The sequence below is a fragment of the Vigna unguiculata genome, chromosome 1 (assembly GCF_004118075.2).
Source record: "Vigna unguiculata cultivar IT97K-499-35 chromosome 1, ASM411807v1, whole genome shotgun sequence".
Classification (NCBI taxonomy): domain Eukaryota; kingdom Viridiplantae; phylum Streptophyta; class Magnoliopsida; order Fabales; family Fabaceae; genus Vigna; species Vigna unguiculata.
The window spans coordinates 8,543,973-8,616,061 of NC_040279.1; the positions used below are offsets into that span (position 1 = coordinate 8,543,973).

The following is a 72,089-nucleotide window of genomic DNA, read 5'->3' on the forward strand; positions in this document are numbered from 1 at the left end:
TCTTCTTGTTATTGGGCCTCTTGGTGGGCTTTGGACTTGAGATGCATGTGGGTCATGGATTGGGCCTTGAGCATGATTTGGGCCTAGGCGTTGGCCCAAGCTATAAGCCTTTTTGGGATCACATCAAATGTTATTCTTGAATAGAAAAGACGAAGTCATGTTGCAAGTTTTGTGCTTGTGAGACTTATTTGTGGCCTTCAAGAGCTCTTAAATCTTTAATTTTGTCCACTATTTCATTCATCTAAACAAAACCAAAGTTCCAAAAAAAAAAACATGAATCTTGGTTGGTGAGAAAGAAGAAAGCACATGATAGTTGAGTAAAAATCAAAACTTTAATCACAAAAGAAAAAGGAAAATACATGGTGATTCTTGAATAAAAGGTTTTATTCTTGGGAGACTTGCCTCTGACCTTTAAGAGCTTTAAAATCTCTTATATGTCCACCATTTCATTCATCTAAACAAAACCAAGTTTAACAAAAAAACATGAATTTGTTCGTTCAGAAAGAAGAAAACAATCGAGAGTTGGGTAAAAATAGAAATTCTGATAAGAAAAAAAAAAGAAATGAAAAAAAAACATATCATTGTGATTCTTGAATAGAAAAGATTTGTATGTGGCCTTCAAGAGCTCTTAAATCTTTTATCTTGTCCACCAGTTCATTCATTTAAACAAAACCAAAAAATAAAAGCAAACGTAAAAAAAAATAGAACATGAATATGTTCGGTGAGTAAGAAGGAAACAACTGATAGTTTAGTAAAAATCGAAACTTTGAACACAAAAACAAAAAAATTGAAAAATACGTACCATGGTGATTCTTGAATCGAAAGTTTTGTACTTGAGAGACTTGCTTGTGGCCTTCAAGAGCTCTTAAATATTTAATCTTTTTGGTCTTGTCCAAAAGTTCGTTGATCTAGAAGAAAGTTAAGATCAAAATAAACTTCCCAGATAAAAGTTGCAAAAAAAAAGGTATTCATTCGGTAAAATTGAAACTTCCATCAGAGAAAGAAAACCATAGAAAAATACATATCTTGTGCAGAAGAAAAACTTGTAGAGGACAAAAGTTCAAAATAAAAAAGGAAGAACAAGTTTCTATTCGGTCATAAAGAAGAAAGTTCTTTAAATATCAAAACTTTTTCAAGAAAACCATAAAAAATTAAAATGACATACCATTGTCATTCTTGAAGAGGTCTTAAATATTGAAGATGAATTTATGTTATTTGTTTTGTGCTTTGAGAAACTTGCATGTGGCCTTCAACAGGTCTTAAATTTTTCATCTTGTCCAAACTTCTATCTTGTCGAAACTTTCATTCATGTAAATAACACGATTGTTAAAATAAAAATTAAAAATTAGGAAAATGAATATGTTCAATGAGAAATAAGTGAGTTCTTTAAAAATGGTAACTTTGTCAAGAAAACAAAAAAAAATGAAAAAATACATACCATTGTGATGATTGAATACGTCTTAAACACGGGTCAACAAGAAGAAAGTTCTTTAAAAATCAAACTTTGTCAACAAATCCAAAAGAATGGAAAATACATACTGTTGTTGTTTGTGTGCTTGAAGACCTCTTCAAATGTGTCCACGATTTCATTCTCCTGAAAGAAAACCTTCATTCATTAGTGGAAAAAAGGTAATACAAAAATACACCCCTCTTGTAGAAAAAGAAGAGCGGGAGAAGGAAAGTCTGTAGAGAATAAATGTTGCCAAAGAAGAGTTGTTGGAGTGAAAAAGAGGGCGCTAGAGTGAAAAAAAATTCATACTTATAGAAAAACATGTTGTGTTTGTTATTGATGGAGGGTGAGACAGAGAGAGTGAGAAGGAAAATGAATTTGTGAGTGAATGATGATAGTAAGTTTAAGTGATGAGGTTTTGTATTTTGAATATTGATTTAAATTTTTGTGGTGCAAAATTCGGAATGGATGACATGTTATTGTTCTTTCTGTTTGTAGAAAAAATTGAGTGATAGTTTTGCATATATATTATTATATTAAAAACTTGTTGATTGTTAGTTCTCCACTTATATATAGTATTAAATGATGTTGGAAATCTTTGATCTTAATATGTCTATCTTGCAAAAAAAAAGTTCAATCTCTCACTCATAAAAAGGAGAATCGGAATGTTATTGCTAAGGTTGTGTAGTTGTGGTTTGTTGCGGATCTGAATAAACACAAGTTCAATTTCAAAGGATTTGGTAGAAGTAAAGAGGTATTATGATCCAAACAACCAAATTATATGTTTGAAATTTTTATAACCTCTAATGTTTTTGCTCCATGACTTAATGCAATATACCTAGACTCAAATTTGTTTTTTTTAGAAGTGTAACAAGTATGTGATGAAGGTCACTCCAAGGTACTTCTCTATAATTATTTCCAACATTGTTCTTCTTCTTGGTCTTTCTTATATTCTAACTTAATATATATTTCTTTTTGTCATGTTTTTTTATTTATTTCAGGTATAAGATCAACCTTTGTTTAATTGATGAAATAGATTTGACCACTTTTGTGGTTTTCCACATGATACTAGCAAACAAAAAAGAAGTTTTTTTCACATGGATACTAGCACACTAATTGAGAAGTCGTGTGCAGAAATTTCGGAGTAACAATAGAAGGTTTAGTTTTAAAAATTTTATGTAATATGTAGTTATTTAGTGATTACTTATTTAATTATGTTGTTATGTTAACATGTGTTGAGTAAAGCATTGTGACTGTTAATATTTCAAAAGAATTTGAAGTTATACTTCATAAAACTTTTCGAGTGCAAGCATGTGTTGTCCTTCCTATTTGACCAATCTTTTAAGGTAGGAAAATTTGAAGTCATGAAACCATCATACAAAAGTTCATTGATGGTCGATTGAAGGGATTGATAACCGTTTTGAATTGTTTTCCTTGTACACCACAAACTAAATTCTAGATCAATATGAATGACTAATAGTAATTTTGGAGGATTTGCTTTGGTATATAGTGAAGAGCTTGATCAGTTGTGTACCACTAAGCACAAAAGCAAAAGTATGCAATGTGATGTTGTAGAGGTATGCCTAAAGAATTATAACCTATATTTTTTGTACAACTAACCTATATTTTTTATGTATTAATTTGGTTTACTTTTTTTTTAGGATTTACTAAGTTCTCTAATCAATCAAATATCTTTCCCTGAGTGCTAACTTCGTAACCGATATTTACTTGAGGACTGGCTCCACACCAATTTGCCTTAAAAGATTATGTTGTAATACTTTACAAGCTTTTGATGAGTTGCCCAAAAATATTAAAAGGGGAAAGTGAATGATATAACATTTGAGCACCTGATGTGGTGTTTAATGTTGTATAACAATTTATGTATTTATGTATTTTAAAACAATTTAGATTTATTTTGAAATATGACTAACAAACTAATTATTAATTGGTGACAAATTAATAGTTAACAAAATTTTAGAATGTGTATATTAAATTCATGCTATAGAAAAGCGATCTATTTTTTGAATGATATATTTTTATATGTAAAAATATTTTTTTTCTTTTCAGAGGTTGAGTTTTCTAATAACTTTAATTATTCTTTTATTTATTTATTTCAAATGTTTTAAATACAAATTCAAATATTCTTTTATAAATTATATTAATCAATACTAATATTTTGTTGTTTATTTGTTAAATAAACTATTAGTATATTTACTATTAGTTAATTACTAAGTACTAATTCATTTGATTATTCCTTTATTTACAATTGATAATCTATTTAGTTAATGCCTTTAATTGTTTCTTTATCTATTAAAAATTTTAAAATTTGAATCCAAATTCAAATGTTTTAATAATAATAATAATAAAAAAGTTAAAATGTTTTTAATAGTTAATAGCTAATGGTTAATAGTTTATTGACAGGTAAATAACCCATGTATGTTACAGCATGTACTAAAGTTTATTTCCCAAAAATCATTAATAATGAATAACAAGAACACTTAAAATTAATTAGCAATCATAATTATAACGCTTTTTATGATACAAACAATTATGATAAAGCACTCCAACAGATCATTGTGTTTTGCATGTGTATTGTTCAAGCTATAATTCATACCAATAATTAGACTTCAAATATGTGTAGGAAATTGATGACAGAATACAGGCACGGAAGAATGCAAGCATGACACTCATTTTTATTTATTTATTCAAAAGAAATAGTCAACGTCTGAAGGTCATTAATGAGATATGTGCTAATATTAAAATGTATTGGAAATAGTGGTCACTTGCATATAAAATTCACTTCTATTTTAAAAAAGAAAAAGATTGTAACTATTGTACCAAAATAAAAGGAAAAATATTCTCACAACTTTGAAATTATTGTTCTTCGATTGCGAAGTCTGAACTAAATATCTCTCAAACAAATATTATTAACTCTAAAATAGTTTAAGCATTTTAAGATTGAATGTGATTAAACTTCAACATAAGGAACTTCATTTAGTTATGGATGACAATCATTCAAAGAATGCTCGACAAAGATGAAAGATGATTCATTATGATAAAATGAAAAATAGGAATAATAAGTTTTCAGTTAAAAAGAGTATGATTTTTAATTTAGTTCAATTCTATTTTAAATGTAGGTATTTTTGTTGATATTGACAGTATGTATTTTTCATATATTATTAAAGATATTGATATTTTGACACAATTTTTACTCATTTTTGACATTGTCGTCGTGTCACTCATTTTTTTTAATTTCAAAATGTGATTTTTTTAATTTTCTCAGCAACTACATGTGTGGGGAAAGATGTTGAAAGAGGGAAAATTTGTTTTCTTTAGTAGAGAGAACGAGAACCTTCCTTCAATGCTAAACCATTTCCTCCCACTTGGTTTCCTTTATTAGAGAGAACGAGCACCTTCAGCGAAAGAAGTGATGAAGCTTGAGTTCGCTGTTTTAGAAGCCTCAATTTGCTATTTTCTTCATTTTGTTGTTGCAATCGCCCATGATTCATGTTATGTTCGTTCGCATTGTGCATTGTCGACGACATTCGATGGTTGTTCGGTGTGGCTATGTGCTCGTTCAACGACTGAAGCTTAGTTTATTCATTTTTTTCCTTTTTCATGGTTGAGAAATTATTAGGGCATTCACGGGTGGTTTGGCGTTTATGCTTGTCTTGTGGGGTTAATACTTAGTTGTTTATAGATTATTTTTGAAATGTGGAATGGGTACATTGTTATAGATTCTTGTTTTTTTTTTAACAATTCATAGGATTTGTACAAGTGATGATTAGGAAGAGTGAACATAACGAAAAAGTGATTTCAATGTGTTGTTGATTCTCTATACTCAATATGGACTAAATATATTTACGTTGGAGTCCTTATGAACAAAAAAAAATTCCATCGTAGTCAGATTTCATGAGAAAAAAATATGGCACCACTAGTGACTGACATATAGGGAACCATGTGAAAATATTTGGAGAGTTTCCTTGAGATTTTTGTACAATAAATGGACAATATTATAGTGAACAAACATCATGTTCTATCTACCCAATATAGGCCATCAAAATTGACATTGGACTCCCCATTACCATAAAAATAGTCAATTAGAGTTAGTTTTAACGAAATAGAAAATATGACAGCAACACTAACCCACATCTAGGGACCCATGTGTAAATAAGTAGGGAGTTGAGGTGGGTGTTTTGAACAACTTGTAGACAGTTTTATAATCACCAAACACTATATTTTATATACCCAATATGGGTCATCAACATTTACATTGGACTTCCCATGACCAAAAAAGAAGTCCATTGGAGTCAACCTTATGGAAAAGAAAAATATGGCACCAAAACTAATCCACATTTGGGGACCCATGTATAAAGAAGTGGGGACTAGCATTGGGTATTTTGCACCAGTTCTACATAGTTTTGTAATCAAAAGTTAACATGTTCAATCTACCTAATACTGGCCATAAAAATTGACATTGGACTTCCCATGACCAAAAAATAAGTCTATTCGAGTAAGTCTTAAAGGAAAAAATATGGTAGTAGTAGTAACCCACATCTGGGGACCCATATGGAAATAACTGGGGAGTTATGTTGGGTTTTTTGAACAAATTGTATACAGTTTTGTAGTCACTAAACACCATGTTCTATCTACCCAATATTGGCCATACACAGTTACATTGGACTTCCCATGACAAAAAAAATATTCTATTGTAGTTAGTCTTAACGAAAAAAAAAATATTGTAGCAATAGTAACCCACATGTGGGGATCCATATGAAAATAAACAAGGAGTTGCGCTAGAATTTTTGAACAAATTGTAGACATTTTGTAATCAACAGACATCATATTCTATCTACCCATATGAGCCATAATAAATGACATTGGAATTCCCATAACAAAAAAGTTGTCTATTGGAGTCAGGATAAAATATTCTTAATAACATTGTTTCATCTTATACATCTTTCATTTACGAATAAATACAATTCACTTGAACTTCTAATTGCATGTTCTATACCCTAAAAGTCTTTTATTGTCATCCTTCTAAATTACTATGTGCAGAATGCAATAAATGTACATGAATAACTTCTAACTCCTAATTAATAAATCATATTCTCGTATAACTTGTTGCATTTTGGTGTTATCTTTATGTAGTATCTTTTGACATATGTATTGCTTCCGAATATGGTGAAGTTGTTCCTGCACAAAAACTTATTCTTCAGTCAACCCACAACATATAGGTGTAGACAAAAATAAAACCTATAACTAAACAACATATACCAACACCTTAGTGAATTCAACAACTTACATTGGTGAAGTCAAGCATGTTATTCCCATCAAACATTTTGACACCATCCTATAACTCCATCATCTTAAGAGCAATTATGTCACAATCATATCTACAAAAACCAATATAAATAAATAATTTAACATCCAAATCTCATAAAAAAATCCAGTCATCATGTTGGAACAGATAAATGTAACGACAAACATGTTTGGCTGAATTAGAGTTATTTCGTGTTGAGGTTCAAACTTTGGCCTCAACAGACATGTTTGTTCATTATAATATTGTCTAAAGATTAAAAAATTATCTACAATTTGTCAAAACATCCACCTCAACTCCCCACTTATTTATACATGGGTCCCTATATATGGGTTAGTGTTGCTGCCGTATTTTCTTTTCCTTTAAGACTCACTCTGATTGAGTTTTTTTTTTGTCATGGAAAGTCCAATGTGATTTTTGATGGCCTATATTTTTTACATGCGAAGCTTGTATGGTGTGTTCCATGAAGATTTGATGAAGTTTTGTTGAAGTAACTTGAAGTCATTGCTTTGAAATTATGCCTACATTGATGAAGTTATGGAGATTTAATTTTGCTCGAGTTGATCAAGCCTTATATGCATGCCCTTCATATGGATCAATCATTAGGAAAACAAGCTTGAAGATTGTAATTCACTTTGTAGACCATTTAGCATTTTGTATAGGGTCTTTATTGTATCTTTTAATTTGTTGAAATATTTTTCAACAAGTTAAAATGTGTCTTTTAATCTGTTGAATGGATTTTTAACAAATTAAAAGGTTAGCTACAATAGTCTTAAACTGTGACATATTCAATCAGTTGATTTATTTTTTAATCAATTGATTTCACTTAAGTTAAGTGAAATCAACTTGTTGAATTTTGTAACAGTTTGACTATAAGAGTTGTATTTTTTGAAAGAGATGTAAGAAGACCATTTTTTGAAAGAGATGTAAGAATTCTCTCTCTCTCTTTCGTGAGCATACAGATTGCAGCAGATGAAGATTGATCTTGGATCAATTCTTGGAGCATTTTACTTGGTGTTTGAAGTTTGGAGAAGGGGTTGTGGTAGCCAGGGTTATGCGGAGGTTTGATCTTTCTCAAGCTTTGTGTTTGTGCCTCGTGGTTTTCCAGGTCTACAAGAGGTGTCTTGTTATGCTATTGTGATTCTTGTGTGATTCAAGAGTCTTTTGTGTGTGTTTTCAAAATTTTGAAAGTGTAAGAGTGTAAACTTTGTAAATCTTTTGAAATAGTGCAAAGTCAGGCTTGGGTTGCCTTGACAGACTGGATATAGCTCAGGTTTAAGTGAACCAGTATAAAAATCTTGTGCATTACTCTTTTCTCTAACTCTTCTCTCTTGCATTATCATTTAAAGTTTAAAGAATTGTGATCTAAACCATTCTTGAGTGATTTGGTGTTATTTGTAACATTGATAATGTTTATATAACTCATTGGAACCTATCTTGACTGATATATTGCACTATCTTGCTTTAAATCACGAATCTGCATTTCTGTATTTTTCCTAGTATTTTAGTCGACTGTTTTTCTGATTCAATCGATTAATTATATCAATACAACATTTGTTTAGTAAAATCAATCGACAGTTAAAAGTGTCCAGTCCATAAGAGTTTACATCCTTACTTATTGGTTGGGTTGATTCAATTCAAGACAATTTTAAGCTTTTAAAAGTCATCCTATTTTTTAACTAGCCAATTCAACCCTTTTTCTTGGCATTTTAACCATTTCAAAACTTACACATATTGGGTAGAAATAACATGTTTTCTGTTCATTACAATATTGTCCATTTATTGTACAAAAACCCCACATGTCAGTCACTAGTGGTGCCATATTTTTTTATTGTGAAATCTAACTATGATGGACAATTTTTTTGTTCATAAAGACCCCAATGTAAATATTTTTTTTTTTTGCATATTGGGTACAAAGAATCAACAACACATTGAAATCACATTTTCATTATGTTCACTCTTCCCAACCATCACTTGTACAAATCCTATGAACTGCAAAAAAAAAACAATAATCAATAACAATATACCCATTCCACATTTCAAAAACAATCCACAAATAGCCAAGCATTAAACCCCACAACACAAGTGTTAGGTGAAAAATGACAAGTGCACCGGTCGCACGTAGCAAGTAATAAATATCAATCTCTCTACAGGGACTTGTGCAACACATGACAACTCTCACAATTCACAACTCAAATAGACAACAAAGCTCACAAAACACAAAGAAACTCTTTTCGATATTTTATCAAATAGTTGGTGTGCAACATAAATTTAACATAGATTATATACTATTGTCAAGACTAGATTGCATTCACTTTATTCTCATGCATTCACAAACATCTCAATTCCAATTTCAAGTCAAAATCAACTCACAAGAATACTCAAATCCTATTCCTAGCGACTTTGAGTCTATGATAACTCATCATGTTCTAATTTCTTAAATCCTCAACAAGTGAAATCATGCATTAAGTTCAAGAGTCCTAAGATTACTAATGAATTATGTTTTATCCCTAGATACAAGCTCCATTAGGCATTCAATTTCAGTTCTAGGTTCAAAAGACATTTTCCAACACCTCAAGAACCACAAATCATGCATGGGTGGCCAAACCAAAGCAAACATTAAGCATGGAAATCAAATACTAACATAGAAATGGAAAAGCATATGGATTAACATCACACAATACATAAGAATTCAGTTTATTACATCTAATCTCAACAAATAGGTTTAGCTCTCCATGGTGGAGAACCTAGGTTTTACAAATTGAAGAGATAAGGAAGAAATGGAAACCCAAGAGAAGATGCAAGCCCTCTCCCAAGGTTTTTAGTAGCTTCTCCATGCTCCAATTGTGCCTCCCCTTCGCATCAACACCTCCAATTTGTAACCCATCTTCCTCTCCAACCCCAAAAGGGGGAAAAACCACTAAGAATGGAGGAGAAGACCCAAGGAGAAGTGGGAGAGCTTCCCAACACCCCCAGAACCTCTAAGAGGCTCTCCAAGTACTGAAAAGTGTTTCTCTATTGTGCAAAATGAGGAATGGTCCAAACCCTCATGAGAAACAAGATTAAAAACCCATTTTTTGATATGTTAGCAAGCCACCGCTCATCCTTGTCTCGGTAGCGCTCAACACCAGATTTTGCGAACTGAATGGCGCTCAGCCCCAGTTTGCCATCGCTCAGCCTTAGGCAGTTTGACAACATTATGTATTTGAAGCACTGGGCATGATTCCAGTGGCGCTCGACTTGGGTATTTGCTTCAAAATCAATCTTTTCTTGTCCAATCATGCTCCCTTGAGTTCTTGTTTGTTTTCTTCCACCACAAATCCTTCCTATTAACTTATTTAACACACTTAAAAGAGATATTAGAGGCAAAACAAGCATAAAACAACTAAAACACAAAACAATACAAAACACACTAAACTTAAGGGTATAACAAGATGAAAGCTAGGAAAGAGTTTATTTTTCATGACAATAAACACACAAAAAGAGGTAAAAATGGACATTAACTAAAAATAAACTCTAGCCATTGAGTTGATGTAGTTGTAAATTGAAGCTCTTGGTTATACTGCTATTATTGCATATTTGTAGCTATCATTACCCTATTATGCAATGAACATGCGACATTAACATTAAAAGTAGCTGTCTTTTTTTTTTCATTTGACATATAGTATTGTTATATGGTATTTAGTATGCTTAATGGAAATTAATTGTTCCAGTTGTGGATCAAAATCAATCACCGAATACAATAAACAAAAGAAACACTTCAAGTAATGCAATATGGTCATTTAGGTGAATTTTGGAATTAGTTTGTATATTCAGTCATTTTAACCAAATTTTGTTAAGTTTATTATTCAGCTAACATTGAAGCGGAAGATGTATCAAGTGGTGTAAACAACTCAAATGTTATCAGAAAAATCATTTGAAACGTCAAATAAACATAACAAAATTTGGTTAAAAATGACTAAATCCAAGAATTTCTAAGGTTGGGTGACTAAATGGGGTAAAATTTTCAAAGGGAGGCTAATTCAATTTTCAATTGAAGTGAATATGATAAATTGTTTAAGTTTTTGAAGATAAAAGTTATATGGTAACCAAACTTGAATTTGAAATTATAAAATAGTAAAAATGTGGTAACAAAATTTGCATTTGAAATTCATAAAATAAAAATTGTAAAATGAAGTCTTTTTTATGGACTCTTTTAATACCTCTAAAGAACGTTCACTTATTCTCAACCTTCAAAGAATTTGAATTTAAGATGAGAATAAATTCTAGCAACATAAGAGTTTAGAAAGATTTTGTCTGTTCTTAACAAATATAATAATATATTATAATTAATAATATTATTTAACAATAATACAATAACATCATATTACTAATATAATAATGATAAAATTTTAAATATTATGTAAAATAAAAAATAAATAATTAAATATTTACACCATTTGAAATTACGATATAGTTATGTTAAAGTTAATGTTTAATAACTTGAACAAAACAAAATTAAGTGAATTTGAAAATAATGTCGTGTCTTGCATGGGTCAAAATACTAGTTTATAGTATAAATGAGTGTACGTTATATATTTTAATATAAAATTTTATACTAATTTTCACCTCTGCATGTCAGTCAACATTTCTCTTTTTTATATAACTTATTTTAGCATTATCAATATATGGTGTTATGGTGATTAAGAAAGCTATAAGAATATCTAAAATGGACATTAAGATAATCAAGGTTATCTAGATACGAATGTTCACTTTTAAGAGCTCAAGAAAAAAAAAGATTCACTTAACAAGAAAATAAAATAAGAACACAAATACATAAACATACGTGAATTGAAATGAACTTAAAGAAAAGAAAATTATAAGAGATGGAAGACAAGAAAAGGGGAGGGGGCTCAATGGTGATGACATGCCACTTGAAGGGGCACAAGGCTTACCATACTCAATAATAGTGGTGTGTGCCACCACTTAAAAGCAATTCTCAAGATAAGACAAAGAGAAGATGACACTCCTAAGAGAGTTGATGAGTTCAAATTTTTGCCCTCATTTAATGTTTAAATTTGGGGATTTAATTAAATTTTCTGTGCTTAAAGATTGATTTAATTAGGATTTGTGATTATTGGATTTATTGAGTACGTAAGGTAAAAATGACGTAAAATTTATTTTAGTTGCATAAAATATTATTGGATATGCTAACGTTTGTTAATGCAGCTGAGTTTAATTTGGGTCATTAAAAGTGTGGATTTGAAATATTCAAAGTTACAAAATAGGTCCTAAATCAGCAAATTCGGAAAAGAAATAGTCAGGAGCTAAATGCACCCAATGTTTTTATTTACACACTCCTTCTAAAGTGGACCACCAAAAACCTGTTATGCACCCTCAGTTTTTACTGAGTTGCACCTCTCTTACCACTTAAACTCCACTCAACCAGATTATGCCATGTGGCAATCCCCACCTTTCAAATTAGGCCAACCATAAGCTGACACGTGTCATAATCCTCCACTCACCAAATTGACCAATCAGATATTGCCACGTCACCATCTCTCAAAATGAAACCCTAACCCTAATTTTCATCATCTCCTTCCATCACCATGGCAGCCGCCACCCTAGCCGCCGCCGCCAATCTCGCCGGCAGCCATGGAACCTGCACTAGCCACCGCAACTCCACCATCATCCTCGTGTAGTTCACGCTCAACCTCGCCTGGAGCTGCAGCAGCATTCATCTCCTTCCCGTCGGCCACCATTCACGTTCCAGCACCTCCATTGCGTTCCACTGTGCCTGCACCTGCGAGACTCGTACCAGCAGCGCACCATTCAAGCCACGGCAGCCACGACAACCGCAGCTTCACCACCATCTTCGAACAGGAACCACCGCTGGCAACACCACCATTTTCGCGCACATGTTCATCCGCATCAGTAAGATCTGCGTCAACCATCTCAGCCAACTGCGTAGCAACGCTTGCAACCTCCATCTCTCGTGCTTGAAGACGATCCAGATTCACAGCCAGCATGATCCACCTGCACGCAACCAGTCACCACGTCGGAACAGCGCGAACATGAGTGTGAGAACCCGTTCCAGCAGCAACACACACCTTGACAGCAACCCGTGAGTGCAGCACTGCAAACGCAATAGCAGGAAACCATCACCACCGCGTCGGAGCAGCCACGCCGGAGCAGCCACCATCAATCGTCAACCGCGCAACTTAGCGAGGGTGAACAGTGTAAGAGCAAACCCTAATTTTGGAGAGAGAAAATACACCGCCACATGTCAGCATCTGATAGGCAGTCAACGGGTCAAAGTTGGTCAACTGGTCAAACTCTGGTCAATTTTGTAAAAATGATTAAATAAGAGGAGCAGAATTGGAAATTGGACAGAAATTAAGTTGCTAATTAATTAAATAAAAATAAAATATTTTAGCAACCAACAGATAAAGCCCAAAGTCCAGTTGAAGCCTATATAACGAGACTTAAGGGAGCAGAAGAGACACAATTTTACACACTTAGCAACTCTCTAGTTTTGGAAAATACCGTCATCCACCACATCTCTCCTTCTTCCCTTTATTTTCTTTCCTTCATCATATTATTATCATGTATTCCATCAAAGCCATGGAGGGCTAAGCGTTTAGTGTTGATTCCACTGTAATTTCTTAACTGGATTATGAGGTTAGATGAATTAATTTATTTGTTCTTTTGATTATTGTTGTGGTTTTTGTTTATCTATGTCCTTTGTTTCTTAATTGAATAGAAAATAATGATTTTAATTCTACACGCATGCTAATCATATGAGTGAAAAGGTTTTTAAATTCAATTAAGACTTTACTTTGATTTTATTTAGAAACTTTCATTTGATTAATAAGTTTTTGCCAATAATTGAGATTGTACTTTGATTAGAGGTAATTACTTTAACTAAAATTAGTCAAGACTTTACTTTGATTAATTAAGTTTTCTATTTGGTGAGGAAACAAAGGAATAGACATGATTAGGGATAGTAAAATTTAATTGAGACTGTACTTTGGTTGAATTTACTATGGATAATCTAAAAATTCTCATTTTTAATTGAGACTGTACTTTGATTAAAAGTGAGTGAATTAAGACTTTACATTTATTGATTTGTAAATCAACAACAATAATTAATTTAATAATCATCTCTAGATAACCGATGAAGAATCTTATTTTGAAAAAGCAGTGGAATTGACCTATTTACTATTATTATGTTTACGATCTTTTATTTGCGTGTCACTTATTCTTTGCGTATCAAAACCCCATATTTTTATAGTTTCTAGTTTTAATTGCACTTTTTATAAGAATTAAATATTTGAGATCAATTTTGTATTCGTTGTGAGACGACTCAAGGTTATGTTAACCCTAACTAGTTTGTTCACTACTAACTTGGCAATATTGAAGTTGCTAAAGTTAAGTAGTGGTAATTTGATCGCCTAACAACAGCGATATCAAGATCACTCTCACAAATGGTCAAATATACAGTGTATAACTTCAAAATATTCAACCCTTACAATAACCTAGGAGAGGAGGCCCTTTTATAAGTATGGAAAAGAGCCTCCTTTCAAAAATACAATGCTAAGAATAACACAAAACTAAGTTTCTAGGAACTAGGTCTAAAGGAGGTGTCTTGAAAAGGAGAGACAACCCTAGCTTGGTCTCCAAGCCTGCATATGTGACACCTTTGACCTTCTAGAAGAAAAGGTCAAACTTGCTCTCCAAGCTCTCCAAAAGAGACTCCTAACATGTGTGTTCCCAAGTGCACGTCTCTCCCTTACTCCAAGTTAGTCTAGCTTATTCCTACAAAACAAAATACCAAAGAGTCAACATGTAAACTTATGTCAAGTAAACTAAGATCAACAAGTCAACTAAGGTCAACAAGTAAACCAAAGTCAAGTCAACAAAAGTCAACGTTAGGAAAGTCAACATAAAACTAAATCAAAAGAAGGTGAAAAAAACTCTCCTTCTAAACATGTTGATTCTCCCTAAGCATGTGTCATTAGTCTCTATCGATGATAGGGGTTAGGAACTTATCACCTTTTCTATTATTTTTAAATTTTAAATAATATTTTAAAGTGGGTTCAACCCACTCTAAAAATTTTATATTTTTATTTTGAATTTTACTTCTATGCAAGGACCACTAATGTGATGCTATTCGAGTCCTTTTACTTGACGGACTCGAATAAGTGGAAGCTATTTTCGGGTATTTTTGTAGTGTGATGTCTTTTTTAACCTTTCTTGATTTCTCGCACAGTAAACTCTATACACATAATTATTGATAAGTTTTATATTGAATTAAACATAAACTACAAATAAGTGTGCTAATAAGAAAAAACTATAATAATTTTTCAACTTTCACCCCTTCCAACACTGTTGTTGGGTTACCATATATACCCTTCAACAGTTTTCTTTATTACTGAATGTTCTCATGAATAATTTCTGTTATAGAACCTTAATACTTAGAGCAATTCTTGCATGAGACAACGTCCTAAATATATCAGAATCCTTAGTAAGTATGCAACAAAACCCTAGTTATTTTTCTTTTACTCTGAATCTTAGATATATAATTCCATTATTGTTAGTTGTAGCTGCACAATGATGAGAGTACCTGAAGAACACGCAACAACATTTAATAGCTCTCTGCTCATAGCCAATCTCTCGTCATTTAGCTTGATCTGGTAACCTTATATTGTCATCACAATTTATCACACACACGCACAATATTGAATCAGAAATTGAAAATGTGGTAAAATGATGACGAGCTACAGCCACTACACTACACCCCACGTGAAACTATTCTTTCGTGCTGCAGGAACCAAACAATCAATTTCACTATGCTACCAACGCCGTGCTAGTTCGGTTAGGGTTTCAAACCACATTCTCCATGGTCCCTCATAACATGCCAGAAATCCATGTAATGTTGCTCTAGATACCCACTTTTTTGTAATTAATGCGTAGAAGCTATGAGACAAAAACTGCTATTAATACTAAGCAACTTGCACCACAATCACCTCTTTTAAAAACCGTACCTAGCAGCACGCCAAGACCCTATCGGTGAAGAATGTGAATATGACGTTTCCCAAATAGGATATCAAAATCTTGCACTATGGAAATTCCGTTTCTGGGTCTCAACTCCTGTCTTCTCGAGTTGACGATAGTTCTGTTTGGATGAGGTTTTAATAAAACTTAGTTTTTAACTTTTACCTATATTTTACAGAAATATGGGGAAGTTTTTGTAAACTCACCTTTGCAATTTCTGTGTACATCTTAATCATTTAAGTTAGGTAAGTCATTCAAGAGAACAAAGGATAAGATCTTTGGTCCATTCATTTATACAGACATTTTCTGAAATTCCAATTGATTACTATTGATTACGCTCATTTTACAATTAAGATAAGTATGTTAGGGTTGTTTTACAATTAAGTTAACACTATATGAACTAATTGCGACGGACAAACATATATAGGTACACAGTGCCAAGATATTAATGATTCCGGATTCCACTGGTTATACATCCATGCGATATAATATCCTACCAAACTAAACTCATATTAAAACTCATAAAAAAAATGAAATATGGTATTTTAGTATGGAGTTGTCAATTTGACCTACTCCATAGGATTTGAACTTTACTAAAAGGATGGGAGCCACCAAACCACAAGACCTTTCGTTGGAAAAGTTCATGAGTAAAAATGTCCACAAAATCTTTATGGGTTAGGACCTATCCACGAGAGTTTAGAAATAAGAAATAATTTTTTTAAAAATATATTATTGGGCATATAATCAACAATTAGTATGCAAACCAAAACTTCAACTCGAATCGTCCAGACTGACTTGTCTCGACCTTCAGCCTGAAACGACTTGTCTCGACCTTCGGTAAAAAACGGCCCTATCTCGACTTTCAGTCAGAAACGGTCTTGTTTCAACCTTTGGCCCAGGACGATCCCTTTCGACCTTCAATATTGGTCGACCCATCTCAACTTTTGGTCCAGGAAGACCCATCTCGAACTTTGATCTTGCCGACCCGTCTCAACCTTTAATCGAGTCAGCTTGTCTCAACCTTAGGCCTGAGTTGGCATGTCATGACATTCGTCCTAAGGCGACTCATCTCGAACTTTCACCTAAGACTTCCTATCTCCACCTTTAGTCATGATCAGTCTAACCTTTGCCCAAGCCTACATGTCTTGACCTTCAATCATGATCGATCTAATTTTCGTTCGGGTTGGAATGTCTCTTCTTTTGACTCGAGACGACCTGTGTCAAATTTTGGCCATGAATAGTCTATCTCGGTCTTTAGATTGTGACGATCCCTTTTGATCTTTAACCTGAGATGACTCGTCACGACCGGTTGGGTTGGTCCATCTTGACCTTCGGCTAGACCGGTCCATCTCGATCTTCGACTCGAGTTAACCCATCTTGACCTTTTGTCAGAGAGGGCTCAACTCGACCATTAACAACTAAAGGTGTTGTTTTTAGGAGTTAATTAAAGTCTTATAGTATGACCAAATCCACCTTGACTCAAACCCTAATCTTTTTTTAGAGGACCTTTTGGGAGATGGGACTTCTTTTAGGTCTCCTCATTTGGTAGCTCCTTAAAAGAATACGTATTAAAGAATGGGTTAAGAATAGTCCATAGACCATGAGTCAAACTCACAGCTCCAGTTATGCCCTGCTTAAGATAAAACTTGTTAGTATAGTGAAAATGAATCTCAAGATATACCTTTTGTGACAATATAAAAAGTAAAATTATTATACAATTCCAGTATATAATCTGAAATTTGGAACTGTTGCACTTGTGTTTTGATGAAATGTTAAAATCAGCAATGATCTCTTAGAAACTATAATCTTCAACGAACTTAATGACATCGTTTGATTCATGCAGACATTACCTTTTGTGGTAGGACTTTTTGTTTGCTTTTAACTGTTTTAGAATTATGAGATTTTACCTTATTTTGAATTTTGGCTTTTGAATTGAGTATAGGTAGAGTTTCAGTTTGTTTCAATTGGTGAATGTAATTTCAAGTAAGCCTAAGGGCATATAAGATTCTTTTGGGAATTTCAAATAGACAGTAAGCTTATTCTTATACATTTATATTTATGAGTTTAATGATCATTTTCCTTACATTTTAATTTCTGTATTTTATCTATAAATTCTAATATATTTTTTCAAGCTTAAATTCACGTTTTAGTTTCTATAGTTTGGCAGATGTGTTTGGAAAATGATAAATTAATTCCATATTCTGACCCTTTTTTGACTCCATGAAGTGGCACGTGTAGGTGGCTTTTATTTTTTAAATTAAAATTAATTTTATAAAACCATTTTAGATGCAGACGTGGCTTTTACTCGAAAATTTGAACAATTTCTCTTTTCTCCCGCACACTTGTAGTTTCTCTTCTCACCCCTTCTCTTTGTGGCAATCGTAGTTTCTCTTCTCACCAACAACGACAATGGTTTTTCGAGTGGTTCGTCTGACGAAGGAAGATAGCAAAAGGCGTTGAGCACAGAAGATAGCATAGTGTGGCGGATTCTCTCTCGCGGCTAAACCTTGAAAGGGTTAGGGTTTGCGAACGACGGGGGTTTGTTGATGACGGGGTTTGTTGACGACGAGCGTTTGCTGTGAAAAGGAGTTCTATCGAAGCGTCTCTTCCATTGGGTTTAGGTTGTTCAACCATTGTTTTCGAAGGTTGCAGGTCTACGAACGACGGTGGTTGTACGAGATTGGAGGTATGATGATTTTTTTTTTCTATTTGTTGTGTTAGGGTTTGTTTTAGTGTTTAACAGACCCAAAGTTTTGATTTTGTGCATTTGAAGTAGATGATTGTTCATTGTTGGGTTTACTTTGGATGTGAAATTAGTTGAAGTTGAAGTAGAAGTAGCTTTTTAATGAACCAAGTACTTTGATAGGTGCATGAATACTTGTTTTCTGAATAGGTTGATTAAAACTGTCTGTTTTTTTTTTTTTGTGATAACCTGTGTGCACAGAAGTGATGACATGTGCTACATTTTTTGCAAGCATGTGGTATCACTTCATTTTTTTATCTTTCATGTCATACCAGTCAATAGTTGATTACGTGGTGATTAAGTTTGGGTAATCTGTGTTGAGTTGTAATTATTTCTTTCATGTGGTTTCATCTGTAGGTAGATTAAACATGTTTGGTGTGTTGGTGATGACTTGTGTGCACACCAGTGATGACATGTGCAACATTTTTTGCAATCATGTGGTATTACTCAATTTTTTGAACTATCATATTATACCAGTCAATACTTGTTTATGGGGTAATTCACTTTGGATAATCTTTGTTGATTTGTAATCATCTATTTGATGTGGTTTCATACACAAGTTGAATACACTTGTATGATTTATTAGTGATGACCTATTTGCTCACAAGTGATGAAATGTGTTGAATTTTTTGAAAGCATGTGGTATGACTCAATTTTTTTATCTTTCATGTCATACCAGTCAATAGTTGATTATGGGGTGATTAAGTATAAGTAATTTGTGTTGATTTGTAATTATTTCTTTCATGTGGTTTCATTCGCAAGTGGATTAAACATGTGTGATGTGTTGGTGATGACTTGTGTGCACACAAGTGATGACCTGTGCTATATTTTTTGCAATCATGTGGTATGACTCAATTTTTTGAACTATCATACTATACTTGTCAATACTTGTTTATGGGGTAATTCACTTTGGATAATCTTTATTGATTTGTAATCATCTCTTTGATGTGGTTTCATACCTAAGTTGATTACACTTGTATGATTTATTGGTGATGACCTATTTGCTCACAAGTGATGACCTGTGTTGAATTTTTTGAAAGCATGTGGTATGACTCAATACTTGTTTATGGGATGAATAACTTTGGGTAAACTGTGTCGATTTGTAATTATGTTTGTCATGTGGTTTCATACTCAGGTTGATTAAACTTTTGTTGCATTTTTTGCAAGCATGTTATTAATCACATGAATTGAATAAAATATAATGTAGGATATTGCCCATGATGAAGCTGTGGGAAAATTGTGGTACAAGTGGAACATAACATACATGCCAACTATCACAATAATAAATGTTTATCAATCAAGTATTAAGTGCTGACCTACACTAAACATTTTGCTCACCTTCAAAATTCGTGGTCTCTACTAAGCCCACTATCTTTTAATTAATAAAACTTACTAACATATATTCTACGAATAAAAACCTTACCAAACTAGGTGTGTGATAATTGATAAAAGAGGAAAAACATCATAACTCTGATAATTTTAAATACTGACCATTCCACTATTAAGTGTTGATCTACGCTTCACATTTTGTACACACTCATAATATAAGGTATTTGGGTAAGAGTGTCAATAAGTAGTCCATAATTAATTAAATATAACACCTTAATTGCGTATATGAAACATATTGAACATCAACAAACTTCGTGTGGGATAATTCATCCACAACTCCAACATGATATTCTTCTTATCTCTATTAAAATTATATGATGACTCAAGAATTATTAAGTAGTGACCTGGGGCAAAAAATTTGTACATGTAGAAAAAATATGGTATTAGATTAGAGTAAACTTTTTTGAAGAACATCAATTTTGGTATGGGCTATTTGGTTCACAAGTCCTACATCACATATTATATATTAACCCGGTGTGTTATAATTGGTAAAGCATGCAAGACATGATAACTCTCAAATTTTTAAATGTAGATCAATGATATATTAAGTGTTGACTTGTGAACAACATCTTGCACATAATTACTTATTTGTGATCTGTGTGGTAACCAATATTACTAAATTCCTGACCACATACATATTAATTGTTTACATGCTATAAACTTTATTTGCACTCAATAAAAATTAGGATGAACAACATTCAGCTATAACTTCACATAAACCACTCAGAATTTCATAAATCAATCAGTAAGCCAAACAAAAAAATTGTCATAAATCACTTCCACAAAGTCAACACATAAAAAATACGAAAGTTAGCAATATAAATCCTAACTACAACAAACATAAATTTTCTAAATCAACTACTTATGGTGCTTCCTCCTACTATATGTTGCAAAAGGAGTTCTTATTGCAAAACTCTTGACACGCATCCGAGGACCATCCCTTCGTCGCACATACATATTGCTATGTTCGGATTCTTGTGCTTCCTGATTTGGAAAATGTACTTCTTCGACATGACTCCTCTCACCAGAATCGCCAAATTCAATAAAGCCCTTGAGGTAGTTGGAATTGGGTGTATGCAAATCACCAACACATGGTTCACCCAACTCAGAAAACTTCAGTTTGCCCTCATTCTGCTAACGTTGGTTCTTCCTCTCAATCATCATTGCATTCAAGTCTAAAAGTTCTTTTTGCAATTCCCCTAGCACACTTTCTTGATGTTTAACAACTTTAATTAAGTTAACTATTTTACTACCCTTATTTCGACGTCCATAAACCTCAAAACCTTCTTTAACGAAGGAATTGATCAGCTCTTCTGCAGAGGCAGCCACATCTACAACAACCTGCATCAATTCACAACAACCATCAATAAGTATACATGACACATTTCAAAAAAAAAATCATACAAAAAAAAACTCGAACTTACAGTGTTATTTGTCAAACTCCTTTTAATTAGATTGTCCCCTACTTTCATTTCCATCCAATGCAAGATTCTGGGAAACTTGGTTGTGCGCTGACAATCCTTTAAATTCGAAATCAAAAAATGGTCAAAAGACCATAACTGCCACCATTGTAATCAAAATCAGTCAAAACTCATAACCAAATATTTTAAAGTTATCAAATGAGCTTGAAATTAATTTAACATACACTACTTGTAACAAATAAACACATCTAGCTACATGGAAGTGTTTGGTACTTTGTTTCTCCTTCAAGAACAATTTAGCTTAACAAATACTCCTAACCAAATACTCATACACCACTTGACCCCAACTAAATTTCCCAATACTACCAAGGTCATCAATAATGTTGAACAACATAGAAAAAATAGTTCCACTACGATTGGGCAACAAAAACTCATAAATTGCTAACAAAACATAAAGCTTACCAAAATGCTCTAAACAAAGCTCTTTAATATGTTTTAAAATGTAATCATATACCATTTCAATATGAACAAGTTTGGCAGCTCCAAATAAATTCTTTGAATCACTATTTAACCCTTCCTGGTTTAAATCAATGTTCTCACCAACCACCCTCAAACCTAGACCAAGACATAAATCTAAATAGGTAAATCCAACCATTTATGTACTCATGTGAACCCCCCCCCCCAACCTTTTCACCCACCTACTAATTAACGGACTCAAAAGATTCCTAGATATTTTCACAGACTCTTTCAACTTAACCAATCATCCAAATGGCATTCCTCGAATAAATGACTTTTGTTCCTCTATTAACTTCTTATTCAAACTACCAATCAATTTTGTCCGGCATGAATGCCTAAAAAAAATATGGAACAATAAAAAAAATACAGTTATGTCATTTTTATCATAACAAATTTCAAAATAAATTGAACTCCAAAATATATCATACCTTGCGGTCAACACTGAAATCACTTCGCTCACTGCTTGCATTCATACTTATCACCTGAATACATAACTCAAGTAAGCACAATGTCAGCACTCAAACTTACTTCAACGTAATTCTTCTCACTTTGAACAACTACCACTCGTGCATAAAACACTTATCACATAATCACTTAATGCAGCAGAGGTCATCACTTGTGTGCACACAAGTCATCACCAACAAATCAGACATGTTTAATCCACTTGGGTATGAAACCACATGAAAGAAATAATTACAAATCAACATATATTACCCATACTTAATCACCTCATAATCAACTATTGACTAGTATGACATGAAAGATCAAAAAATTGAGTCATACCACATGCTTTCAAAAAATTCAACACATGTCATCACTTGTGAGCAAACATGTCATCACCAATAAATCATACAAGTGTAATCAACTTGGCTATGAAACCACATCAAAGAGATAATTACAAATCAACACAGATTATCCAAAGTGAATCACTCCATAAACAACTATTGACTGGTATAATATGGAAGTTCAAAATATTGAGTGATACCACATGATTGCAAAAAATGCAGCACAGGTCATCACTTGTGTGCACACAAGCCATCACCAACACATCACACATGTTTAATCCACTTGCAGATGAAACCACGTGAAAGAAATAATTACAAATCAACACAGATTATCGAAAGTGAATCACCCCATAAAAACGTATTGATTGATATAGTATTGAAGTTCAAAAAATTGAGTGATACCACATTATTGCAAAAAATGCAGCACAAGTCATCACTGATGTGCACACAGGTCATCACCAAAAAAAATCAGACAGTTTTAATCAACCTATTCAGAAAACTAGTATTCATGCACCTATCAAAGTACTTAGTTCATTAAAAATCATACACACCAAGAAAGACTTCATTAAGATGAAATAAGCATTATTTGTAATAAAAAACTTGTCATTAAAATTTAACAATGAAGATTTCATACCTTGCGGCAAATCACTATACACACCAAGATAGACTCTCAGGACTATGCCACCAAAAACAAAACAAAATCATGCACTAGTGCAGATTTGACATTTTACTTCGCCTTATAGGCCTCGGTTATAGCGGAACCGAAGCCTATAAGGAGGCGGTGGCATTTTTGTAATTTCGTCCAACTATATTGCCTCGGGTGTGTGCAAAACCGGTGTAGTAAAAGGTTTTAGGCCTCGGTTGCAAAAGAACCGAAGCCTATAAGGCAGCCCAGTAACCAAAATTTCAAAAAGGCCATCAGCGTCAGCACTTTTGGCTTCGGGTGTTTTTGAACCGAGGTAATATGAAGAGGTTTTTGGCCTCGGTTAAAAAAGAACCGAGGCCTATAAGTCAGCCAGTAACCCTAATTTCAAAAATGTCACCAGTGCCGTCACATTTGGCTTCGGGTCTTTATTGACCGAGGCCATAAAGGGACTTTAGGCCTCGGTTATTAATTGAACCGAGGCCATATGCCCTATTTAGGTTCCTAAATTCGCAACCTCGCACTGTTCACCTTCGTCCCTGAGCGAACACTTTGCGCGTGGTGGAGGCATTCTCGTCTTTGTTTTCTCGTGCGGTGGTGTTTGGTTCGTCATTAGCGGAAGAGGCATGCTCGAGGCTCACGGCAAAGGCGTGATTTGGTGGTCACTCTCTTCCTTTGTCTGCGGTGGTGATGGCGACACAGTAGTAGGGTTGCCCGTAACAGTGGCTTGAAGTTCTGCTTCGAACGACGGTGGAGGTGCTAGATCTTTAGATCTCTTGGCTCTACTGGTTCATGGTGGTTTGTCGTTGTCGCATTCAGATCGTGCAGTGGTAGCATGGGTCTGAGCGTCGTGGTGGGTTGCTCGTTCAGTGCTAGTGAAGGTTTGGCCGCGACAGCGTTTGCCGACGATCTCGATGGCGAGGATGAGCGCAGCAGTGCTAATGGTGGTGTGAGCAAAGTACCCCTATGGCTTCGGGTCCTTAGAGAACCGAGGCAGAAAAGTACCCCCTATGGCTTCGGTTGACACCCGAGGCCAAAAACCACCCTTTTTTGCCTCACCCCAATATGCCTCGGTTCTAGAACCGGGGCAGAATATCAAAAACAACCGGGGCCAAAAGCCCTTACTACACTAGTGACGGTTCCTTAACTTAAAAACCCACAACGGTGAATTCAACAAAAAAGCACCAAAATCACATAAACGAAAAAATAACACAAACCTACCAACCACCAGCTGAATCGAACAACGGAAAACACCAAAAACCCTAACGTCGCGAGGTTTGTCTTTCCCTTTTTCTTCTTCGATTATAGTGTTGTGGTAATTCACCTGCACAAGATAGATATTAATTTTGCCATTAAAGAATGACTCAAACGACTATGCCACCAAAAACAAAACAAAATCTCAGTTTCTTAACAAAAAAACCCACAACGGCGATTTAAAAAAAAAAACCACAAAAGTGTTGGCATATTACAGAAGCGCAAAAAAAAAATAGAGCTACCAACCATGACATTAAATCGAACAATAAGAAACACCAAAAACCCTAACTCTGTGAGGTTCGTCTTCTCCTTTCTTCTTCTTCGATTTCACTACAACACACGTCTTCTCCATTTTTCTCCTTTCTTCCTTTCTCCTTTCTTCCTTTTCCCTTTCTTTCTTTCTTTCCCCTTTCTTCGTTTTTATTGGCTCTGCACAAAGAAAACATATTTCTTGCCCTTTCAATTTTCACGCCCACACCCATTGTCCATTATGTCTTTTTGCAAAAGAAGTTTTAATTAAAATAAAAATAAAAAGCACGTCTGCATCTAAAATGGTTTTATAAAATTAACTTTAATTTAAAAAATAAAAGCCACCTACGCATGCCACCTCATGAAGTCAAAAAAAGGGTCAAAATATGGAGTTAGTTTATATTTATTTTTTAAGTAATCTAGTTTAGTTTTTAGTTATGAATAACTTTTGTGTTAACAAAAATGTTAGAGTAACACGTACAAGTTTATTGTACAATTCACAAATACCTTAGGAGTCCTACGCGTGCAGTTAAGAAGCTTGGAGATGCCCGAAAAGAAGGGCATTCTGGTCAGAAAAAGCTAATGCCATACCTACTTCCAGCCTTATGGGAATGAAAAGTTAAGGGTTGCCCCAAAGACATAGTAGCCCCACAATGTGACCGACTATTGAAATCATTATCTATTACAGCACCACATAATCTCGACCAAAACGATGCGCCACACTAATATTACTCAACCTTATAAATGCAACTCGTTTCTTCAATTTCACCACCATCTATACCCACCTCTCCCTTTATTCTATCTTGTTCATCATTTCATTTTCACTGTCCCATGGCCAAGTTGCGAACTGCAAGGGTCACCACCGAGGTTGCTCCACCAAGATTCGTGGCAGTGACGAGGTGCCGCGTGAAGAAAATGCTTGACACCATCATGGAGGAAGAGAATGATTTTGTTGCTGACAAACGCTTCTCTTCACCATCTTGTGGCTCTTCCTCTATAAGCCTTATAGAGAGGCCAATTTTGGTGAACAAATTCTAGCTTCTTGGCTATTATACCTGTAGAAATTATTGTGTGATTTGGAATCATTACTAGTTTCGTGTTACAGTCAATTTTCACGTGATACATATACTCAAGTTTTATCAATTGTTTTTCAAATTAAAAATTCCACTACGTATCACGTATAGATTGATTGGAGATATGAATACGTAATAGTTTTTCTATCATGTGATAATTTCTTTGTTACTTTTCCTGTGTGGTTGTGAGAAGAAGAATAAGAGAAGCATACGGTTTGGTAATGTTTCCAGTGCTCACCGGCGGAATCAAAATAACAGGAAGGAAAATGAACACCACTTGGATTATGACATTAACGTGCTGTTTCTCTGACCGGATTAACATCACTTAAGTTATGATGACATTGTGCTGTTTCTTTTCTTTTTTGAGTCTTTTAGAATTATTTTTTTTGTTTAATTTGCTTGAGTGTTCGTTGGGGTTATCGTCCAGATTTTGGATTGTGATTTCCCCTCATGTGGCTGTTCATGTAATTGTTTATGGCTTTTATGAAACATAGGCACAGATGAATCCCCAGGATAGTAGAATCCACGATGATGATGTGAATTACTTTATGTGTAAAGCCATGGACATGGAGTAAGAAAGTCTTAATAAAGGGTCTCTAAGTAAGTTTTTGCTATGTCAGCGTGTTTATTATAGTGGACAACTTAACGGCGATCGATTTCATTTGGTGCTACTTTTCATTCCTTTTATGTGTGTCATTTAATTCTTTAAGCTACATAGGAAAGAACAAAGATTTGAATTTGAGTTCCCCTCGTGAAAATCAATTGTTTTTTTCTTTTCTTTTGCGTAATCTTATTGTGTAATAACTTCATCGACCATCTCAGAATATAACTATACTGGAATAAAAGATTAAAAGATAATGTTTTTTTTTTTATATTTTATGACTTTTTACAAATAATGGGATAGTTTCTAGCAAAAAAAAAAACTTCAAACTAAGTTCAAAAAGCAACTCTCTTAACACTATTCCTTGTTTGGAGATTGCAAATGTAAAGATTCATCTCATTACAATAACTTATTGACACTTTAATAAGTAAAAGTTGATGTTAATTAATAGGGTTGAATTTGTATTACCCGGGTGTGAGATTATCTATCCTAATTTATTAATTTCGGCTTTTAAAGACTAACTCTAACGACCGTTAATTAAGATGACAATAATTCATTACTAATCTTTTCAATTGACTTTTTAAATAAAGTAATTTGCGATTGGTCAAATCAATGCGTCTTTTCTTTTAAAATTTATTTAATTTTACATGGGTTAAGAAGTACAAATGAAAAAGAAAAGTTGTAGTATCGAAGAACATAAGTGTGGATTAGTTGTTAACTTTTGTTAGTGGGGTAGTTGAACCCACAACCTTTCCCACCTTTCTTTCTAAACCCACCAAATCAACCTTATTTCTTCAAATTATTAGTAGAGGGATCGAACTCACGACTTTTCTCTCATTTCCCTTCCATCTAACCAATAAGCTACCTTTGAATGAAGGAGATGTTTCTGCATCAAAAAGATGAGTATGAGGAGATTTATGAATGTGAATAAAGGAGATGAGTCTTGGGGGATTTGTATAGAAAGTGAAAGAGGAAGTTATGAGTGGAGAGATTTGTCATCTTTAAATCCACGACTTTTCTCTCATTTCCCTTCCATCTCACCAATAAGATACCTTTGAACGAATGAGATGTTTGTGCATCAAAAAGATGAGTATGAGGAGATTTATGAATGTGAATAAAGGGGATGAGTCTTGGGGGATTTGTATAGAAAGTGAAAGAGGAAGTTATGAGTGGAGAGATTTGTCATCTTTAAATCTAGGACTTTAGATTAAAAATGGTCAACACTCCTTATTCATTGTCATGAAGAAATATGGATTCATAACATATAAATTAAGATGAGCTTTATGCTAACTAAAATAAATATAAATACTAAAAATAAATAAGTTTAGTATTGACGTAGACAATGTTCACTGTATTTATTTTAATAATTATTTTAGTACGTGTTGACTTAGCCGACACTAACATAAATATTTTTACTTACTAAAAAATATTAAAAATAGTTACATCACAATACATTGATTACATTGTCTCTTTTAGTGTCCAAAATCAAACAAACTTTAGTGGTGTCAGCTAAGCCAATGCTAATTTGACCCTAATATAAATATTTATTTATTAAAAAAGTTAAAATAACTTTACTCTTTTTTATTTTTCTTAGGTTAACCTTTTGTGTAGGGTTACAGATGGCTAAGCCGACTCTATTAGTGTGCAACATTAAGTGAACTCTATTAATATCAGCTAAGAGAACATTTATCCAATACTAATATCAATATCTTTTTATTAAAAAGGGCAAAAATAATTTCATACCTTTTAACTATTTTAAGAAAAATTAACCTCTTACATCATATTACAGTCGGCTAAGCAAACTCTAATAATGTTGTCATTCGACTGAAACTAATATTTGGAAGCTAACTTTGTTGCTTTATGCTTCTTTACAAAGTTGTCATAATTTCTTGATTATGGGAGTAGCTCTTCTGAAACTGATAAGCTCACCTATAGTTATCTTTTCTTTCAAGGGAGAAATTGAACAAATAAGATGATTTTTCATCATGTAACCATCGTTGAAGTTGGTGGACGAGGAACCGTCATTGAAGTTGGAAGGAAAAGATGACAATTGGGGTAGGAATCATCATTAAAAATAAAAATTTAAGGAAAACAACAACAGTTGGATGGAGAACTATCGTTAGAAGTTCTCAAAGTGAGAAATAACGACGGTTAGTCATACAACCGTCATTGTTTGTGTGATCATATGTTTCAATCTCCACTCTCTCTTTTCCTCATGTGCAATGCTCGTCTCATTTCACAAAAACGCCTTCATTCTCACTTTCTTCTCCCATTTCAATGACATTCTCCAGTCACCTCCATCCTTTTTTCATGTTGAGAAAGACAAAAACGAAGACTCCACGAACTCCGGCCTCCTCGTGTTGTCGTTGCTTGTTTGCTTGTCTTTGTGATTGTGTTTTCGCCATTCCTCGTGGCAACCCTGATCAACTATCGAAGCCTCTCCCCTTCACCTTACAACTACTTCCACCTCCCTTTTTCGTTGTGGGTTAGTTCTTAATATTTCTTACTTTCGGTGTTTCTTTTTCTCAATCTTTTTACCTTGTATTTTTCACTTATAACGATGATTTAGATTAAAATTGCCTTTATAAGTAATTCAAACAACAATGATTGTAGTCATCATCAATTACTTCCAACTTACGATGATAACCTTATAAACTATGGGTCGTGAATTATTGTTGAAAGCCATTTTTAATTATTAAAAGTTTTGTCTATATTATACATTTATGTGTGATCTATATAGTTTTTTTTTATGTTGGTATTTGAATGAAATTGAATTATTATGTATTGTTAATTAAAATGACTTCTTCTATTTTCTCACATTGAAAACTTATTTTACTAACTTACCCGTATATATTGTTTGTATAGTGGTTTGCCACTAAAAAAAATTATTAAATAGCAATCGAATTTAGAGATAAAAACTATGTTAGATATCATTTTAAAATTAAAAATTATTGGTATGTAAAATAGTTTCTATTATTAATAATAAATTATACTTTATTTATGAATTAGAGTATAAATCGTTCTCTAAGTTTTAGCTATTACTATTGTTCATTATAAATTATGCTTTAATTTTATCCTTGACTTTGGATTCTATTTAATAATTTTTATGTAGTGTGCTCTGAGAATATCATGTACACGTGTATATAAGTACAAGTGCAAGAGCAAGCATATGTAGAAATTATTAAAGGTTTTATTTTCAATCCTTTTGTAAATATTATATATATATATATATATATATATATATATATATATATTTAAGTTGTTTTTTGAAAAATTATATATATCGTATAAGTCGTCCGTTGGATTTATAAATAGATAATTTAATAAGAGTGTTACATTATATATCACAAAAAAATTACTAACATTAAAATTTTAAAAATTTTAATATTTTTTTATGTTAATAGTAATATAATGATAAATTTATATATTAGATTGTACTTGTTTTATTCGTAAAAACTGATTATAGTGACACATAATTTATGTTAGTATACGTTTATAAATTTATTCTCATACTTAGTATAAAGTATAGGTACAGACTATAATGGCACATACTATTTGTAATTTAATTCCATTTAAAATTAACACTAAAATTATGTATGACATAGATTACAAATTGGTATATAATTACATGTGTTTGTCATTAAAAATTACAAATAATTTTTTGTATAGAATCAAATAAATAAAAAAAAAACTTATAAAAATATAGAAGAGTCTCACATAAAAATGAAGCTTCATGAAAAGAGTAAAGAAATGGAGATGTGTTCAAGAATTACTACCAACCTATTCAGATAACCACGATCTTTCAGAAAAATGTTCATACATTTAATATATTCTTTTTAAATTTTCAGAAGACAAGTGTTCTCAAAAACACATAATTTAAACTGATTAATAGCGTAGCATGTGATCGAACAATAGTTTATACATCTTATCAGATTACTCTATATATATTCCTAAGTTTATTTTATTAAAAGATATTTCAAAGATTTTCAATTGTTGACTTGCATGCTCCATGCCGCAGAATAATTTGTAGATTATTATTCATCTTTTGGTGTGAACACATTGCAGGCTTTAGATATGCTTCAACATTCTCATTCTACAGAGGGTGTGAAAAGAACCAAACACAACTTAAGATGCCATCTCTGTTCATTTCCTTCAATTTATTATTAATGAGACTTGCAACTTCCACACGCTTGAAGGTTCACTACCACAAATACACAATTTTTTATTCAACGCTTTGTCAATATTGTAATTGAATATAACCGTTTGTAATTGAATAGGAGTGAAATATAACAGTTTCGAATTGAATAGGAGAGTAATATAACTGACAAATCTATTATATATAACCGTTTGTAGTTGAATAAAGAGTAAAGTCTTTTACTATGCACTAATATATTAACAATATGGAAAACGTTAATTAGTATCACCGATTAAAGAATGAAAAAACTCCATTAAAAAATATTATTCTAAACCCAAATTCCAATGTATTATTTCTAGTAAAAATTCTCAATTTATTATTTTCTTAAAAAGTTGTATATACCAACCATAAAACCGTAATGGACAACAACATTATAGTATTTAAATTAAAGGACTTACTAAATTAAAAAAAAAAAAAAAGTTACTTAGTTAATCTGACATTTCATATTAAATAATTTTTTAACAAATAATTTACCCAAATAAAAAATAGTAAATACGTTGCTAGCTTAGGCTCCAAATAATCCAACTTAGACATATTTTCTGTCTTTCACCGTTACATGTGATGTATAAAATTTTTGTATCATTCCAAATATTCAGATTATTATCAGACAACACCTATCTTTCAACATCATATGAATTCAGGTTTTTACATTGTTAATCTTGAAGGCATGAAACACCCTTTTGTAGTTGACTAGTATAGATTTCAGAATGCCAAAATAGTTATTAAATAATGTCCAACAAATGGTTGAACTTTTGAATCCATGTCCATGCAATGCAACTATAAATAGTTTAAGCTTTCTCACTTTCTTCCACAAGGAAAACAGAAAACCTCAGTGTTGTGATTACTTTGATCAGTTTATCTTTGAAACCATTTCAACCCAATGGCTTCAATCAAAAGCATCAACATTGAAGCTCAAATACCAGAAGAGATTCTCATAGCTCAAATTATGCAAGTTCATGCAAGCATCTCAAAGCTTGAATCCCTTAGGCCTTGCAAGCAAGTGAATAGTCTCTTCACTCACCTTGTGAAACTTTGCACTCTCCCTTCATCCATTGACATTGAGGCCTTGCCTCAAGAGGTGCAAGAGATGCGTGAGAGCCTCATTAACCTAAGTGGCCATGCCGAGGGACTCTTAGAGTTTGAATTCTCAACATTCATAAGCCTCACACCGGAACCCTTCAAGAATGTGACCCTTTTCCCTTACTATGGGAACTATTTGAAACTAGCACACATAGAAAACAAAATCCTCAAAGAAAACGGGATTGTGAATGCAAAGAAAGTGGCTTTTGTGGGGTCAGGTCCAATGCCACTCACTTCCATCATAATGGCCACTCACCACATGGAGTCCACACACTTTGACAACTTTGACATTGATGAGAAGGCAAACGAGGTTGCTCGAAAGATTGTTGCTTCCGATGAAGCACTTGAGAAGAGGATGAAGTTTGTGACACAAGACATCATGGACGTGAGAGAGAGGTTGGGGCAATATGATTGCATCTTTTTGGCAGCACTTGTGGGTCTCAATAGGGAAGCAAAAGTGAAGATTTTGGGACACATAAGGAAGTATATGAAAGAGGGAGGGGTTTTGCTTGTGAGAAGTGCAAAAGGGTCAAGAGCTTTCTTGTACCCTATTATTGAGGATCGTGACATGGTGAATTTTGAGGTTCTTACCATCTTTCACCCAACAAATGATGTGATCAATTCGGTTGTTCTTCTTCGCAAGCCTAAGGCTTAGTTCCAATCCAACACCTCCCCCAAGTTGTAGTTCTATCTACTTGAAGATCCGAGCTATGTAGTTTCTATGCATGTTTGTTGTTGTTGTGTTACTTTATTCTCTGCAAGTTGATTAAAAAATCTGTATGAGTAAGAACTATAAATGTGATAATAAATATGTTATTTGATATGGTTAAAAGCGTAAAGTGATTTTAGGTCAAGAAGTTCAAGTGTCTCCTCCAGTTTAGAGATGTCTCATATTTATAGGAAGATTTCCTTTAGACTATCTTAAGTAATTCTAGATACCGGAAATCAACAAAACGCTTAATAATGTTATCAACAAAACGCTTTTTAACATCTTTTGGAAAATTGAGCAAATTTGTTTCTATATTGGGGTAAAAATGGACCGTCCTAAGACCAACTTTCAACTTGAATACTCAACTACATGTTAAGATGGTCATGGGAAGGTGTAATTCTTATTCGTCCAACAACGGATGACAACATTCCTGCTTGTGCAGCCATTAATCGGATTAAGTCACATAAAATGATAATATTCGGCATTGGAGAGTTCATTTCATCCGGTTGAAATTTCAAGTGTGAGTTTAAGTTCTACGTTGAGTAAAAATAAGAAAGTTGAGTACCATATGAGGATGAAGGTCCACAAACTCATCACTTTAAGATTTTGGGTCAGAGATAATGTCAATCCTTTATATGTGTTGGTTGAGCTCATATCTCATTCATATTTTATCTCCTTAGTAATCCTCTCTTAAAATATCCAAAAATTGTAAAAACACATTCACCAAGAGTATTTGCATCAACCAAAAAGTTTAGAAGCACAAATTTTATTTATTATTTATTTATTTTTTAAAAAGGGTCAATAATTGTATAGCCATTAATCGGATTAAGTCACAAAAAATTAATATTCGGCATTTCATCCAGATTATGAAAACACATTGTTCCCGAAGAGTATTTGCATTAACAAAGAAGTTTAGAAGCACAAATTTTATTCATTTTATTTGTTTTTGAAAAAGGCCAATAAGATTAGGGCAATTTCTTCCTACACCTCCATATTTTCTTCCTTCACTCCATAGCCAAAAGTAAATGACCTAAATCCCCTTAATTTAAAAATTATTACAAATTAAAAGTGTAAATATGAGAGTCACTTTGCCCTCTTTGTTTAACCTAGCCACCAGACTTCCATGATATAGTCGGTGCACTTCTATAAGCTTACGCAGCTCCATACTTAGTTTGTGCATCTCCATTCTCGAAAGTCACACTTCCATTATTGGAAGATTGTGACAGCTTGCATCTTTATTGGTGGAATCCGTAATGTGTTTTGGGATTTTTAATATATTGGATTCTATAGTTCGACACGAGGTTTCAGACTTAAAAGATACCTGAATTGGAGAATTCGAAAATCGTTCAAATCTAAAACATCGTGTTTGACCGTAGAATCTGGTGTGTACTCCAAATCTTAAAAAAAGAAGAAATGGCAATAACAAAGATTACTTATGACAAATACAACCACCCTTAGCCAATCCTAAGCCAGCAATAATACATGGCAAAGACTAGAGATGACAAATAAATTCGCCCCTGTGGGTATTGTCCGAACTCGTCCCCGTTTTGACGGAGAATCCTTGCATTGACTGGTTATGGGTATAGGGAATCCTCGACTTTTTCAACCGGGTATGGGGATAGGTATGGGATGTACGTATCCACGTCATAATACCCGTCCCCGTTTAAATTATTAAAATATTCACAATTAATTAAGTAACCATATATATATATATATATATATATATTATGATAGAAATAATATATGCATAAGATACAATAATACAATATATTCAAGTATGAGTTAAAATTGTGTACCTGGAACTAATGAAGGATCCATGGAAGCACGCTGTATGAGATGTTACTGTTCTCTTTCTGATGGATATTTTCTAAACGTAAGAGTATTTTTAGTTGTTACATAAAAACTGACTAATGGGTATCAGTTTTATATCCCGTCAGCAGAGACCAGGGACCTCTCAAAATGTATCTGATTATTCAAGCCCATCACAGACCGTTTATTAAACAATCCAACCCCATCACAAATCGTTTATCAGAATACCCAAAATTATATATATATATTACCCATATAATAATTAATATTAACGAATAACTTAATTTATTATTAATGCTAATCCATAATAATAATAATTATATAGAGAATAATAATTTTATATAATTTTATTATATAAAATATAACATTCTCCCACTTGGATAACATTAATAAATAAATTAATTATATCAATTGCAACATAAGTACAAATACCAATTAAGAAATATAAACATAAATCACAAAGATAATATCCGATAGGGATACTTACCATATGCTTAGATTTCTTAAATAATGGATAATATATAGAATAAAAAACAAACATAATAAATATGTGATCCCAAAATGGTTCATAAATTCTCTATGTAGAAAGAGAAAAGATGTAACGAAACTGACGTCATTGACAAATTTACATCTCATGAAAACCATAATAATATAGAGTGTAAATCTCAGACTCCCACTAACCCAATACATCAAAAGACTTAACCACACCCATATGAGTTACATGATTTTGAAAAACTCCAACAGATAAGCCTTTAGTTAGTGGGTCTGCTAACATATTTTCTGTAGCAGTATGCTCAATCCGAGTTTGATAATCCAAAACTTTCTCTCTAACAAATAGAAATTTTATATCAAAATGCTTTGAGCGAGTAGAACTTCTATTGTTTTGAGATAAATGGACGGCAGCAGTGTTGTCACAATATATCACAAGTGGCCTAGAAATACTTTCAACAATTTGAAAGCCAGAAATCAAATTTTTAAGCCACACAGCTTGACAAGTAGCTTCATAACAAGCAACATACTCTGCCTCCATAGTGGAAGTAGCTGTAAGAGTTTGTTTAACACTCTTCCAAGAAATGGCTCCTCCTGCCATCATAAAAATAAAGCCAGAAGTAGACTTTCGGTCGTCAGGGCAACCAGCAAAATCAGAATCAGAATAACCAATGACCTGAAGTTGATCAGACTTCTTAAAGGTCAACATATGATCCTTAGTTCCCTGCAAATATCTAAAGACCTTTTTAACAGCTTTCCAATGATCCAAACCTGGATCACTCAAGTATCTCCCTAAAGCATTAACAGCAAAAGCAATATCGGGACGAGTACAAACTTGAGCATACATTAAACTACCAACAGCGGAAGCATATGGGATTTTTTTCATTTCAACTTTGTCATTATCATTTTGAGGACACTGAGATTTGGAGAGTTTGTCACCCTTTTGAACAGGTGCTGCACATGAGGAGCAAGAATGCATGTTAAACCTCTTGAGGACTTTATCTATGTATCCTCTTTGAGACAAACCAAGAATGCCACGTGACCTGTCACGAGAGATCTGAATGCCCAGAACAACAGAAGCATCACCAAGGTCCTTCATATCAAAGTGGCTATTTAGTATCAATTTTGTCTCAATCAAAAGTTCAACACTACTACTAGCAAGAAGAATATCATCAACATATAAAACAAGAATGATGAAATGGCTCCCATTTTTCTTCAAGTAAATGCATTGATCTGAGGCATTTTCCTTGAAGCCAAAAGAAGTGACCACCTGATCAAATTTCAAATACCATTGCCTAGAAGCTTGTCTTAGTCCATAAATAGACTTCTTCAACCTGCAAACCAAATGCTCCTTACCTTTTTTAGCAAAACCATCAGGTTGAACCATATACACTTCTTCAAATAAATCTCCATTCAAAAAAGTTGTTTTTACATCCATTTGATGAAGCTCCAAATCAAAATGAGCTACTAAAGCCATAACAATACGAAAAGCATCCTTAGTAGAGACCGGTGAGAAAGTCTCCTTATAATCAATGCCATCCCTCTGACTATAGCCTTTTGCTACAAGTCTGGCTTTATACCTTTCAACTTTTCCATCTGGACTACGCTTAGTCTTGAAGACCCATTTACACCCAATTGGTTTACAACCCAGTGGCAAATCCACAAGATCCCAAACATCATTATGGGCCATAGAAGCTAACTCATCATGCATAGCATTTAACCAATCATCACCATGAGAACTAGAGATAGCCTCTTCAAAAGTAATGGGATCATCAACATTATTTAGATCATATTCATGCTCTTGAAGATACACTAGATAATCATCAGATATAGAAGACCTGCGTACTCTTTGAGATCTCCTCAAAGAAATTTCTTCAACAACATCATCATGAATTTGTTCATCTACTACAGGTGTTGTGGCATCCACACGATCTGGAACAAATTCATTTTCATCACGGACAACTGGAATGACATTATCTGCAGGAAGATAAATGGATGGCACGGGAATAACAACACGGTCTTCTCTAAAAGTGACTGGTCGTGGTGTATTGCTCCCACTGTCCAAATTATCCTCAAAGAATACCGCACGGTCAGACTCAATAACCCGCATAGAGTGAGAAGGACAGTAAAACCTGCTACCACGAGAACCCACACAATAACCAATAAAGAACCCACTGACAGTCTTGAGATCAAGTTTTTTTAACTGAGGATTATAAGGCCTCACCTCCGCCTTACAGCCCCACACATGGAAATGTCTCAAACTTGGCTTCTTCCCAAACATGAGTTCATAAGGAGTCTTTGAAACAGACTTGCTAGGTACTTGATTAAGAATATACACAGCAGTCCTTAAAGCATCTCCCCAAAGGAAATCTGGTAAGGAGGAATGACTCAACATACATCTCACCATCTCTAAAAGAGTGTGATTCCTCCTTTCTGCAACTCCATTTTGCTGAGGAGTACCAGGCATAGTATACTGAGCTTCAATACCACATTCATCAAGAAATCTAGCGAAAGGTCCAGGATTTCTTCCAGTCTCATCATATCTGCCATAATACTCTCCACCTCTGTCAGACCTTACACATTTTATCTTCTTTCCTGTTTTCAACTCAATAGCAGCTTTAAAAGACTTAAAAGCATCCAAGGAACTTGATTTTTCCTGTAGGAGATCTATCCAGCCAAAACGGTAATAATCGTCTATAAACGTAATAAAATACCTATATCCGCCCATGGAAGTGGGTGTGATAGGTCCACATATATCAGTATGAATAAGCTCCAACACATTATCACTTCTGTTTGCTCCTGTATTTCTTACTTTTGCGGTAAACTTGCCCTTAACACAATCAACACAAGTATCAAAATCAGAAAAATCCAAATCATGCAAAATACCCTCTTTAATCAACCTCTCAATCCGAGGTCTAGAAATATGTCCAAGACGTCTATGCCACAACATAGAGGAATTTTCATCAACTCTACTACGCTTATGTCCAATAACAGAATTAACAGACATATCATTCAGATTCAGCATGTAAAGTCCATCATATAAAACTCCTGAGCCAACAATAATTGAATTGAAATAAACAACAAGTTTACCATTGCCAAATTCAAAAGTGTAGCCACATTTGTCCAAAATTGAAACTGAAATCAAATTTCTTCTCATAGAAGGTACATAAGCAACGTCTTTTAATAACAAAACATGTCCAGAAGGTAAATTTAAAGAAACTACTCCTATGTCTTCAACTAGTGCTCTAGCTCCATCTCCCATGATAATCTTGGACTCGACATCACTTGGTTTTCTCAGACTTGTGAACCCCTGTAAATAATTCACAACATGAATAGTAGCACCCGAGTCTAACCACCAAGAATTGGGAGGAACATCAATAACATTAGATTCAAAACAAGCTAGAGCATATAGGAGTATACCTTCCTTATCAGCATTCTTCTTCTTAAGAATATAACAATCAGCTATCTTGTGTCCAAATTTCTTAAAATAGGCACAATTCCCCTTGAAGTACTTCTTCTTAGGCTCCAAAACCGCTAGTGCTTTCCCTGTGTTCCCTTTTTCAGGACGAGATTTACCTTTGAAGCCCTTTTTCACAGGTTTAGTGCTTGAATTAGTAGCTGTAAACTGCACACTATGAGACTTGGTCTTTTTAATCGATGCTTCCTCTTGAGAAATAATAGCTATCATTTCATCAATTGTCCATTCCTCCTTTTGAGTGTTGTAAGAAGTCTTCAACACATCAAACTGAGAAGGAAGAGATTCCATAACCTGCCAAACCAAGTAACTATCACCAAGATCTACCTTTAGAGATTTGAGTTTGTTATAATAGTGCACAAGCTTCATCATATGCTCACGAACACCACTGACACCATCATATTTGGTCTTCTCAAGAAGTGACAGATATTGACCCTTTTGAGCTTTATCAAAAGTCTTAAACTTCTCACCAACTGATCTCATAAAATCCTTAGCATTGTCATTATCCGGAATGCTCTGTCGAATAGACTTCTCCATGGTATATCTCATCACCATTAGGCACACCCTGTTCGAGTGTTCCCATTTTTCACGAGAAGCTCTTTGGACAATAGTGGACTCAGGCGTAAGAGCTGAAGGTTCTGCTTCTCTCAAGGAAAAATCCATGTTGGTAATTGCTAGATATAAATCCAAAGATTCTTTCCAGTCCTCAAAATTTGTCCCATTTAAAGTTTTGACCGAAGTCAATGGCATAGGCAAAGAAGCTGGTATCAAAATAACAAAGAAACATTTAATACACACTTATTGTATAAATAAACAAAATAAATGTTTCTGAATACACAGCAAAATATGCCTATGATATCAAATTATTTCTCATTCACTATGATCCCGCCTAAGGGTCCCGAATCATAATAAATAAGAAATAAAACAAAATATAAAATATAATAAAATACAATGAACATTTCATGCCAAAAGAAATCTAATACCGATAGGGTACAAGACAAATAATTCACATAAAATACATTAATAATAAATTGTATCAAGAAAAATAAAATACATTAATAATAAAATACCGATAGGGTATAATTAATATTAATGTAATATCAAATTAATTTAAAAAAAATATTTAAATTATATCATTTCCATAAAATTTCATACAAGTGTACCCACGATAGGTGAGTTAACAATTATATAAAATTATATCATGCTTAACAAAAATATAATAAATTATATAATGCATGAAATAATAATAATAATAATAATAATAATCGTTATTATTATTAATTTAATTTTTATTTATTTTTTATTTTATTATTATTAATTTAATTTTATTATTATTAATTTAATTTTATTATTATTTATTTAATTTAATTTTTTAAGGTGTCCTGTTGTTAGCCACAGTGTGCACGTGGCCATTATGCTTTGAAAAGTTCAAAAAAAAAAAAACCGACGCACAGTGGCCCCGAAAAAGTGCCATCAAAACTGCATTTGTTTAGCAGTTATGCATTTGTTTGACCTATTTGGGTGCACGGGTTCAACTTCGGTTAGATAGAAAAAAGTGCCATCAAAACTGCCTATGCAATGAACAGTGCGATGAACAGATGACCACCGATGCAGTGAACAGTGCCGATGCAGTGAACAGTGCCATCAAGACCTTCGATGAACCGTGCGGAAAAAATCTACACCGATGCAGTGAACAAAAGATGATCACGCACAAACAAAACCGACCTCCGATGCAGCATCGTGATCCTTACAGACATGGCTACCAATTAGGATTTTCAAGAACAATTAGGTTTGCACTGTGCAAACATAAAACCCATAAAATTGGGTTTACCGAGAGAGAAGCTTATCAATATTGGGGTTTCCTTAATTAGGATTTTGAACATAATTAGGGTTTTAAACAGTAACTAATCCCCTCTATTAAATTTCCAATATCATGATACACTTTCCAAAAGAATAATGAATAATTATATTTTGTATCTTAATAGGCTCTGATACCAATTGATAGAAATAATATATGCATAAGATACAATAATACAATATATTCAAGTATGAGTTAAAATTGTGTACCTGGAACTAATGAAGGATCCATGGAAGCACGCAGTATGAGATGTTACTGTTCTCTTTCTGATGGATATTTTCTAAACGTAAGAGTATTTTTAGTTGTTACATAAAAACTGACTAATGGGTATCAGTTTTATATCCCGTCAGCAGAGACCAGGGACCTCTCAAAATGTATCTGATTATTCAAGCCCATCACAGACCGTTTATTAAACAATCCAACCCCATCACAGATCGTTTATCAGAATACCCAAAATTATATATATATATATATATTACCCATATAATAATTAATATTAACGAATAACTTAATTTATTATTAATGCTAATCCATAATAATAATAATTATATAGAGAATAATAATTTTATATAATTTTATTATATAAAATATAACATATTATTTATTTATTTCTTCTAATTATTTGGTTTGTCATGAAACTCATTCGTATCTCAATTATATTTTTCATCTTATAATAACTTTTATGTAATTATGTTAAGAAGATGTATCTCAATTAAATTTTTTTTATGTCTCATATTTGAATATTTCTATTTTTTTTAATATTTTTATTTATTGTATATTTTCCTTTCACATGAGAATATTTAATACTCTCAATGTAAGTATTTAATATTTCTATTATATTTAATATTTATGTCTCATATTTGAATATTTCTATTATTTTTTAATATTTTTATTTATTGTATATTTTTCTTTCACATGAAAATGTTTAATACTCTCAATGTAAGTATTTAATAGTACAAACATTTTGTTTACTAGGTAATATAAAAAAAATCATATACTTATTATTATTAGTTTTTGTTTCATTTGAAGAACTCTTTTGTTTCACTAAAATAATTTTTTTTATTTCTCAACCATTGAGTATATATGTTGATATTTAAAAAGTTTTCTTAGATCTCTAAGATATTTTTCAACTTATCATACCCTTAATTTTACATTTATTTTCCTTTGTACGATTTCTTTCAATAGTCTCTCAAATTGTTTGTGAACATTGGTTAAATTTTTAATATTTTTATTTATTGTTTATTTTCATTATGTAGAATACTATTTCGATATATTTTATCTAATTATTTTTTATTTTCTAACTCATTATCAATTATACTGTAATTTTTTCACTATACTTGTATAAATAACTTTTATTTACTACAATATAAAAATCTAATGTAATTGTCATGAATATTTTTTTATCAGTATCCAACATAATTGAAGTTCAAAAAATACAAGATCTATGTTAAAATTTTATTATTATGATTATTATTTGTTCTTTGTATCATTTTGATCAAGTAATGTATTATAACTTTTATTAGTGTATAAAAAAGATATTCATTAGAATTTAAAAGATTGAAGTAAACAAAAATTTAAAATATATTTTAATTTGAATACTTGTTTTCCTTTTATATTTTTTAAAAAATATTTTTAAATTTTATCAACTAGGTTTCATTAATGTTTGCAAATTTAATAAATGTGTTGGTTCTCATGAAATTTTATTTGGTATTATAATTTAAAATATAAACAATTATAATTTATTTTAAACTTTTATTATGATTATTATTTGTTCTTTGTATCATTTTGATCAAATGATGTATTATAACTTTTATTAGTATATAAAAAGAGATTCATTAGAATTTAAAAGATTGAAGTAAACAAACATTTAAAATATATTTTAATTTGAATATTTGTTTTCCTTTTATATTTTTTAAAAAATATTTTTAAATTTTATCAACTAAGTTTCATTAATGTTTGTAAATTTAATAAATATGTTCGTTCTCATGAAATTTTATTTGGTATTATAATCTAAAATGTAAACAATTATAATTTATTTTAAACTTTTATTATGATTATTATTTGTTTTTTGTATCATTTTGATCAAATGATGTATTATAACTTTTATTAGTGTATAAAAAAGAGATTTATTAGAATTTAAAAGATTGAAGTAAACAAACATTTAAAATATATTTTAATTTGAATATTTGTTTTTTTTAATTTTTTAAAAAATATTTTTTATATTTTATCAACTATGTTTCATTAATATTTGAAAATTTAATAATTATTTTGGTTTTCATGAAATTTTATTTGATATTATAATCTAAAATGTAAACAATTATAATTTATTTTAAAGTATTTGATATCGAAGAAATAATCATCCTTAAATATTTGGTAATATTATGTTTCCTTTACCATAATTTTTTTATTATTTTATAAAAATTAATTAAAATTAATATTGAAGTAGTAAGAAAATGAGTATGGATATGGGTACGAGATTATACCCGTTACCCGGTGGGTATGAGAATGGGATAAAAGTTTGATACCCGTTGGGTTTGGGTATGAGGATGAATTTTTTTTACGGAGATGGAATGGGTATGGGATAGCGAAACTCGTCCCGCCCCGTTGCCATCCCTAGCAAAGACAATAAATCCAGTTACCTCTCACTTTCTGGCACGCAGAGCAAGGAAGAACCACTTCTTCTCTGTAAGCTTTAAGCAATGAGTGTGGAGTCTTGAAGCTATGGAGGTACAGATCTTTGCAATGATGGAGATTTCCACCAATGGAGATGCAAGTCGTCGCAACCTTCCGGTAATGGAGATGTGGAGGAGCATAAGCTTATGGAGGTGTGGCGGCTATGTGGAGAGGGGACAAGATCACTCACATACTTACTTTTTTAGTTTTTATAATTTTTAAAAGATTAAATATACTTTTTATTTTTTAACTTTAAACGAAAATTAAAATTAATCCTTATTTTTTAACTTACATAAGGATTAATTCTAATTTTGGTCCAATGTAATTTTTCAAATGTAAATTATATGAATTAATTTTTTTAACTAAATTTTACTAAATCTTTTGATCGAGGTTTTGTGGTATATTAAGAAAACATTATTCATGACATTATAGAATGAATTAGAAAAATGATAAATAAATTGAGAGGAAAGAAGATTTTGATGATACAAATATTTGGTCGTTGAGGTTGATAATTTTTTTTATACTGATTTTTTTAGTATAAAGATTTTGATGATACAAATATTTGGTCGTTGAGGGTGAACATATTCTTAGTTTCGTATACTGAAAACTAAATTTTATATGGTTGAGTGTGATAAGATTTGATTTTATTAGGTATGAAATCACGTCTTGAGTAAAATTATTAAATAGCTTAGGTATAGAAAAAAAATATTAAAGTAAGAAATAAATATAAAAGAAATATGTTAATGATGTAGTCTTAGAAGGAAATTACTTGCGAGCAAAATATTGTTAGAATATGTAATAAATTTGACTATTTTGGTTATTATTTGCAAAACACTTTTTCTAGTAAATTAAATATGCTGTATTTTGAGTTAAGAAATTATTTTAGTGATTTAAATATAGTTGATTTTAAGAAAAAAATTAAGTATATAATCATTATATAATGACAATAATCAAAGAATGATTATATAATGACAATAAAAATGCACCAAAGAAGAAGACACAATAACAAGAATGAGTATATAATGACAATGAGTTTACTTTTTCGTTGATAACATGGATGTGCAGCTAGTAATCATGGGTGTGCAGAAAGCAAAAATCATAACTGACATCTTGATTGATTATCTTTCTTATCTTCATTTTCTTCGGCCACACTTGTATCATTTAGCCGCACAGCTTACACTTGCAAAACACTATAGTTCATGAATAATGAATGCAGACGAAATTTGAAGTTGGTCAGGAGGATTTGAAATGAACAAGCAGTCTGATAGATGAGTTTGAATATTTCAGTGGAGACTCCTTTTATGGACTAAAATATTTGCAGCTTCTACGAACATTCATTCTACAAAGTCGCTGATGTCCATCAAAACTGAATCACAAATCTCAAATTTGAGGAAGTTATGTTTTTTCAACGGATAATATTGATATAGCGAATGAATTTGTTAGTATATACAGTCATTGGATAGCGCGTGTATCAAAAGTGATGCACAGCCACATTTTCGCTGCAAAATTTTTTGAGCAATTTTGTAGAAAAGTAAGATTTTGCTCCAGTACATATGACTAAAGTAGATTGTACAGAATGAATAGAATTCCTGGCATGCTCTCCTCAAGATTCAACACAACTTCATAGCCTACAAAGAGAAGAAAACTTGTGGCAAGACATGAAATCTGGACTTCTAGCAAATATGCATGAAACAACTAGAAGCATAACAAAGCCAAACTTCGACGATAACAAGTCTCCATATTCTTCTGCTCCTACGCCAGCACTAGCTCAAAGAGTTAGTATGTCACAAACCCAAACTAATATCCCAGTTAAGGGTACCGCCATCACTACAATAATTAGTAATACAGAGTATACACACCACGCCTCACTATCAAGACAAGATCAACATGCTGCAATATTTTCAAAATGACAGAAAATATCAAATCACTAACTGATTTAGAGACTTACAGAACGGAAAAATCGTATAAGCATAAACTAATAGTTTACCTCGTACGCATGCTCAGATCAAGGTCCTTAAAATTGTATAGTTTTCTTGGATGAAGGTTTGAGTCGTTCAATCAAATCCTTTCTCAATGACTCTGGAATCTTTGTGTTGAAAGCTAGCTGCGCCTCTCTAATTAACGACTTCCTGCATTGCTCGGAGTGCACATCCAAGGATTATAACCAGCGAGTCAAATCACAAACATCATTGTGCTTATTTACAAATGAGAAATTATTAAAGAAAAAGACAGGTACAGGAACTATGGACTCATTGAATGAAGCTTTGTAACAGCCTAAAGTGCTCAAGAAAATACTTAAAGGACTTTAGGAATTGTAGGATGAAATTGAGAAAAGAGGATACTGAGTAATATTTCTTGAGTATTGTGATGTATTGCAATTAGGGATGGAAAAAAAAAAAAACTCAGCCCTACCGCTATTGGCCGAACCCGACCGATTTTTACTAGAAATATCTATATAGACCGGAGTATAGGTATGGTCAATGCCAATGTTTTTAAATTGAGTACACGGACAGGGATGCATATACATATTCTCCATGCACTAAAACAACCATGATTACACAGTTTTCTTTCACTACATAATTCTTTTTATTCTCTCAATTATTTGACTAATAATTCAAAATTCACAAAATTCACTTTAACCTTGATTACACAGTTTTCCCTTTGTGTAATATGGTGGATTGCATTTCAAGAAACACGGACCTCAATTTCATAGAATCCTCTTTTCTATGATCATTATACCTTTAACCAATTGTTATTTGATCCTGTAATTTGATATATATAAAATTATAATTTCTTTCATGACATTGACATTGAAGGAATGATATATCATATTTTCTTTTTGTGATTTTTTTTTCTAAAAGATTATTTGACTAATATTTGAAACAATAAAAAGGTGTAAATGGGTACATTTACTTACACCCAATGGGAATGGTATGGAATAAAATGTTCAAACCCAACCAGAATAAGAAATGGAGATAAATTTAAGGACAATGATACTTTAACCCACATTTTTTTACTCATTTTTAACCCACCACTTCAATCACCATTAGATCATAACATCACTAAAAAGAATCAAAATAAATGATCTAATGGTGATTGAAGTAGTAGGTTAAAAGTTGATAAAAAAAAAGTGGGTTAAAATATCATTATCCTAAATTTAACTTTGGAGATGAAGATGGGATAATAAAACCCGCACCCACCCTGCTTGTTGCCATCCTTTATTGCAATGTGATAGAAATAACACACTAAATACTAAATCATAACCATAACTGAATAAGGAAACAAATCATGAGTTATAAAGAAATATGAATAAAAGAATAGCTACCATTTGACAGACGGTGGTTAGACAGCAGCAAGCAGGGAAGAAGACTGCCAGGAGACTGGATTGCACACAACTACTTGGGAGACTTGATTTTGTGTGTTCATGTCAAAATCAATGCCATAGAGCGGTGGCAAGAGTGAATAGAATAGCAAATGGAGGAAGAAATTGCTAAAGAAGATGCCAGAAGGATCACATGGCAAGGGATGACTAACAATAGCTCCAACTCTTGAGAAAATCGGTAATGAAATAAAGGTAGGAACATCACAAAGAGATGATCCAGTTCTTATCCCATGTTGAATAGATGGAGTCTTAAGATTGAGAATATAGGCTTTGAAAAATATTTGGTTGAGTAACCTGCTGACATGCAATGTGTGGAAAAGCAGGGCAGCGTTTGAAGTAAAAGTTCCTAAGAGAATGAATAATGATACAGTTGTTGGTCCTAATGAGACTCGGGCATGTGTAAAACAAAGAAAGTATCATGCTAACATTTGAGTCATTAAGCTATTTAATGAGGTTTTGATATGCAAGAAAATGTACAATTTGTGGAGGAGGAACATTTTAGTTCCATGAATACACACATATACACAAATATATGTGTGTGTGTGCATACATACATATACATATATATATATATATATATATATATATATATAGGTCTGTTCTCAAGTTTTGGGAGTCAGAAAAATTAGTGGAATAGGGGAGGTTCCTAGACCCTAAATGCGCAAGTGGTACGTCTATAAAAGAATTTCTAAAACTTCCATACACAATTTCCAATTCCTGAAATTTCTATATATAGGTGGAGCACATCTCCGGTTCCCTCTGCCAACTAAAGGCGAGATCCCTCCGGCTAGAGGACACAGACCCCTCATCACTCAGAGCCTCCTCTACACGAACACGACTGTGAAGGGAAGTGTTGTTGTTGTTGTTGTCGCTGTCACTATCAAACCACCCATATATATCAAGTCCCAGGCTCAATATGTTCAAAATCCTTGGTGTTAGGGTGTGTTAAAAAGCCAACATTGACTAGAAATAAGGTCAAGTGACAATATATAAGTGGGATGTAGAACTTTTGGAGTTTCTACTGAACATAGTCATAGAATTGGAAGTGAAGAGCGCTCTCCTATATCGCACAAGATAACAAACATTGCTTACACAGTTAGTATGGCATGTCAGTTTATGCATGATCCAAGAGCAGGACACATCAAGCAGCAGACAAAATTCTTTTGTACTTGAATTCAAGCCTAGGAAAGGGGTTATTCTTGAAGGAAGACATTTGACCTTGAAGATATATACTAATGCAGATAGACTATACATGTTTTGGTACTAACAAAAAATCTACATATGGGTATGGTATGTTTATTGGAGAAAGTCTAGTGACCTAGAGAAGCCAAAAACTAGATAGAGTACCACGTTGTAGTGCATAAGCTAAATTTTGAGCCCTTACTCAAGGTGTGTGAAAGGCTATGGTTGAAGATCATACTTTATGACCTCAAAATAAAGGTGAACATCCCTATGCCTATAATAACAAGTCAGCCATGATCATTTCTCATAATCTAGTCCAACATATGACAAGACCAAACATATTGAAATTGACAAACACTTCATCAAAGATAATCTTGACAAGGACATGGTGGTTACAAATCATGTCCCTGCAAGATTTCAGATAGTGAACATTTTTATTACAGGGTTTTCTCAAGGCAGATTCCAAAATCTTATAGGCAAGTTGGGATGATTGATATTCATTTACCGACTTGAGGGGTAGTGTTGTAAATACTAGTTTATTAGGATGAAAGATATCATCAATATTTCAATAGTAATTAGGAAAAAATATCTTCAAAATCTTCTTATTCCTTTCAACACATTTTGACTTCTGTTTCTTCAATGTTTTGATCATTACAAATGGAGATGATGAGAATGTAATTGGTGTGATTGTTATCAATAAAGTAATTCTTTATTTCTTACATAGTTCAAGTGAGACTCTTACATGCATTGTCATTTTTCTCAATGGCACATCACTCATATTCACTACTAGGATACAAGGGATCATTCGCACACCAGTACCACAACCAACTTAATGGAGTCAGTCACTAGGAAAGACTATTAGCTTTCATACTACTATCGAAAAATCCAAGTAGGAGACACTAGGAAAATACTAAGCGGCCACAAGCCAACTACATAAGAGATCATGACACTATACTCAACCAAAAGCTTTAAGACAATGAGTTTGAGTCTTTCTTGTTTGTATAGTGCTCAACTTGTCCAATGCAATATGGAACTATAACACTTGAACTAATAGTAGGGTAAATAATACCCTATAGAATTTGTTTTGGGTTTATTGAAGTCAATGGTATCATGTGATTCTGCTACATTCATTTCCTTAAACTAAAGAATTAATTCTTTCAAACCATACAAGAACCAGAAAGAGGGAAAAATGGAATGAAAGAATGACTGTATTTAGTAACAAAAGAAATCTTCACAATCACTTAACCACGTATGCCAACCCCCCTCACATCACCTCAACTAAAAAAAAAGTTTTAACTTTATGTACACTACCAACTAATCTATAAGTAAAACTCCTCTTCTATAGTGCATATTTCTATATTTCATAAATTAATCCACCCAACATTAGTTTCATAGAAATCTTATATTAAGGTTACAACAAATTGATTCCAAACAAAGACAACAACAAAGTAGAATTCCTGGTTATACATGAATTACTCTTTAATGGCTATAAATAATTGTTTCCTCTATCATCTCGTAATCAATCATACTTTTCCAGAGCTTCATAATAAGTATAAGCTACATTTTTAGAACACTACATCCCTTCCCCTGGCCTCTATAGTCACAATTGGAAATTACTACCTTATATAATTAAATGGTAATTTGTTAAAATGGTGAGTGATAATGTAGGATACGATCAACAATACCTTGTTTCATCTCCATTCCCTAAATTTCCATCTTCTTGTGCACGTAACTTTCTAGAGCGCATAAATTCATAGACCTCATTTGTCCAGCCGCAGGATCTCAAATGTGACTTCGCCTCTTTCACAAGACTGAGTAATGTTTTGAAAACATGGTATCAGAATAAGGCATGTAATGAATATTTGTTTAAAAACAGTATGACTCGCACATAATAAATATTTCAGAATGGAAAGCTGTATAACCGATTGTTACAAGAAACAGGTATATAGATGTTAACTAATTGTCACAGGAAACAGGCATATAAAATGTTAACTGGTAATTCGAGTTTGGGTGTGACCAATCACAAGCATGAAGATTTCAGTACAACATAAATCAAAAGACGACTAATATTCTGAAAATTTTTAACAGAACAACATATTTTTAGCATGTCAGACATTGAAGGTTTGGAAGAGACATAAACTATGAAACGAAAAAAAAATTTGAAGAACATCCATTAACATTATTACGGTAGGAGACAAAAGAGAGGAATCACACTTTGTCATAATAAGGAGAGAGAATTGGGGCCTAACTAATAGCTGACTTGGCATTAGTGGTGTGGGGTATGCACAAGTTGTTAGAGAGAGAGAGAGTGGGGGGAGGGGGGTTGCTAATTGTATTCCCAGCTCTGAATCTTACTGACTCTAGCGGAAACATCGGTTATTAATACAATTAGAGTAGGTTGTTCTATCATATTTTCCTGGATCTTATCAGTGTGATTCAAAATTTTGTATTCCCTTTCCCACCAACTAGATTATTAATATTAAAACAAAGCCTCAGTAAAAGTAAGATATCATAAAAAATGACAAGCATTAACTAATTAAGTCTAAACCCAACTACAAAAGTCTGAAAATCCAGGCTATGAAACACTGACAAAAAAGTATATGATGCGCTATTTCCGCATATATCAGAAACATAAAGCACAGCAAGGAACCATTTAAAAAATCATTGAACTATAATTTTAGAGAAGGAATTGGATATACTGTCTTACTTGTCCTTCAGTTTTTGAACTTTTGCTTGAGACTGACCATCATGTGCAAGTAAAAAGAATGGGTCCTCATGTACCTTTCTCTTACTCCCCAATATTTTGGGTTTATTGCCGAGGCCATTGTTTTCAAGCTTAAAGTTGTCAGAACCTTTACCTGCTACCCTGCTTTTATCAGTATCTTGCCTGGGATCCGACTTTACAGAACGGATATCAACCATCTGATTATCACTGTGGCCATTTGTAAATGTAGACTCCTTTCTTTTGAATTTGTCAACATCAACTTTATTTTTGTCAATACCATTCTTGGCAGGTAATGATGAAGGATCTTTCTTACCATTTTCCAAAGAAACTGAATCTTTGACATGTCCATTTATTAATAAAGGCTGATTCCTAGAAACATCAACTTTCCCATTCACACTTAGAGGAGCAGGACTTCTTTTGGAAGTAGAACCTCCATTAATGTCAAACTTAACTCGTGGGCTGGAATGTACTTTAGCTGTCTTAGCTACATGTGGCATATCCTTCCAAGGAGATAGGTCAGAACTTGACTTTGCATGCACATCTTTCAGTGGTACACCAACCTTTGAAAATTCAGATGCTTGGCTCCCATTGGAATAAGGCTTTACACCGTTTGAAGCAATAGAATTACTACTTGACACTGGCCTTTGATTAGTTCGAGAGAAAAAAAGAATATAAACCTTTTCGGACAAAACTTCTTGCAGGGTTGCAACTGATACACTAGAATCGTCACAGCAATACCACCGACCCATTGCATCCTATGAACAAAAACGGAAATGAGATCAACATAAAATTGACATATTGAGCTACATAATGTGTACAGACAGATAAACAAAAAGTTAGCAAACCTTTATATAAGCATAGTAATGACCAGATTCGGGGGAGTAGCCTGAATGCACAATAGTGCCAAAGAGCTTATATTCTGGCTGTGGATCCTACGTAAGGATGCCCGTTAGAAAAGAACTAAAATTAACATTAAAACTGTGAGTGTGAGTGAAGGTAATATTAGCAATGATACACTGGTCATTCTTAAAGATATCAACGTGGGTTGGAAAAATGTTGAACCTTTATTGGCCCATACCAAGCAATTTATGTCTTTGTACTTTAAGTGGCACAATAATAATTAGTAATTTTCCCTCTTTGATGTTTCACTATTTAGTTCAAAGTCCTAAATTAACCACACCTTTTGCAATTAAATTTTACCACAATGTATGTATGAGTTTTATATTCAAAAAGATAATGGACTGTTCATGTCCCATGCACTGAGAAAACAAGGCAAAGTTTTTATCTCACAAGGAAGACCTTTTGTGTACCATATCTTCCATATGAAACATAACTGAATAAACACAATTTGGTGGAAAGAGAGACATTGAGTTTATTACTTTGTTTATATTGAGAAAATGAAATCAATCAAATAAATAGAAGAAATTTGATATCGTCTAATAATAAAGATATTATAGGGAACAAATAAAGATGTTCCTACTAATACATATACAATCTACATATTCTTCATTATACAGAATTTACTCCTTATTTTTTTTAAGTATAACACTCCTCCTTAAGTTGGATCATATAATATGTACACGTCCAGCTTGCTACACATATGAACAATCATTGGTCCTCTTAGACAATAGATGAATATCTCAGCCTATTGCTACAAATATGAATATGTCACTAAAGTTCAAAAATCTAGTGGTGACTTCTCCCAAACTCCAATTTCTCAATTATGAAATAACAATCTATCTCAATATGTTTGGTACTCTCATGGAAGACAAGATTACCTCCACATTTTGTTTCTTACTTTTCCACAATATTACATTATCTCCAACAAGAACATAGTACACTAAAGTGGGCGTCTATCACTTGGTAACCACACCGAGTTAGCATGGGAATACCCAACAATTTGAGTATTTTCCTTGTCTTCATAAAGGATGTTTTGCCTACAGAATTTTTAATATACTTTATAACTAATAGGACTGCATTCCAATAATTGTGACAAGGAGAATTTAAAAATCGACTTACTACATTCACAACAAAGGTGATGTTAGAATGAGTCACAATGAGGTAACCTAGCTTACCAACTAACCTTTAGTATCTCTCGGGACTAAAATATGGTTCTCCTTGACTAGGTACTAGTTCTACACTTAGATCCATTGGTGTGTCCACAACCTTAGTATTTAACATCCTTGTTTCTTCTACAATGCTCAGTGCATATTTTCTTTGAGATATGGTGAAATCATCTTTGGACTAGGCAACTTCTATACCAAGGAAATACCACAAGTGTCCAATACTCTCCGTATCACTACATGTGATAACAATGTCCTCCAAATATACAATGACACAGATACATAAATGGGAAGAATGACAATAAAATAGAGAACAATCAACATCACATTGGTTGTTGGATGATAGTTGAAACTCAAACCATGCACGAAGTGATTTCTTGAGGCCACATAGGGGCTTTAGTAGACAACATACCATACCAGACAACTCCCCATGAGCAAAATCCAGGATATTGCTCCATGTAACTTCCTGGACAAGATCACTATATACAAATGCATTCTTGATGTGATGCTAAAAGACTCTAATGATGAATAGTTACATTGGAAAAGAAGTCAAATAGACAACATTTTAGCAACCGAAGAAAGTGTCACTATGAACTTGAACATAGATTTTTGTGTACCCTTTGACAACCAAGCGAGATTTAGAGCTAACAATTTTACCATGTAGTCTTGTTTTAAGATAATATAATCACTAACACCCAACAAATCAGGTTATTCATGTAGTCTTGTTTTAAGAGAATATAATCACTAACACCCAACAAATCAGGTTAGTCAAAAGAGGAACCAACTCCAAAGTACCACTACTTTGAAAAGCACACATCTTATCGATCATTGTTTGCCACCAATCTAGGTGACAAAGCTTTTCCTAAAGACATAAGAATATGGACAAAAGATAATGAGGGCAAACAAGCATAATGTATGGTCTAAAGCCCAAGACAATTGAGGCTAGTATAGTTGGAATGGCCTCCAGTAATCATTATCCATCAAAAATGGATCTCATACTAGATTCTGAACAGGGCGTGATTAACATTGAATATACATGAAGGAATGTTAAAAGGCACACTCTCCCACACAATGGTCCTCTTGGGCAATTTGTAGCGTTTGAATCTTACACACCGCCCTCCACCTCCAATAAAACAACAGTAGAGATGTTGTGGTTCCTTGTCAAAGCATTCCATGAGTAATTGGAAAATGAAATCAGTGTTATTCCCCCTGAAAATATATCTCGATGGCAAAGGCAAACATGTTTGTTTCATGGCAATCAATTGAGACTGATATATTGAAAATACTAAAATGCTTCAAGACATCTTTTTGGGAAGAAGACCCAAGATTATTTTGCTTATGACATTCAACATCTCTTCGATGCAACCCAAAGAGTACCCTCCACAAAACAATAGTAGCACCTTGCAGAAGGAGGAGGTCATAACAACCAAGGATGAAGTCGTTGTTAACTAAGTCTTTAAGAGGACCTAGAATTCATTTTTTATGTTCCAAGCTTGTTGCTAAAAATTTATATACTCCAACTTTGGGGGAGCATTAAATAATTCTTTATTATATTTTGTACAGCTTTTATAAGGTAGCCCTTTCCTAGTCTTGCACTCATTCTCATTTTTTAATTTTATATATATATATATATATATATATATATATATATATATATGATTGGCTATGATATACCATCTCAGAAATTAGGACAAAGACTCTAAACCATAAAATTAGTTTGAATGTTGAGATTTCTCAAGCTCTATAACTTTTATTAAAACATATCTCTAGCTACTATGGCCATAACTGCGAAGACTAGACATACCCCATCCGAAGCTAGAATTAAGGCAGCCCAAAGAAGTCACAACTAGGGTGGACCAAGGGTTTTTTGCAACTAAAGCAGCTTTCCAACACTCTTTTCCTTATCAATATCATGGACATTTTGGTTGAGTAAGAAAACAAATTTTAGGAGACCATTAGAATGGATTACACACTTTGTATCATGTCCTAGAAAGCATGGAACAACATGACAGGCACACAAGGGTCTACAGTAAATCTTAAAAATTATAAATACAACACAACTATAAATACAATGTACTAAATTAGTACAAAATAAATAAAAACGAAAATTCAATTAAAAAGAAAAAAAAATGAATTTAGGTGAGCATGGAACATTGCAGACATGATAAAATGCTACCAGTGAAGATGTATAAATATATTTCTGATTATTTTCTAAAGCAGATGCTGTTATGATAAAGACACGACTACAATTGAAGTGACCACACTTTCTACATCATTAATGTGAGCTTCCACAGGAAAAAACAGACGCACCCTTTTGTAGTGGTAACTAGTTCAAAACAAAAACCGAACATACCTGGCTTGCTTTGCACATGAAGCTAGAAAGAACCAAAACCTCTTCAAATGCAACAGCCTTATCAATCTTGCCACCCAATATGCCCTCAAATCTCTACAATACAAATTTCATCAACACACCATCCTTCAAAAACCCCAAGCCACCACTAATCCTAACGACCAAAAAAATTAAATATATACATATAACTAACCTTTAGTTGTATCACAAGGATGTTAGGTGCTTCAAGTATAGACATTTGCTTCTTAGCCGCCACCAATTTCTTACAACTGAACATCAATCATCCACATTTTCATCCTTTCAACAATTAAAACCCACAAACACACAAAACAAATAGGAAAAAGCTTACATACAATTCGATAGTTGTTTTCCAATCAGAACTATAGTTCTACATCATGATCACATAATGAAGGTTTGCATTAAAGAATTATGCATATTGTTGAACTGAAACTGCAATTCTCATTGGAGAACAAAACATGCAAGAGCTAAGGAGCTATAACTTTTTGTCCAAACACATATTTAAAAAGCAAACTAATGCTCATGCACTTGTACCCACTCGGTAACTTACCTATCACACTTGTACTTATTGTTGCCATCTAAAACCTCAGGCTGAAAGAACTTTTGCATGGAGTCTTGAAGCGAGTTACTATGGAAAACATCAAGACTGATATCCATTATCTCATCAACCTTATTCGACTCATATCCACAGCACAGACACTTCACCTGGCTCTGCAAGGCGCCCCCGAAAATCTCCTTCACCACCGTACTCCCGCCACCGTCTCCGCCGCCTCCATTAGCGTCTCCGCCTTTGCGGTGGAGCTTCTTGAGGCGGAGGCAGGTATTGTGGCAGGCGTCGATTACGTACCGGAGGAACTCGTGTGCGTCTTCCTGGCGGCCACAGCGGAAGTGCTCGGCGAAGATCCGGATACAGCTCTGGATCTTGGAAGGCGCGTCGTGCGAGAGATCCAATTTAAGTGAACGCGCAATCTGCTTCTCCAGTATGCAGAACGGACACGTAGACGCAGAGAAATCACCTGAATTGAAATTCGAAACGGAACACAGAAATTAGGCCAAGGCACAGAAATTAAACTAAAATTGAAAGAATAACGAGAATTGAAGAGCCGGTTACAGAGAGAAGAGTGTTGGAGAGTGAGACAGAAATTGGCGAGAGGAGGAGTGTATGTGAGGCACTGGAGGACGCTGTTGAGGTAGCACGAGTTGCCCAGGTTACGGAGCCCTATAGGAGGACCGGTTTTGCGTTTCTGACTCAGGAGACTCGGCTGCCAAGTCATCTGCAGGTCCATCAACGACACCGTCCGCCGCCGCACCGAACCGCTGCATTGGCCGTCGATCGGGGACTCAACAACCCTGACCACCGCCGCCGCCACCGCAATCGCATATCTCTCTCGTCGCGGGGTTCGGTTGAGTTTTCGTTTCCCTCTCTTGGGTTGTTAGCTGTTTTATTTTTCTTTTTTCTTTAATTCTTCTAGCGACTTCTTTGGTCCGAGGGAGAGGAAATAATATTGCGGAAAAGAAAATAGTGTTTGTGAGTGAATAGTGAGAACTAAGCCATGCTTGCTGGTTGTATTGTAGTGGCACACAAGAAATGAATGAATAGGAAATTCTTAAGGTTTTTTTTATTTTTATTTTTATCTTAAGGTGCTTCAAGTTTGATTTTTCATATATTTAAAAATTATAATAAATATTTTAATATTATTATATTAAAATTTAATTAATTTATCACGACGTTTGGCATTCTTTCTGTCCTTAAATATAAAATAGTAACACTAATTAATTCACTTTTAATAAAAGAAATTAGTTAATTTAATTAGCGGTTTTTGCGATAGTGGTAAATAATTTTTAAAATTGTTCTTAAATAATTAATGTACGAAAAGAATCACAGTAGTAGTAATTTTTTCATTTAAATATTTTTTATATAAAAAATAAAATAACAGGACAATTTTTATATTTAAATAAAATGTGTAAAAAAATTAAAACATATGTTAATAGATGTTTTTTTTAGTAATAGTATATGTTTATGATGTTAAAGAGAGATTAAAAAAAGATAAAATTGAAGAGAAAAAGTGTGAAATAAATATTAAAATTAAGTCTCGTCATCTTTTACCAATTAGGTGTCTACAAAATTTAAATTTCAATGAAATTCATTAAAAGAACAGTAATTTAATTTAAGTCACTTAAAAATATATTTGATTTCATATGATCACAATTTTTAATTAAAGAAAGTTAGACATTAAAATTATGAAATATTATTTAAAATGAATAAATAATTAAAAATAAAACACGCAACACGTATTAATAAATATGAACGCAACTCTTAGAACAATTTCATTCGCCAGTGAATATTAAAAATTATAATATGATGTAAAAATAAATTTTGAATCCCTTCTACTTGACCCTTAGAAGTACTTATCAAAATCATAAAAGATTTATTGTTATATGCTTTTTAGTTAACTTTTAAATTTTTTTTTACTTCTTGTAAGGCTCACTTATATTTTAGTCCTTATTATTATGGTTGCTCCAAAGTCTAATGAGCCTAAGGGCTGGCCCATAGGGTGTTCAAGACTACTAAGGCAGCCAAACCCCTATCACTTTTGCCTTCCTTGCAAAAACAGTGCCTCACTTCTCTCTTTTGTTCCCTCACAGAACCTCTGTTAGGGTTTAGCTCTTAGTTCGCTTCAAGCTAGCTCAACCTCGTTTCTTCTCCATGTAAGTTGTATCTCACTCTCCTTCTTCCATTCCTAGCTTGTTTTCGTGATTGCAACTGACAGTCAGTATTATAACCTCATTCCCTATTTGTCCGTCATTTTTTTCAGCTCTCAAATATGCTTTAGGAGTTGCTGCGTTCGTGGGCTTAGGGTCAAAGAAGCTTGCTAGCTATTTCCAGGTAAGGGAAGTTAGGGTTTCGAGTTTGAATGTGTTCTGCTTGTTTTTTAGTTCTGTTTCGTGTTTATGGTGTGTATATGATGCTCAATATGATATAAATGCGTATTCCATATTGTCCTGGATGAATCTGTGTACTGGCCTGCGTGGACAGTGGATGAGATCTGATAATCTCGCCCAAGCGAGTAGAGCTCGCCTAAGCGCAAAAAACCCTCCCAGGTGTTGCGCGAGCTGTCACTCAAGCGACAAGCTCCTGTTTTGAGCGAGAGCCCATCTCGCTCAAGCGAGGAGGTCTCGCCTAAGTGAGAGAGTGCGACAACACCATTGTTCCACCTATTGAGTTCTCGCCTAAGCGAAGGGAGCTCGCTTGAGCGAGACTCTTCTGCCTGAGTGAGAAGTTGGACGAGAATGCACCAGGTTCTGTTTTCTTCTCAATCATGGTATGTTTGCCACATGTTTGGGTGAATTAATATGTTAAAAGCATGAAATGAATGATGTGCATGTATGGAACTGGTTCATGGATCGAATATGATGAGTTTGGTATGGAATTGATATGGGATATGAATGAAGGTTGGTTATAAAGTTTGGCATGAGATTGGTATGCATGATAAGTATTTATTTGGTTGGTGGAACATGATTTGTATATGGTTAGGATGTAATTCCACGACAGTGTCGTGGTGCCTCATTGATTAGGACGTAATTCCATGAGTTTCTAGGTGAGACTTCATGGTGGTGCCCCAATTAGTCGGGACGTAATTCCATGACCCTTGTTAGTAGGAGTTCATGGTGGTGCCCCATCTATATAATTTAGTAAGGATTCAAGGTAAGGTTGCATCCTGACACTCTAAAGAGTCAGTTATTCTCACATAGAGCGTACTGACTTTAGTGGTGAGGGTAGCAAGAGGACTAAAACTCATTAAGGGCTAACCTTGTGTGTGGGGGATGAAACATTGTAACACTTAGCTCGGTAGAGCAAGGAAATCCACCATAAGTGCAAGCATCCGCTGAATTCGACTAATTATATATATCCGGATGAGTCGTGTCTGAGTCTTAGTGTATTGGTTGGGAAGTCATAACATGATTGGTTGACATATGCATCTTGGCTGTGAAATTGTATGTGACAGTATGATAAACTATTTTCTACTCTAGCTTACCCTTTGTTTGTTGTATGTCTTGCTTGTGTGATTCTCTCTTCTTGCGATGATCATCAATTTATTGATGTGAGCAGATGCGAGAAATCCTCGTGGCCATTAGGGTGATGGAGGTTCTGCTGCTTAGTCATATGGACTTGGGCTCTACACATTATGTCTGTTGTTAGTGTTGTGGCCCATGTATTACATTTTTAACACTGTATTTTGGGATACTTTAGACCTTCTACCCTTTTCTGTGTTGGCATCATGGTGTGCCTAAATTATTGTCCTATAAGTACCTTGGATATCTGTAGGAGTGATGTTATACTCCTTTGATCTTGCTTCTTATATTATACTGTGTGACATTTCCTTTAATTAGATTTATTAATTAAATAGGGTGTTACATTTATGGTATCAGAGCGGTCATTCCTTAGAGTCTGTGGACTTGGGTGTCCGCTTAGCTTTTGTGGTGTCTTTCTAGTGTCTTTGGCTAAGATTCATGTCTTATCAAGCCTAACCAATGGTTTTCCTGTGTGCCAGAGAATTATGGCATCTCCTCGTAGGACTCCTCAATCTTCTCAAGGTGATATACCCGATATCGCCAGGGCAATAGAAGCAATGATGGCTGCTATAACCCAACAGAGTACGATTATGATGCAGCAACATGAAGTATCTATGCAGCGACAAGCAGTGTCGCTTGAGCAATAACAATTGGTGATGCAGCAAATGGAGGCTGCTAGGGTAGCTGCCGAGGATGTCTACAGGCAGTATATGGAAGCCCTTCGCCAGCTGAAAGAGAACAAGACAATTGCACCTGTTTTTGGTCCTAAGCCACGATTTGCAATCAGGGAGTGAAGTCTAGAGGACTTCCTAAAGTGTCAATTTTGTCCCAACTTTTGAAAAAGTGTTTCAATTAAGTCCTTTTCAGAAAAAAATTATTAACACCGTTAACCGCGTGCCACGTGTCAACCTCTAGATTTTTGAATTTTTTTAATTTTTTTAATTTTTTGAATTTTTGAATTTTTTTTTTGAATTCTTTTTTGAATGTTTTTTTTTTGAATTTTTTTTTTAAATTTGTCATTGTCTTGATTTCAACTTAGTCTCCACGTGTGTCTATTTGTTTCAATTTAGTACCCATATATGTTTATTTGTTTCAATTTAGTCACTACTCTATTTGTTTCAATTTTGTCCAAATATTTTTTTACAAAATAGAGAAATATTGTCTCTCCCTTAAGACCAAATTTATTATTTATATAATTGTTATATTTATATTTGTTACTAAAAATGATTTATAAATTAAGTATTGAAATTTATATTAAAGTTTAGTGATAAAAGTCATGAATAACAAATTTACCAAACAAATATCAATATAACAAAACATAAATTTGTTATTCATGACTTATACCACTAAACTTTAATATAAATTTCAATACTTAATTTTATAAGACATTTTTAGTAACAAATATTAATATAACATTTATATAAATAATAAATTTTGTCTTAAAAGAGAGAGAATATTTTTCTATTTTGAAAAAAAACATATTTGAACAAAATTGAAACAAATAGAGCGCAGAGTAAATTGAAACAAATAAACATATATGAGTACTAAATTGAAACGAATAGGCATATGCGAGGATTAAGTTAAAATCAAGAAATGACACTTTGCATGTACCCTGCCACGTGGCGGTACCTTACCACGTGGCACTGACAATGTCACGTGTCACACTAAGGATTTCACACTTGGCAATTTTTTAAAAAAAAAATTCAAAAAATAAAAATTAAAAATTAAAAAAAATTAAAAAAATTAAAAAATTAAAAAAATTAAAAAAATTAAAAACATTAAAAACATTAAAAAAAATTAAAAAAAATTAAAAAAAATTAAAAAAAATTAAAAAAATTAAAAAAAATTAAAAAAATTAAAAAATAGAGGCTGACATATGGCACGTGTGAAACCCCTTTTATTTCCCTTTTCTTCTCTCCACTGCCCATACATAGAAACTATGCTCTCTTAAATACTAACACTCTGCATCAACCTTCAGAATTTTCCAATCCTCTCCAACCAGAAAACTGCAAATTCTCATTTTGATCCACCCTCTCTTCTTGTTGCATTTCTCACTCAAGCTGTTCTTCCCTCCCATTCTTGTAAGTTCACTTCAAGTCTTTCTCTTTTCTCTACAAATTTGAACGATGGAGCATCTCCTTCTTTAAAGTCCTAACTGAAGTCGTATTCTCACTCTAAATTCATACATTCTAACTTCCTAGGATGTGCGATTGAGGGGTTCCTTTGTTGAAAACGTTTTGCTTCTTGGGGATTTCATAAGGTAAGGGAAGCTAGCCAATTTTCTCTAATTTTTGCATAGAAGTCTTTCTAATGGTTTGAAAGTTCATGACTTAGTGTTGTATGAATGTTTGATCGGTATGATTGAATGTATGAGTGGATTGTGCAAAAATCTTGTGTTTTTGCATGTTGAAACAGATTGGGAACCTGGTATTTTCGCTTGGGCGAGTAGTTCTCGCCTGAGCGAAAACACCAGGAATTCACCCCTGGAACTGCGCGAGGTCTCGTCTAGGCGAGCTGGGTTCGCCTAAGCGAGAGAGACTCTCTCGTTTAAGCGAAACAGCTTAGCCTGAGCGAGAATTCGCCCAGTTTTAAATTTGTCCACTGTTTGAGTCTCGCTCAGGCGAGAGTGACCCGCCTAAGCGAGGGTGACCCTCTCGCCCAAGCGAGACCTTCTAGCTTGAGCGAGTTCCCCTGCAGAATTGTGATTTTTCCTCTGTTTTAAATTATTGGGAGCTAACATGAATAATATAGTGTGATGTTTGTTGTACTATGCTTGAATTCCTGTGACTAGTAGAACATGTAGTGGGACTGTATGAAATCAGAATGTGTGGTAGCACTAGAATTCAAGGGAAATTCTAGAGAATAAGTTATTGTATGTAAGTACATGCGGACTCCTAAATTGGTTGGTATCCTGAAACTCCAATAATCATTCACGCTCAATTAGAGCATAATGGATTATGTCGTGAGGAGTAGCAGGAGGTCCTAGTCTCTAGACTTGATCAAGTTTTAGACGCGAAAGGGACTTACCTTGTGAATGGTCGTGATAACCCCTTGTGTCCATACTCTGTAGAGTTTGGGAACCGTCATAGGTGCAAGCCACCAAGAGCTCTAATGTTCCTTACATAGTCCGAATTTTTAGTCTAGAGTCGTGTGTATTATACTGTATTATGAGAACCTAATTGATTATGATGGAGGTGGAAAGTTCTGATTTATGCTTATTATTAAATTGCATGATTTCTCTTAATTAAGTTAGCTTACCCTTTCTTGTCTATGTTTGTTTCCTCTGTGTTTTTCTCTCTTTTTTATGATCACCTTTTTGGTGTGACCAGACACAAGTGCAGGCGAAGATACTCCTATCCTTGATAGGAGTTGATCTGTGGTCGTGGATATCTAGTAATAGTTGCTACCTTATGTTCCGTTGAACTTTGGTGTTTTGTTAACCCCTTTTTACTAGTATCAGCTGTAATATAACTAGTTCGGGTATAGTTAATTTTGGATGATTGTATTGGTATTATACTCATAGATCAGTCTCCTCTCTTACTATCTGCTTTGGGTTATCATGATATGATATTTTATTTAGTAGTACAAAAGCTATTAAATAGGATGTTACAGCACGCCATTAACGGCATTAATAATTTTTTTCTAAAAAGGACTTAATTAAAACATTTTTTCAAAATTTGGGATGAAATTGAAACTTTTTTAAAAGTGGGTACCAAACTAAAACTTCTGAACGAGAGTGGGTACTATTCGACTAATTAAGCCTTTGTCTTACTTCAAATGTCTTTATATTTTTCAATAGGCTATAGGTAAATTTGACTATTGTGTTTAATTGAAGAAAAAAATATTTTATATTCAGGATACGTTAACTTTTAAATATGTTTGAAGAAGGATACTTACCTTTTATAAGGAAGGATAAATGGCATTTAACATGCTCTTTTGAGGTGCTTTTATAACTATGTATACATAATTATATATTTACTAATTTAATTGATTTCTTCTACGGTACTAAATAAATAGTTGAACAACGATGGTCCAATTTGGAAGCTAGAAAACAATGTACTTTGGCCATTTATTTTGGAAAGCAAAGCTTAACATTTGGCCAAATTGAAAAAAACTATGCTATTAATTTAATTGAATCCCATTATATTTTGATATCTTCTTTAGCCCAAGAGAATAACATGTGAAGTTCGTGCAACTTATTGGACTCATGTTGATCTTGACCCTCTTGTATTTTTCTCATCATATTTCTAGTAATTGGGCCTTTTAATGAGCTTGGTCCTTGATTTGGAGTTGAGCCTTAATTTGGAATTGGGCCTTGGAATGGACTTGGGCCGATTTCATCGTCTCCTCCCCTTTGGAAAGGATTTGGCCTCAAATCTTGATGTTCATCATCATCATCATCATCCACAATACCTATAAAAGGAATCAAATCAGTGACATTGAAAGTGGAATGAACATCATACTTGGAAGGAAGATCTAATTTATAAGTATTATCATTAATCTTCTTGTGTATTTGAAAAGGACCATCACCTCAGGGATTAAGTTTGGATTTTTGCAAATATGGAAACCTTTCTTTTTCTTTTCTCAAATGTAACCAAACTATATCTCCTTCATTGAAAATCCTAGCTTTCTTGCCTTTTTTGTTGTATTTGGCATACTTGTCATTTTGAGTTTGAATTTGGTTTCTCACCTTTTCATGTAAATTTTTAACGAACTTGGATTTAGATACCTCTTCTTTATGAACAAAATCAAAAGAAGATGGAAAAGGTATTAAATCCAAAGGTGTGATAGGATTGAAACTATAAACAACCTCAAAAGGAGAAAGCTTGTTGGTGCGATGAACCACACGATTATAGGCAAACTCAATGTCAAGAAGATACTCATCCCAAGATTTATGATTACCTTTCAAGACTACCCTTAACAAAGTGGATAGAGATCTATTTAAGTTTGCCCATCAGTTTGTGGGTGACAAGTAGTAGAAAAGAAAAGTTTAGTTCCTAGTCGAGACCATAAGGTTCTCTAAAAATGACTAAGGAACTTCGTATCTCTATTAGACACAATTGTCTTGGGAAGACCATGAAGACAAACCAACTCTTTGAAGAATAACTTCGCAATATTACTAGCATCATCTACTTTGCAGCATGGTATAAAATGAGCCATTTTTTAAAAACGATCCACAACAATAAAGATAGAATCAACACCCCTAGAAGTTCTTGGAAGTCCTAGGACAAAGTTCATAATATCCTCCCAAGGGGTGGAAGCAATAGGCAAAGGAGTATAAAGGACAGAAGACATTGTATTAGATTTGGCATGTAAATATGTAAGACAACTAGAGCAATGTCTTTAAACCTCTTTCCTCACATAAGGCCAAAAGAATTTTTCTTTAAGCATGATCAAAATTTTTGCTACCCCATAATGTCTCATAAGTCCCCCTTCATGCATTTCTTGAATAAGAAGTTTTCTATGTGAACCACGAGGAATACAAATTCTTCCTTCTTTAAACAAATACCCATTTTGGAGAAAATATTTGCTCCATGTAATTCATCCAACATATTATCAAGTCTTAGGATGGGATGTTTATATTTGATGGTGATGTTGTTGATGGCTCTACAATCACAACATATACGCCATTTGCCATCTTTTTTGGGAACCAACAACACCATAACATCACAAGGGCTTAAACTCTTTTGCACTAAACCTTTATCCAATAGGTCTTGCACTTGAGACTCTATCTCCTTTTTTTCTATGGGATTTGTCCTATAGGCTAGTCTATTGGTAGACTAGCCCTAGGTACAAAATCAATTTGATGTTCAATGCCCCTAATAGGAGAGAGCCCATGGGGTCCATCTTTAGGAAATACATCATCAAATAATTGTAAATGAGTAACAATGCAAGGAGGTAGATCCTTAAATGAAGAGTCACTTGAACTACTGGTGAGTGTCTCTTGACACAAAACGAGATATGAAGGTTGTTCTTCATGAAGCATATGGAATAAAGACTTTTGAGTTAAGAGTACTTCACGAGGAATGACCATGGGACATGAAACATGGGTATCCCCTACCTCACTCTTGGCTATCAAAGTGGAACTTTTGGTTTTGTCTTCATCTCTCCTAGCTCTCAATTGAGCTTGGTCCTTGGCCACTTGAGTATGAGAAAGAGGATGAAGCACAAATTTCTTGATATTATGAAGGAAAGTGACCTCATGTGTATGACCATTGTGCCTAGTTTTGCGGTCAAATTTCCATGGTCGTTCCAAGAGAATATGACAAGCTTCCATTAGAATGACATCACATAAAACTCTATCTTTGTACTTACCAATGAAAAACTTTATGTCTACTTGATCCTTGACTTTAAGATCCCCATCTTCATTAAGCCAATGAAATTTATAAGGTTTGGGATGAGGTATTAAAGTTAAGTTCAACCTCTCTGCTAACCTTGTGCTACAACAATTGCAACACGACCCATTGTCAATGATAAAAGAACAAGTATTTTTCAAAACATCACATCTTGTATGAAAGATATTTTCTCTTTAATCATTAAGAAGAACACTAGGTTGATTATTGAGAAGTATCCTAATAATGACAAGGTGTCCTTCATTAGGATAAACATCTTCTTTGGAAGAGCCTTATGAATGAGAACTTTCAGAGTCACTAGAAGAAGACTCATCTTGACTACTACTGAGGTCATGGCCCTTTAACACAATAGTTCTTTTTGTGGGACATTGGGCTGCCATATGACCTTGGCCTAGACACTTGAAGCATTTAATCTCACTGCCTCTGTTGTTTGAGGTCTCGCCTTTGGAAAGTTCATTTACCTTTGCTTGATTCTTGTGAGTGCCATCTTTGCTTTGGAAGAATCCCTTTTGAAATGCTTTTGAAATCATTTTTGGGATCAGATAGAGGAATCGTTATGAGAAGGTTTTCTTAAAAGTTCTTGCTCAACCTTGATGCACATTTTAACTAAGTCATCCAACCTACTGTAAGGGAGCAATTCAACTTTATCTCTTATAGCATAGTTCAGAACACTCAAGAATCTAGCCAAGGAAATTTCCTCAACTTCCTTAATGCTAGCTCGCAATATATACAACTCCATTTTTTGTCTATATTCCTATACTGTCATAGACCTTTGTTGGAGCCTTTGAAATTTATCCATGAGCTCTCTTTTGTAATAAGAAGGAACATGACGTGCATGAAAGGCTTCTTTATGATCAAACCAATAGTCAATATCATCAAACCAATAGTCAATATCATGAAGCCCTTTTCGCCTTCTTTGTGGGACTAAAGAATTCCACCACTTCAAAGCATGCCTTTGAAAGCTAAGGGTTACTAAGGAGACATGCATTTCCTCTTCCATCACATGTGTCGCAACCAAGATCGCGGCGGAACGGCAAAAATAATTTAAAAGGTACAGAGGAGTCGCCACCGTAGTTTATTATGGAAAATTATAGAAAAACCTTAAAGAAATGGTCTTTGAAACCAAATTTGGATTCGGGAGTCGATTACGTGTAGGGAAGGTATTATCACCCCACAACGCACGTCTTAAGACAGTTCCCTCTTTAATTAAGTGTGCAAGGTAGAATTTTGATGTTTAGAATATTTGTTATTCCCAAAAAATCAAACAAAATAAAAATAAACACATACAAAAAGATTAAAGATTAAAACAAAATTTATTTTTTTAATTTTTTGGCCCAACGAGGATTGTACCTCGCTCCTACGTATTTTCATTTGTAAAATCAGGGATAACGTAGTTCTTTAAAAAGTTGTTTGATATTATTATTATTTTCTAAATTTTAGATTTATATATATCAAGAGAATCCGAGATTCTACATGATAAAAGATTTAGTTATCAAGCAAATCCGAGACTTGACATGATATTCAAAAAATAATTTTATAATTTTTATTTTTTATTATTATTAATTTAAAAAAAAGAATTAAAAGCCTATGAAGGAGTGTTTTGATTATCAAGCAAGTCCGAGACTTGACATAGTATTCAATACTTATAAAAGAAATAATATAATTATTTATTTATTTATTATTTTTTTTAGAGAGAATTAAGGCCTGCGAAAAAAACCTTTCTAATTACCAAGATAATGGCATTCCAAATAAAAGGAAAGAGAAGGGTTGAACATATCAATGACAAACCCAAACCCAAATCATCTAACGTTCGAACCCCACACACATTTAGTCATAGAACAGGTCAATCTCATACATTTGATATTATAAGAGAATCTGAGTAGTACATGAATAACATTAGGAGCAAAAGGAATTTACCTTTCAGGGTCACGAATAGACCAAAACCGACTGAAAGGATAGTAAGGTGACCCCCTTTTGTGTGTGTGCTTTGGTAATAAAAAGAAGAGAGGTTTTTCAAATTTTTCTGTCTTGCATTGAAGAAGTTTTGTGCTTTTATAGGCACCTTGGGGTACCACTGAAATCCTAGTCTTTAATTATACTAAATATATGAGGAAGGAATTGGTCCCGATGAAACATATTATAGAAATTAAATGGTCGCATAATATACAGTGTATTGATTATAATTATTAACAAAATATTGCCTGTAATTACTAAAATAATATATTTTCTGGTACATGAAGATCCTAATCAAATTATAATTGATTCTAATTATTACCAGGAATATTTTCTTCCAATTATTAAAATCGTACCATTCTCTAAAAGTATTATTATCGGAAATATTTGCTTCTAATTATTAAAATAATATCTTCTCTGACTAAAAAAAATGAGACACATCACTTAAGCCTAAATTCAAGATATTTATTCTAATTATTATGAAGAAAATTGCTCCTAATATTATACCCTTTTCTAACAAATAGAGATTATAAAATGTCCTTTTCTGAAATGTCATGTTTGGAGTGTAAATAACAAACAGTGGGTGGAAGTATGTACAAAACATTTGGGCTCATGAAAAGGGTATGATAACAAATTAGATTCTCCCTTCTTTTCCTTTTTTTTTCATGGTACAAAATTAAAAAAAACTACCATCAATTAAAAGCATATTTTTTATTATTTTATTATTATTTTTATTATTATTTTTTAACAAAACAAATGCATTTACCCGGACAAAATTGGGTGTTGGCAACATGACTCTCAAAAAGTTGTTCAAATTTGGTCACCCAATCTAGATATGCCTCCACATTGTCCCTACCATGAAAATGAGGCAAGTCTTTCTTAACTTCTTTGGGATGAGGTAGGATGCGTCTTTGCCTTTTAACATGAGGTGATCGCCTATAATAATTTCCATCTACATCCTTTTCTTCTTCATCATGAACAAAGTCATGTCTAGTTGAAGCTCGAAAAGGTCTAGGAGAGGCATGTTGTGTACGTTGTGGTCAAAGTTGATTAGCAAGTACTTGAAGATTAGCTTGCATATCGGCCATTTGAGCTTTAATGTCCTTAACCTCTTGAGAGAGATTATGAAGAACTTGAGGATTGACTTCAACCTCGTCATCTACATTGGAGGAAGGTCATGGTTATCATTTTAATCTCTTAGAAGGTTTTGGGCACTTTGGTGAGTAACCCTATTCCTTGTGGAGGCTTGGTGCTCATGGTGATCTTAACAATTTAAGAACTTTGACAAAAGAGTGTAGCAAGTAAACTTTCACAATTTCACCTCTAAGTAAGCGAGATGAGTTATTTGAACTTTTTAAGTACCAAGACTTGTCCATTTCAAGGTTACTTTGCTACTTACTCAATTGTTCACTCAAAAGAGCACAAAACAATGCACCAAAACATCACAAATTGCACTTGAAAAGTGATTTTGAAACAATGACAGACCAGAAAACGTGAACAGTAGCCTCTACTTCATTGATTTATCATGATTTCAATTTTTAACATTTTGAATGATTCTTTTTTTTTATGTTTGTTTCGTCCAAATCTTAAGTAAAAGAGACCCTACTCAACATATGATTTGGTCTAGGCATGTGTGTAGGATAAATCACAAATAGCAAGTGTGCATACAGTATAAATGTATCAAAACTGGTGCACTGAAATGGTTTCGGGAAACATAGATGTTCTTGAGTGAAAATGAATATTATGAACTTGAAATTGATCTAACTTCAAGTATGAACCACGTAAGAACATCTAAGACACTAAAACACACAATTCAATTGGTGAAAATGCAAACAAATGACTAAAATTGTGCTTAAACATCCACAAGCTTCATTGAAATGATCATTGCTTATTGTGAGATGTTGCAACGTGAGTTCAACACTCAAAAACAAAATTGGACTGTGTAAACTGAGAATTAAGGACAAGCAAAGCAATATACATGACTAGAAAACATGGAAATATGATAAAACTAAAAATTAGACGCAAAACAAAGAATATTCACCGATTTAAATGATTAAAATCATCAAAGAACACAAGCAAAGGTGCTACAAAAATAGTTTGAATTCTATAATAAGTGTAAACCCATTATCCACGAAGATCTACAATTTGAATCAATGCGATTCATGTAGACTCAAAGATAATCAGTTGAAATGAAGGACAACTTGAAGAAGGCATGAAAGTTGAAGAGAAACAACACGAAAATCACACAAAACACTAGAATGGATCAAGAAACTTACTCAAACCCGAGATAAATGGACGAATAAGGGTTGAGTGACTCAAGATACTACTTGACGAAGCTCCTTAGATAAGAAATTGATGGAGAATCTCCATAGAAGGTAGCAGAGTGGATTGGAATCAAGGTTGAAGGCCCTTCTAGCAATGGTGTGGAGAGGTGAAAGTAGAAGTATAGGAATGAAATTTTATCCTAGATGAAGGTGGATAGAGGAAACTAAGTAGAACCTAGCCATGACTCTCAATAAGGCAAATCTGTGGAGTGTTCTCAACATCAAGGCATTCACCATTCAATCAAGAGTAACCAGATACAAGTCTAGGAATCTCCCATTTATAATAGAGAGAACCTCCTCAAATGTAATGCAAATGCACGTTAGAATGGAATGGAAATGCATGAGCTAGGCAAGGTACATGCATCTAGATTCGTGAGTTATGGATGTAATGACATGTGACAAGTCATGCTTTCCTAGCTTTTCCACCATGTAAATGTGAGAAAGGTGCACTCAAAGTAGCTCTCAGCCAAGCTTCCAAAGTGGGCTTGGATTGGCCCAATTTGTAAGCTAGAAACAATGTACTTTTGCCATTTATTTTGGAAAGCAAAGCCTAGCATTTGGCCCAATTGAAAAAAAACTATGCTACTAATTTAATTGAAGTCCATCATATTTTAATATCTTCTTTAGCCCAAGAGAATAGCATGTGAAGCCCATGAAGCTTATTGAACTCTTGTTGGTATAGGCCCTCTTGTATCTTTCTCATCATACTTCTAGTAATTGGGCCTTTTAATGGGCTTGGGCCTTGATTTGGAATTGGGCCTTTGAATGGGCTTAGAATGGATTCATCAGATAAGCTTTGAAAAGATAATCTTATTAAAATTTGTTATGCCTTGTCCAACAAAATTGTATCATCTACTCCTTTTAGTCATTAGTATCGTCTAACACTTATGTTGCTTAGTCCTTCTATTATTAAGGTCATTTAATGCTCATATCGTCTACTCTTCCAATAGTCTAATGCTCACATTGTCTACTCCTCAATCGTCTAATGCTCACATCGTCTACTCCTCAATCGTCTAATGTGTAACATCCCTACTTTTAATAAATTATATTATTTACTTTATCTTTACTCTAAATATAAGACTTAGAAAATCCTGCGTTTTTATTAGTGTTTTGTATTATATCTAAATATAGTTTGAACATTGAGAAAGAAATTAAGTAGTTTTTTAAGAAACATTAAGAATAAGTAAAATAAAAATAATAATAAATGACTACAATAAGAGATAAGAAAGAAAAAAAATTAAGTAAAAAGAAGAAGATAAGAATATAGGAACATGAGAATAATAAGTGATAAAATTAAATTTAATGCATGCAATTATCACTTTGAAGCTAAGTATGTGTGAATGTGATAGGAAAGAGAAAAAAATGAGGAAAGGGTGATTACGTAAGAGAAAAAAAAAGGCATGAAGCTTATCTCTTCATTAATGAAGAGAATCTTTGCATTAATTAAATTTGCACATGGTTTGCTTATAAAAGGATGGAATGAAAGAGAAAAATGTAGAAAGAATGAAAGGAAAGGTGAGTTAAGTGAGAAAGAAAGAAGGAAAGAGAGAGAAAGAGAGAAAAAGTTGGAGAAAAAGATTTGAAAGAGACCTTGGTCCTCTAGAAGTATTACTAGTGTGTTCCTCCAACTAATAAGGTAAGGGAGACTGAGGTTAAGCTCTTTTATATTAATATTGGTAAGCTCATGGGTTTTATATTAATCATTTCTTTATTTTTGAATCATATATTATTATGTTTACTTCCATTTAACTTATTCTCATTTATTATCCTCTTATGTTTATTTAATTTATCTCTAGTTATGCATTGATCTGTTCCTTTATTTTATTTAATTTATCTTTAGTTACACACTAATGATCCTGTTCATTTAATTTATTTAATTTATCTCCAGTTATGCACTGATGATCTTGTTTAGTTAATTTATTTAATTTATGCACTAGTCCTCTTCCCTTCTTTTATTTAATTTATTTAATCTCTAGTTATGCACTAATCTATTTATTTATTTATTTTATTTTATTTATCTCCAATTATGCACTAGTCTTGTTTATTTATTTTATTTAATTTATATCCAGTTATGCACTAGTCCTTTTTATTTATTTTATTTTATTTATCTCTAGTTATGCACCGACCCTATTTATTTATTTTATTTTATTTATCTCTAGTTATGCATCGGTCCTGTTTATTTATTTTATTTAATTTATCTCCAGTTATGCACTAGTATTGTTTATTTATTTTATTTAATTTATCTCTAGTTATGCGTTGGTCCTATTTATTTATTTTATTTAATTTATCTCCAATTATGCACTAGTCATGTTTATTTATTTTATTTAGTCTCTAGTTATGTACTGGTCCTATTTATTTCATTTCATATATTTCTAGTTATGCACTGGTCTTGTTTAATTTATATTTTTGTTATTATATTTATTTATAACGTTCTAATCCTTATCTAATTATCTATTTAAAGTTCTTGCTTTGATCCTTATTTTATCATTATTTTATAATAAAAAAATAATAATAAAATAAAGTAAAAGGAAATATTAATTTATTTAGTGAGCTTGGATAGAAGAAAATCACATGTACATTTTATTGTTATTTTATAATCTTTGTGTACAGTTTATACAATGACATGATTGATAGTCATCACATTTTATGAACTTTGAAAATATCCAAGAGTATGTCAATTAAGTAAGAATTAAGTCTGGTTTCAATAAGTTGAGATTAAACCAGTGTCTGAGTGTTTGTATTTGGGAAGTCACAGTTTGGTACACTACGGGATGAAAGGCTGGGACCATGGTGGGGTCTAAGGAAGTTTTACCAAGTAGGTGAATATCTGGATAGTTCAGAATAGCGTACTGGACTAGGATATTCATAGGCCAAACTTGGGACTATCCGATACCTGC

The 72,089-nt window shown here is 33.2% G+C and overlaps 4 protein-coding genes across 5 annotated transcripts; 2 read left to right on the forward strand and 2 right to left on the reverse strand.

The window, feature by feature from the left end:
* The first annotated feature begins 25,574 nt into the window (after positions 1 to 25,574).
* Positions 25,575 to 26,493, forward strand: LOC114163964. The gene has a single exon (XM_028048380.1). It carries the CDS (start codon positions 25,638 to 25,640, stop codon positions 25,842 to 25,844), a length of 207 nt encoding a protein of 68 aa, XP_027904181.1. The 5' UTR covers positions 25,575 to 25,637; the 3' UTR covers positions 25,845 to 26,493.
* Positions 26,494 to 31,486: 4,993 nt separating this feature from the next.
* Positions 31,487 to 32,587, forward strand: LOC114194913 (nicotianamine synthase-like). Its single transcript, XM_028085319.1, has one exon. The coding sequence runs from the start codon at positions 31,556 to 31,558 to the stop codon at positions 32,408 to 32,410; it is 855 nt and encodes a 284-aa protein (XP_027941120.1). The 5' UTR covers positions 31,487 to 31,555; the 3' UTR covers positions 32,411 to 32,587.
* An 11,605-nt stretch (positions 32,588 to 44,192) lies between these two features.
* On the reverse strand, positions 44,193 to 56,029 carry LOC114183182 (ubiquitin carboxyl-terminal hydrolase 25). Of its 2 annotated transcripts, none has more exons than XM_028070113.1 (9): positions 55,600 to 56,029; positions 55,039 to 55,504; positions 54,664 to 54,739; positions 54,474 to 54,566; positions 50,903 to 50,980; positions 50,040 to 50,812; positions 49,018 to 49,143; positions 44,756 to 44,897; positions 44,193 to 44,658 (listed from the first exon to the last, which is right to left on the reverse strand). In XM_028070113.1, exons 1-8 carry the CDS (start codon positions 55,772 to 55,774, stop codon positions 44,783 to 44,785), a joined length of 1,902 nt encoding a protein of 633 aa, XP_027925914.1. In that variant the 5' UTR covers positions 55,775 to 56,029; the 3' UTR covers positions 44,193 to 44,658; positions 44,756 to 44,782. The 2 variants fall into 2 exon arrangements, with proteins under 2 accessions (XP_027925914.1, XP_027925907.1); XM_028070106.1 differs by having other exon boundaries at positions 50,903 to 50,989.
* An 8,297-nt stretch (positions 56,030 to 64,326) lies between these two features.
* LOC114187834 lies at positions 64,327 to 65,027 on the reverse strand. Its single transcript, XM_028076214.1, has 2 exons — positions 64,997 to 65,027; positions 64,327 to 64,925 (listed from the first exon to the last, which is right to left on the reverse strand). Exons 1-2 carry the CDS (start codon positions 65,025 to 65,027, stop codon positions 64,327 to 64,329), a joined length of 630 nt encoding a protein of 209 aa, XP_027932015.1.
* Between the last annotated feature and the right edge of the window lie 7,062 nt (positions 65,028 to 72,089).

Bases quoted from the DNA above. Each gene is read 5' to 3' on its own strand.
- LOC114163964 (XM_028048380.1), top strand. From the start codon at position 25,638: ATGGCCAAGTTGCGAACTGCAAGGGTCACCACCGAGGTTGCTCCACCA.
- LOC114194913 (XM_028085319.1), top strand. From the start codon at position 31,556: ATGGCTTCAATCAAAAGCATCAACATTGAAGCTCAAATACCAGAAGAG.
- LOC114183182 (XM_028070106.1), bottom strand. From the start codon at position 55,774: ATGGACCTGCAGATGACTTGGCAGCCGAGTCTCCTGAGTCAGAAACGC. The intron at 55,505-55,599 runs GTAACCGGCTCT...ATTTCAATTCAG, and splicing joins TCTCCAACACTCTTCTCTCT to GTGATTTCTCTGCGTCTACG. The intron at 49,144-50,039 runs GTAAGACAGTAT...AACATTACTCAG, and splicing joins GTTCAAAAACTGAAGGACAA to TCTTGTGAAAGAGGCGAAGT.
- LOC114187834 (XM_028076214.1), bottom strand. From the start codon at position 65,027: ATGGGTCGTGTTGCAATTGTTGTAGCACAAG. The intron at 64,926-64,996 runs GTTAGCAGAGAG...GGCTTAATGAAG, and splicing joins TGCAATTGTTGTAGCACAAG to ATGGGGATCTTAAAGTCAAG.